This window comes from Lissotriton vulgaris, chromosome 8, assembly GCF_964263255.1.
Source record: "Lissotriton vulgaris chromosome 8, aLisVul1.2, whole genome shotgun sequence".
Taxonomy (NCBI): Eukaryota; Metazoa; Chordata; class Amphibia; order Caudata; family Salamandridae; genus Lissotriton; species Lissotriton vulgaris.
The window spans coordinates 794,512,289-794,584,377 of record NC_141696.1 but is presented as its reverse complement, the minus strand read 5'-3'; positions in this window follow the sequence as shown (position 1 = coordinate 794,584,377).

The window sequence follows — 72,089 nt, the reverse complement described above, 5'->3', positions numbered from 1 at the left end:
ATCATTCCGTATGCAATATAGAATAAAGAGATGATGGAATCATTTGACATGTAGACTATAGCAAAATAATGTGTCCTCCACACTGACCAGTGCAAGAAAATATTTCATTTTTCAAACAAAAGTTTAGGACTTTATCATAACTGTCTGCAGCTAGAAAGAATAGCTTCTAATTAGTTCAGTTACATTTCGAGGTTTATGGAGATTTTGTTTATTCTTTCTTTTTTCTCTCCCACCTTTGTTTAGTTGGTGCATGAAGATGCAAGGTTCATGTTTTTTTTTACATATTTTCTAACTACTTTCCAGAATGTAGTTAACAATAAAGCATACTTACAGAATGTGATGACATGCCCTCCTTTCTTGCTATTTCACAATAGAACTAAGTGACTTTATACATTTTTTTAAGCCTGTGGCTCTCAGATGACGGACACTTTCGACAAGGTCAATAAAATATATCCAAGGCTGTCCTTGTCCCCCCAGAAATTTAGTGTCACCTACACCCCTGTCACCAGACAGACACAGCCACTGTGCACGTCTTGATGATTGCTTAACTTGAAGAGACAGCTTGAGTTACCCAATATTTTGCTTGAATGTTCCAGTTATGGTAAAAAAAAGTTGCTGTACTTGACTTAAGTTGAATTGTAAAGTTTTTTATGTACAAAACAGTCGCTCTGTAAAATCTGTGTTAAATATAAATTGCCGCTCAGGTCGTCTTGTGCAATATGGTACATTCTAGGGAGCCCCCTTAGTATCCGTCCAGTGATGTATACCTGCAGGGAAGACAGGCTTAGGGCATTGGTGGAGGCACAGTAGTGGTTTATTCTGGTATGGGCTCTATGGCAATGTGCATTGAAATGTTATTCTAAATATCCCATCTCAAATGTCCAATAATAAACTGTGAGGGGCATAACTCAGACCTCAACAGCCCCTGTCCTTCAAGGGCCTCAACCCGTTGGAGGGGATCATTCAGCCAAAGGCAATCGAATATCTGTGAGATGAAGGCAGGTCTTTAAGTGGGCCGGGTCCTGCTGGTGCTCAGCACCAGCTTTTTTAAAATAAAAGACATGGGGCTGAGATGGGTCCATATCGGGCCCTCCATTTTTGCCCTCACCCTCAAAGTGGAAAAAAAATCTTAACCCTGAAGCAGTACCACCCTTTACTGACTTTGATGTAACTACAAAGAGACTCGCTCTCATCATTTCAGAACTGAACCATTTTCAATCTGCCATACAATGAAGCCATAGTTGTTGCCTATTTATCTTATGCAACTAACAACCATTGACAAAGCCGTTAGTCATGGTTTGTTGTAGGTGTAATGTTACTTGTTGTATTACGTATCTTGATGAAATGGGAGAAGCACCAACATTCCAGTTTGGCAGCCCACTAAGCAAAGTGCATGTGATTATGTCTTTTTAAGCCATGCCTTTAATTACATTGGCCACCCCTTTGAGAGACCCCCCAGTTTTTTCATACTACTTAATTCCCTGGACCTGAGAGACTCAGGGGCCCTTGTTCAAATTCTGCAGGGGTAAGGGGGTCATCATTTTGCATTCGCCACTGACACTGAGGCCCAGATTTACAAAAAAGTCCCGGAATTCAGCGCAGCATCCAAAAATGCTGTGCTTATTTCGTGAGAGGGAGGGAGAATGAGAGCACCATACCTACAGAGATATAGCTCTCTCCTCCCCTCTCCATAGCGCCGGTGCAGCTTTTAGCTGCTGTGCGCCAGGCACACAACTTTGCACCGCCTGACTCTACCATAGGTTTTGTACTAGAAGGGTTCCCTTCCAGTATAAAATACTACACATAGACACATGGTAATACTTTTCCGGCTTTGCATGAGTGCTGAACAGTGCAGCACCCATGCAAAATTGGAAAAGAAAGAAGAAATAAAAAAAATCTCCTCAATGCATTCTTTAAAATGGCGTTAACTCTCGGTGCTAAACCCTGTCTACTATTGTTTGTAGATAGGGTTTTGTGTCAAAAGGGATGGGTGGATGCATGGGAACACCAATGTACCACCCATGTAACGCCCCCTTGGTGCTAAGTAACACAAAGAAGTGGTTCGCGTTGCTTTGCGTTACTTTCAGGGTACGTTCCATCACAAAACAAGTTTTGCACTGGAAAGTAAATTAGGAAAAATCATTTAGGACTTCATTTACAAACATTTGATGCAACGTGGCACCACAACCATTTTGCTGCACAAAGCTGCGTCATTTTAAAAGCACAGGTATGCATCGCATTAACAATATTACGATGCACCCCTATGCTTTAACCTGCGCTGGCGTACAGTTGGCTCCCATGCACCAGCGCAGGCACACTTGTATCATGTTGCAAGGGTGCTTATATTACAGGGTAATTGTTTTTGTGCAAGAAGGGACACCTTCCTGCACAAAAACAGTAATTGATGGCATTTTCCTCTTTCTATGCATGCAGGAATGGAGCACCCAGAGAAAGAGAACAAAACGAAGAGAAATAAAAGTTATTTCTCCTCATTTTGCCACTCCTACGCCTCCCCTGGGAAGGCATAGGATTCTGACGCATTCCTAGCTTGGCTAAAATTGTAAATCTGGTAATGTGCCAGGTTCCAGGGATATTCAAGTAACACCCATGGGGCCTCATTTACAAGGCCCTTATGCCGTCGGTGCGTCACTTTTTTTGACACACCGGCGGCGCAGTGTACCTTCCCATATTTATAAGGCCACTTAAAGTCGCCCTGCGTGACTTATCACGGCCTTGTAAATATGGGTCCCTTTCACGCAATACTCTGAGTGAAAGGAGCGTTCCATAGGTGTTACTGTGGGTGTGATAAGTCGCGAGGGTGACTTTCCATAGCCTTGTAAATATGGACAGGCACAGTGTGCTGCCATTGAGTCAAAAAAAGTGACACACTGGCAGCACAATAGCCTTGTAAATGAGGCCCTTTGTGCTGATTAGCGTGACTTCTGTGACGCTAACCCAGTGCAAAATGTTAGCAAGTCTACCCCCGAGTGGTTCTAGATTTAGATGCGCTTAATAGCAAGCTTAACCATAACAATGCGACTGTCCTAGAAAAAATGTAATTCCTCGAATAAACATGGTATGTTGATCCAGGTATTAAACCCATTAAAAGTATGAATATCATCCCTAAGAATTGTAAGAAATAATAGGGTACAGACGACAGGTTCTTTGTTCCTTTTTGTGGTTTTCGACGAGGTTTTTCTGTGGGGTTTCTGTTACAGTGTAAATATAAGCTGACTTCCTATTTTGCTTACGGTCGTGATGCATTTTTTGTGTTTATTGTCACAGTGGCTGCATGGTACATTTTCAGCTGACTAAAATGCCTGAAAAGACCAGAAGACCAGGGTCGCAAGTTATTTTTCTGGGCGGCTGACCCAGACTTTCCTTTTACAAAAATGATTAATTAATTACAACCAAATAGCATTATTATAATACAAAACACATATTTTCAAGTACATTGTTGTTATTGAGATCCAAACTCTGAACTAGATCACTATTAATTGCAGTTAACCCTCGGTATGATAAAAAAAATGTATATTGATCTTTGCTACAGTGTGCACCCAGCATGATTGCTCCCTAAATTTAGGACATTATTACAGTAAAGAGGTATCTATCTCATTTTGATGTATGGTCACGTTAGCATAGTCTCTACCGCCATCTAGCGGCAAAAGTTAACACTTTCCAATAACTGCATAATTTAACAGGCATAATTTAACTGAGAGAATTCTTCTTACCTTTTCTTTTCATTGTTTTTCTCAGAGGAACTACAAAAGTAAACCTGTGCGGAAAACTGCAATTCAAATCTTTTTTTTGTTGTCGACCGGATTCGGCAAAGTGTGTGTAGATAATAAAATGTGATTTCCTGTTATCTTGGCTAATTAATAAATTTATGTATAGGTGTGTGTACAAATATAAATGTCTATAAAAAATATTTATGAATGCAATATATAAATATGGGTATATACAACTATAGATGTGTGTAATACTTTGTATTATACATAAACAATATATATATACACACACACACACACACACATATATACACCCTAGAATGTTTTATTGAACAAAATGCGATAGTAAAAGAATCCACATTTCGCACTGGGCCAAGAAAAATGGAATATTAACTCATGGTTAACAATGAATGAGAGTTTTATCATCATAATGGCAATTTCCAACACATTCGGCAGATCTTAGCCATATTATCACATTATTTTCATTATTTTATGCTCGAAACAACATTATTGAAAACTGCAAATAGCGTGACAAATTATGCTGCAAATGTGGCAAACTGATAGTTATCTTGTAAACTCTGCAAACACAGAATCTCACAATTCCACCGCCCTTCACCACTGTCTATTGTTTAATAAACAATGTCTTTAAAGAAAGACAAGCAAAATCTAAATGCTCTAATTCCTATCAATGCCCATTGTTTCTTGAAGACATCTTTTCTTGTTTACAGTTAAGCAACATCAATATACATGTAAAGAAAAAGAACCCCCCAAATTTTAGCTATCCCCCAACATTTGACATGCAGTAAGAAGTGATCGCTGATCAAAGGCCACAGAAGAGTACAATCAAAACTAAGGCATGCCCCAACAGTTTTCTCATTGTTAGCTCCACTTTGAAGAAAACAAACTTTTCAAGCTAACTACTTCAAAATAAATATGCAAAAAAAAAATAAAAGACATAACCGGTGGTTTGTAATGCCACCAGAACCTCTATCTATCTATCTATCTATCTATCTATCTATCTATCTATCTATCTATCTATCTATCTATCTATCTATCTATCTATCTATCTATCTATCTATCTATCTATCTATCTATCTATCTATCTATCTATCTATCTATCTATCTATCTATCTAGCTATCCCTCTCTCTCTCTCGCTCTCTCTCTCTCTCTCCGTCTCTCTCTCTCTCTCTCTATATATATATATATATATATATAAATATATATATATATATATTAGAGGAGGTGAATGAAAAAGTAATGGACTGGTTAAAGTTTAAGCACAATGGTTTGAATTTCATTTTTGGGTTATTTTGGGTGTGCATTCCAACTTCAGAAAAAAACTGCATGTTCCATAATGCTTAGCGGTTGTAACAAACAGGAAGTCACATGATAATAAATTTGAAATTTATTGACAAAAAAACACACAGTTGAACTATGACCAAGGTCTTAGGGAGACCGAAACGGGTTGGTTTGTTTTAGGGTAATTGCTTGTAATTTGGAAAGCTGAATTAAAGCTGATAAAACCTTTTCCGTGAGTGCGCTGTGTTTTTGTCCATGGAGGGAAAGTTGTGGAAATATATATATATATATATATATATATATATATATATATATATATATATATATATATATATATATATATATATATATATATATATATATATATATATATATATATATATATATATATCTCAAGAGTTCCAAGGTTCCAAAAGGATTTAATGCGCACTCAGAATGAGGGTAGAAAACACCAAATCTTAATCTTGGTTACCACTATGCGTTTCGAGACCCAACGGTCTCTTGATCACCCAGTATCGTGTGCTCAAGAGACCGTTGGGTCTCGAAACACGTAGCGGTAACCAAGATTAAAATTTGGTGTTTTCTACCCTCATTCGGAGTGCGCATTAAATCCTTTTGGAACCTTGGAACTCTGGTGAAATTTTACCGGCTTTGGGGCTCTGCCGGCATATGCGCCACCTGACAACGGGTACAATTCAAGAAGGACCCCTTTCTGTTTGTGGATATATATATATATATATATATATACATACATACATACATACATACATACATATATATATATATATATATATATATATAGATATATATATATATATATATATATATATATATATATATATATTACCTACTGGCGGTCGCCAGTAGGTAGTTATAGTCTCTTATATACATCAATACTCACATATACTAGATTAAAACATATCTTGTTACTGATAAAGACACTAGTGAGACAGCCATTCACTCACTAACACACACATATACACACTCATCCACCCATACAGTCTTGCACATATGCTGCAGTGAGCGGGATTCAGAAGGGGTGTGGCGACCCTAAACCAATGGGACAGTGGCGGGGGGAGTACTTAACTGTGAACCAGTCTACAGGATTATCGTCTAAAGGCATCCGAGGAAGGCCCTTCCAGGCCGAAATGCATCATGCCGATTATGCCGACTTTGCAAATAAAAGCGTCTCCAACGTTATCCCCGCTGTGGCCTCTGCTTCTTCGGTTTTGGGAGGAGTTCCAGTCATGTTGTGCGCGGTGTCCAGTAACGCGCTTCAGAGGCCCCGTTCTATCAAAAGGCCCGGGCTTATCTGGTGTCTGCTACGGCAGTTCTCGTTGGTGCAAGGTATTGCAAGAGTCCCGGGTCTGCCTCCAAACACAGTAATATCCAGGGCGGCTGCATCCCGGGCCGTGACTTCACGACGGATGGAAATGAGTACTGACATTTCAATCCCTGCCTGGCGAACTTCTGTGAATGTGAGGTGGGAAGGGAAAGGGGACCGGAGGAGACGCTCAGCTTTTAATTTCTCCTGCATTTTGACTGTGTGGGCCCTCTTAGACTCTGCCACATTCCGCCATTTCATTTTGAACACCCCAAAAGCAGCACTTACCTGGACAATGGATTCTGGGGCTTGTAGTTGTGACGATCTGCAAGCAGTGAGCGGGATTCAGAAGGGGTGTGGCGACCCTAAACCAATGGGACAGTGGCGGGGGGAGTACTTAACTGTGAACCAGTCTACAGGATTATCGTCTAAAGGCATCCGAGGAAGGATGTTCCAGGCCGAAATGCATCATGCCGATTATGCCGACTTTGCAAATAAAAGCGTCTCCAACGTTATCCCCGCTGTGGCCTCTGCTTCTTCGGTTTTGGGAGGAGTTCCAGTCATGTTGTGCGCGGTGTCCAGTAACGCGCTTCAGAGGCCCCGTTCTATCAAAAGGCCCGGGCTTATCTGGTGTCTGCTACGGCAGTTCTCGTTGGTGCAAGGTATTGCAAGAGTCCCGGGTCTGCCTCCAAACACAGTAATATCCAGGGCGGCTGCATCGCCGGCCGTGACTTCACGATGGATGGAAATCAGTACTGACATTTCAATCCCTGCCTGGCGAACTTCTGTGAATGTGAGGTGGGAACGGAAAGGGGACCGGAGGAGACGCTCAGCTTTTAATTTCTCCTGCATTTTGACTGTGTGGGCCCTCTTAGACTCTGCCACATTCCGCCATTTCATTTTGAACACCCCAAAAGCAGCACTTACCTGGACAATGGATTCTGGGGCTTGTAGTTGTGACGATCTGCAAGCAGTGAGCGGGATTCAGAAGGGGTGTGGCGACCCTAAACCAATGGGACAGTGGCGGGGGGAGTACTTAACTGTGAACCAGTCTACAGGATTATCGTCTAAAGGCATCCGAGGAAGGCCGTTCCAGGCCGAAATGCCTCATGCCGATTATGCCGACTTTGCAAATAAAAGTGTCTCCAACGTTATCCCTGCTGTGGCCTCTGCTTCTTCGGTTTTGGGAGGAGTTCCAGTCATGTTGTACGCGGTGTCCAGTAACGCGCTTCAGAGGCCCCGTTCTATCAAAAGGCCCGGGCTTATCTGGTGTCTGCTACGGCAGTTCTCGTTGGTGCAAGGTATTGCAAGAGTCCCGGGTCTGCCTCCAAACACAGTAATATCCAGGGCGGTTGCATCGTGGGCCGTGACTTCACGACGGATGGAAATCAGTACTGACATTTCAATCCCTGCCTGGCGAACTTCTGTGAATGTGAGGTGGGAACGGAAAGGGGACCGGAGGAGACGCTCAGCTTTTAATTTCTCCTGCATTTTGACTGTGTGGGCCCTCTTAGACTCTGCCACATTCCGCCATTTCATTTTGAACACCCCAAAAGCAGCACTTACCTGGACAATGGATTCTGGGGCTTGTAGTTGTGACGATCTGCAAGCAGTGAGCGGGATTCAGAAGGGGTGTGGCGACCCTAAACCAATGGGACAGTGGCGGGGGGAGTACTTAACTGTGAACCAGTCTACAGGATTATCGTCTAAAGGCATCCGAGGAAGGCCGTTCCAGGCCGAAATGCATCATGCCGATTATGCCGACTTTGCAAATAAAAGCGTCTCCAACGTTATCCCCGCTGTGGCCTCTGCTTCTTCGGTTTTGGGGGGGTGTCCAGTCATGTTATGCGCGGTGTCCAGTAACGCGCTTCAGAGGCCCCGTTCTATCAAAAGGCCCGGGCTTATCTGGTGTCTGCTACGGCAGTTCTCGTTGGTGCAAGGTATTCAAAGAGTCCCGGGTCTGCCTCCAAACACAGTAATATCCAGGGCGGCTGCATCGCGGGCCGTGACTTCACGACGGATGGAAATCAGTACTGACATTTCAATCCCTGCCTGGCAAACTTCTGTGAATGTGAGGTGGGAACGGGAAAGGGGACCGGAGGAGACGCTCAGCTTTTAATTTCTCATGCATTTTGACTGTGTGGGCCCTCTTAGACTCTGCCACATTCCGCCATTTCATTTTGAACACCCCAAAAGCAGCACTTACCTGGACAATGGATTCTGGGGCTTGTAGTTGTGACGATCTGCAAGCAGTGAGCGGGATTCAGAAGGGGTGTGGCGACCCTAAACCAATGGGACAGTGGCGGGGGGAGTACTTAACTGTGAACCAGTCTACAGGATTATCGTCTAAAGGCATCCGAGGAAGGCCGTTCCAGGCCGAAATGCATCATGCCGATTATGCCGACTTTGCAAATAAAAGCGTCTCCAACGTTATCCCCGCTGTGGCCTCTGCTTCTTCGGTTATGGGAGGAGTTCCAGTCATATATATATATATATATATATCTCAAGAGTTCCAAGGTTCCAAAAGGATTTAATGCGCACTCAGAATGAGGGTAGAAAACACCAAATCTTAATCTTGGTTACCACTATGCGTTTCGAGACCCAACGGTCTCTTGATCACCCAGTATCGTGTGCTCAAGAGACCGGTGGGTCTCGAAACACATAGCGGTAACCAAGATTAAAATTTGGTGTTTTCTACCCTCATTCTGAGTGCGCATTAAATCCTTTTGGAACTCTGGTGAAATTTTACCGGCGTTGGGGCTCTGCCGGCATATGCACCACCTGACAACGGGAACAATTCAAGAAGGACCCCTTTCTGTTTGTGGATATATATATATATATATATATATATATATATATATATATATATATATATATATATAACCTACTGGCGGTCGCCAGTAGGTAGTTATAGTCTCTTATATACATCAATACTCACATATACTAGATTAAAACATATCTTGTTACTGATAAAGACACTAGTGAGACAGCCATTCACTCACTAACACACACATATACACACTCATCCACCCATACAGTCCTGCACATATGCTGTCTTCAAAACACATACAAACAGTGAGTCAGTCATTGATGCATCTATGTGCTAAGTAATACCCCCACCAAACCATACAGACACTCATACTGATACTAAAAAAAATCTAATAACCCATATACACACACATGTAGCTACTCACCAACCCATGCAGCCACTTATACACAAAGTGAAACACTGATACATATATTTAAATATTTAAACATTACTCGCTAATATATGTATTCACTAAGATACACTTAATAAGCCAGTTAACCAATCATTTAAAAAAAAAAAAAATCTTTTTAGACACTTATTTAAACATTTATTCTTCCATCGACCTTTACATATACATATATAAAACATATTTATTTTTCGGAAAGACGCACATTCACTGGATGGTGTCATCAGTGATGTCATGAGTGATGTCACTGACCATGTCATGTGGGATGTAATATGTGACGTCATCAGCAGTGCATTGCACGCGCAAGGTATAGTGAGTCCAACTAACTATAACGTGGAATTTCAATGGTTTTATGACAGTAAAATTTCCAGTTAACTATAACTGGTGTGAAACCTATGGTTTTTTCAGTGAATATATATATAAATATATAAATATATATATATATATATATATATATATATACCCAGTCGCCTTGTTCACAAAAACGCTAGTCAAGTGTTTCACAGGATATTTAAACCCAACCAGAACATCATGTGACGTGATGACAACTGACTGTTGAGGAACATAGAAAACATACTATATATGTTAGACATGGTTCAAAGCAGGGCACTGGCAACAAAAATGCAAACAATTTATGTTAAAGGTGAACAGTGCAAAATAGCAGTCCAAATACTGTAACCAGAAATTCATGAACATTATTACATGAAAAATAAATGAAAGATTCAAAATTACTGTACAAATACTTAGAATCATGTATACATGCACGATCACTAAAACATACAACTGCTACAAATAATATGTCAATCGCAGGTGTCTGTATATGCTATGGTTGCCCTACCTATAGTCGACAATCACAAAGTGAATAAAGTGCAAGTGCTAAAAAACTAACAAAAATCCCATCTGGGGAAAATTAATGTAAACTTCTGTATGATACGGGAGAAAGCAAGCAGTGGCTGTTCACATAAAAATGTTCTTTAGTATATATGTAGGAAGGCTTCCCAACACTGCTCAATATGAAGGTTTATGATAGCAAATTCATTTTATGCAAATAAACGCAAGGGGAGACCCCCTGGATATCCGCCCCAAGAGATCCCTCTTTGTTGGAACAAATACATACTCAAAAGACTGAAGATCCTATACGTGCAAACTATGAAGCATAGACTGAATGACTGTGTCAATGTTAAAAATATGTGCAAATGACGCCAGTAAAAAGCATAAAACCACCCACTCATATATAATATAAATAAATGGTAAAACGCTAAAAACTGGTCACATAGCAAAGACTAATAACATTAATAACTTAAAGGATCATAAATATTACTCTGTTTAAGAACAAGAGATGTTAAAAACTACAGAGCATGTAGAATGTAAACTGGGCTAAAATCATCATCACTGTACAGGAACTGGGCTACAGGTAATAGTGCAAATCTTCGTATTTGGTTTCCAAATGTCTTAAAATCTTTTCCCTGTTGCCTCCTCGTTTGTGCAAAGAGACACTATCACAAAATATTGGAGCAGGTTGAGATTGTTGTTGTGCTCCAATTTGACGTGTCTCACCACTGGGTAGGAGGGATCATAGTTGACAGTTGCCCGAAGATGTTGCAAAATGCGCGAATGAACCTGGAGTTTAGTGCTTCCCACATACCGTAATCCGCAGATGCATTTGAGAACATAAACTGCGAATTCGGTACGGCATGTAAAATGTCCAGACATTGTAATCGGTACATTAGAAAAAGCAGTGGTATAAGAAGAGGTATTCACCCCAAACTTGCACGCACAACACGTGCTGCACTTAAAAAAACCTTTCTTGGGGGAAAGCCAACTGCTTTTAGTATAGAGCTCTGGACAGGTTTTCACTAAATCGCTTAGCATGGAATATGCTTTGTGATAAGTGAAATTAGGTTTGCTGGGGAGTATTTGTTGGAGAGTCACATCAGTGAGTACAATAGGCCACTGGGCATTGATGATTTTCTTAATAGCATTGGATTGTCGACTATGTGGAAATAAAACTAAATCCTTCTACACCCCCTCCTGCCAACTACGATCGTCCAATCAAGCCCTCGCCGCCATTCCGCGCATCCATAAATCCACCATGGGACAAAGATCCTTCTCCTACCTAGCGGCCAAAACCTGGAATTCTCTCCCCACCCACCTCCGCCTTACACAAAACCACCTCACCTTCAGAAAGCAACTAAAAACTTGGATATTCGATAAGTAAAGCACACCCCTCCCTCAAGCGCCTTGAGACCCTCTGGGTGAGTAGTGCGCTATATAAATCTCTGAACTTGAACTTGAACTCAATCCCAGAATCATCCTGACTAGCCACACTCCCTGTCCTGGTCAGGGGAGTCAGAATTTTGGAAGTGGGTTTAGATGCAGGTTTGAGTAATTCAGAGTTGTCCCTCTGGTTAGCTTTACTGATTGCCACTTCTAGTTTGTGAGGGTCATAGCCTCATTCAATCATCCTGAGCTTGGCCGCCTGTTGAGCCTTCACCATGATAGAATCGGAGCTGCAAGCTCTACGAATACTCAGGAACTCCCCATAAGGCCATCTAGAAATGGTGTGATGGGGATGAAAACTGGAGGTGTAAAGCAGTATGTTTCCTGCCGTAGGTTTTCTAAACAGACACATTTCAATGACGCCATGCTCCACAAATACTGAGATGTCCAAAATGTTAGTGGTGACAGGGTCTATGTGTGATGTAAACTTAAGATTGTGATCATTGATGTTGATAAGATCGACAAACTTATTCGCCTCATCCTGAGTCCCTTTCCATACTATAAAGACATCATCAATGTAACCCCACATTTCAATCATGTGTTGTTCAAATAATGCTCTGTGCTCCACCTTGAGGACATGCTCCTCCCACCAGCCTACATGAAGACATGCGTAGCTAGGGGAGAAGCATGACCCCATCGCCACACCCTGTTTCTGCTTGAATATATTGCCATCAAACATAAAAACATTATTATGTAGGCACCAATGTATCATCTTAATGAGCATTTGGTTATGATTGTACATAGTGATGCACCTACGTCTGAGATAAAATTCAACAGCCCTTAACCCATCATCATGTTTGATGCTCGTATACAGAGCGGCGATATCAAGTGTTAAAAACAAGTATTCATCAGCCCATTGCACGGTACTCAATTTAGTTAAAAAGTCACTAGTCTCGTAAATAGGATGGTAAAGTGGTTACATGTTCTTGGAGGAAAAAATCCACATATCTCGAGGTGCACTCAAATGTACTATTTCTTGCTGAAATATTAGGTCTTCCTGGCATAGGGTTAATACCCTTGTGCACCTTCGGGATGAGATAGAATGTTGGTAAAGTGGGATATTCTTTATAGAGAAATTTAAATTTATCTTTGGAAATGAGGCCATCTCTTTGCCAATTTAGGAGGTCATTTTTAAATTCCTTGTTCCTCTTCCTAACATAGGCTGCATCGCTGGATTCATAGCATTGTTCATTACTGATATGTTTATATGCTTCTGTCCTGTACTGTTGCTTGTCCCACAGGACAATATTGCCCCCTTTGTCTGAATTATTGATTACCACAGTGTCATTATTTTTCAATTTGGACATCAGTTGGAAATAGTTCTTATTCATTCCCTTGGATTTCGTTTTGGATTTCCAAGAGTTTTTTTTCCTTGTCATTCACTGTCTGATTGTTACTATCAGAAATGACCGGTAGATTTGAAAAAGTTCTTCAGCTGCTTTCTCTCTGTATCTTAGCCTTTCGTCCGACATTGCACCTACGTAAATAATGGTCAAAAATGCACTTGTTCAAAGATTCTTGGATAATCCTGAACACACCCGACAGCCTGTAGCACCTCCCCACCTGCCGCATGTGATTCGAGTATGTCCCGACTTACTGCAAGTGTTGCGAATATCCTCCTCCGCCCAAGCAAGGCTCCAAAGAAACTGCAGGCGGGTTAAACAGGAATAGCAATCGGGCAGGGGGCTGACCACAAAAAAAGCTCCAACTGAGTATATATATATATATATATATATATATATATATATATAATATATATATATATATATATATATATATATATATATATATATATATATATATATATATATATATATATATATATATATTCCATAACTCCAAACCACCAGTATTTGCTCCACAATGCCGCGGGTGCTTGCTCAATGCACGGTGGAGTGCATGAATATTTTCCCAACACTTGGCCACTCATCCACGGCGAACCAATTTCAATAGAGCGCACTCGAAGCGATTTCAGATGTCCAAATTGCCAAATTTATTGTATGCTGCAAAAAGAGTTAACAAACACGTTTCGGCATTGCCACCTTCGTCAGTGTTAACGTTTCAATAAAGTTCAGTGTTTAAATAAAAAGTGCTATACAAGTATCATGTGCATAGAAAGTGGCTGTGCATTGTATAGACAGTGAAAAGGGAAAAGGGAAAAAGGAAAAGCGCAACGTTTTTGGCGGCCGTTTTGAAGTGGTTGATTCGCACTACATGTAAATGAATCTCGATGAACAGTAATTCATATTGGAAAATAAATTGAAAACCTAAATTGTTTCAAGATCTATTTACAAATCAAATGTATTATACATAACAATTCATTATATTCATGAATCTAACGTGTAGTGCGATTTAATTTAGACAAGATGATCTATACGTCTATTTAAGACTACATGTGGAGAGTTTATTAGGGAGATATTGCCCTGAATGGGCAAGTGACATTAGATGTTCAAGTATTGGTAGGGTCAGATTAATACTATCAGAATGGGGAACTGATACTAATACCCATCTTCATGTATTGAGGACCCTACTCAATAAGAATAAGAGTCATTTTTTGAAACAGTCCAATTAGGAGTAGGGTGGCTATTAGATGTAGACCCACATCTTTTCTTCATTGTTAAGCCCTCTCAGTGTTTTTGTTTGCAATTTAATGATGTACTTTGGCTCAAGTGTGCGCAGCGTTCTTATCCAATCTCCTCCTCTTTCCGATTTTACAATCTGATCGAGGAGGAAGAAAGAGAGTAAGTTGCTATTGCAGTCATGTTCTCTTTCAAAGAGGCGAGCAACAGGGTAGTTATAATCTTTATTATTGATAGCTCTGAGGTGCTCAAGAATCCTTTTTTTGTGGGATGAATTGTGCTCCCCACATATTACTTCCCACAAGGGTACACTAGACAATAGACTGTGTAGTCTGAATTGCATTTTAACAATTTGGAGATGGGGGTTTTGGCCTTTTTACCCGGTATGAGATACTCCTTTACTTTATGGCTGGTTTTGCATGCATGCATTGCATTTTATACATGGGTAAAATTCTGTAATAGGTGCCTATTTTCTCTTTTTGGGATCGAAATGACTGTTCACTAAATGATCTTTAAGGGAATTACCCTTTCTATATGTCACAAGTGGGTTTTGTGGTAGGAACTTACCAACCACATTGTCTGATTGAAGGACTTTCCAGTTTCTTTTAAGAATTTGGAAAACTTCTGAGGATTTCTCTGTGTAATTGGTAATCATTCTCACTTTCTGATCTAAAATTCTTGGTTTATCTACCAGCAAATGGCTTCTTTCAATAGAATTACATTTATTTTGAGCTTGATCTAAAATTCGTTTACAGTAGCCTCTTTGTTGGAACCTCTTTCTCGACTGTGATATAGCTTTCTCACATTCCGGCTTGGTAGAACAATTACGCTTCATCCTTAGAAATTCTCCCAGAGGGATGTTGTTAACTACACTCCTCGGGTGAGAGCTTCCTGCATGCAGGATTGTATTTCCTGCTGTTGGTTTGCGAAAGAGAGCAGTTTCTAAGTTGTTTTCTTCTACATAAACTCTCAGATCTAAATAGAACACTTATTTGTTACTGGTGCAGCTTGTGAATTCCAAATTACATTCATTAATATTTAAAGCTCAAATGTATTCTTCTGCTTTGCTTTGTGAGCCCCGCCACAGGACAAACAAGTCTTCGGTGTAGCGGGTCCACAAGGCGATTTTATCCATCCATTTCTCATTGGTACCCGCCCAGGCCACGTGCTTCTCCCACCACCCCATAACTGGGGGCGAAGCACGTGCCCATTGCGGTACCCTGTTGTTGTAAATACAGTTACACAAATACAAAAAAAAATACAATAAAATTTGCGTATTTGCACAGATTCTCCCAGGGGGCTCGAACCGGAGCCAAAGCCTCCGTGGGTCCCGCCATCTTGCTTGAGGAGCTGAGCGAGCAGACTAGTGCTCTGCCCCTCCCGCCCCCACGTGCATAAAAACCCGGATGTTAATCGCACCCCCACTGATTCAAGAGTGTGTGTGTGTGTGTGTGAAGGTACGGTCTTGAGGCGGAAGCCAGGACCAGTAGCGATTTGTACACTATATTGTGAGTTTTTATCTGCTTTTAAACTCATCATTGTTAATTGTTTTAAAATTTGCGTATTTGCACAGATTCTCCAAGGGGGCTCGAACCGGAGCCAAAGCCTCCGTGGGTCCCGCCCCCACGTGCATAAAATGGTACATCGATACAGGGAGCGCAGCGGACGGGCGCAGCGGGCGTGCCGCAGGTGCGCCGCAGGCGCGCCGAAGGCTCGCCAAAGGCAAGCCCATCTGCGCCCGTGCGCGCCGGACACGTGCCTAGGGCAACTCTGCTCCGATCAATACCAATTCTTCCCCGAGGCTTAGCTACTCCATCGATGTTCTTAGAGCTTGGAGACCTAGATCAAACTCTGCAGGCTGCACTATTTCGAAAATTGGGCCCAACATAGGGAAGGCCCGTAGCATATGCCCTAATTGTTCACAGACTCTGCCAAGACTGAGCTGGGATCTGGTTGTGCCCCCTAGGGACAACAAGGAAAAGCCTCCCAGGAAAAGTCAAGCTTCGGTGAAGTGTCTTTTACTCAATGCTAGATCCCTGGTCAAACATAGTACTGAAATAGCGGAATTGATCCAGGACGCCGGAGTGATGATAGCTTTCATCACAGAGTCCTGGACCGATGCCGCCTCTGGCCCTGACATAGTCAATGCCACCCCACCGAACTATGTCTGTTACACCCAAAATAGAGAGAAAAAGAAAGGTGGTGGCTTAGCTATTATTTACCACCGCTCATTTAGAGGGCACTTTCATGAGGGGCCCGGAGGTCCAGATGAGTTTCTTCTCTTTAATTTCACCCTATCTGACAACCAAACCTTTAGAGGCTGCTTGGTTTATAGACCTCCTGGGTCGAAAGCACCTTTTTTTCTAGCTCTGGGTAAAATAATAGAAACTGTCGCCACTGCCCAAACATTCACATTATTAGGCGATTTTAACTTTCACCTTGAATGCGGTTCGGACCCGGACACATCTGATCTTACGGATCTGCTCCAGGGGCTGGATCTGAGGCAACTGGCCCCCGAAGACCCCGACCGACCCGCCTGACGTACTCCGCCGCCACCCTCACCGCACTCAACACCGGCCGACTCCCAGAATGCCACCAAGCCACTCCACGATGTACCCACGGACCTTTCAGCTGCCACGCCTGCAAGTTCTCCTGCATCCGGACCAGCCTCGCACCAGCACCCGCCAAGTCAAACACCAGCAGCACCCACCTCAAGTGCATCCTGCTCAACACCCGCTCCGTCCACAGACACGCCATCGAACTCTGGAACCTTCTAGACGCCACAGCCCCTGACGTTGCCTTCCTCACGGAGACCTGGATGAACGCCTCTTCAGCTCCCGACATCGCCATTGCTATCCCAGAGGGCTACAAGATCGTCCGGAGGGACCGAAATGCCAACCAGATGGGAGGAGGCATCGCCATCATCCACAGGAACACCATCCGGCTCACGACCAGCACCGACAACACCCTGACCAGCGCCGAACACCTGCATTTCCAGATCCACACCAACCCGAACACCACCCTCAGAGGCACCCTGATCTACCGACCCCCTGGACCACGCACACAATTCAGCGAGGACATCGCCGACTTCGTCAGCCCGCACGCCCTCCCCTCCGCTGACTACATCCTCCTGGGAGACCTCAACTTCCATCTAGAGAACAACAACGACCGCAACACCAGCACCCTGCTCGACAACCTCGCCAACCTGGGACTCAAGCAACTGGTGTCCACCCCCACCCACCTCGCCGGACACACACTCGACGCAGTCTTCTCTTCCAGCACAGACATCGACTTCAGCCACGCCACAGAGCTTCAATGGACGGACCACAGCTGCGTCCACTTCACCTTCAAGAGAACGACGACCCACCACCACCAGCAACAGGCCGCCCGCAGAAGCTGGAACAAGATCACAGCAGACCAGCTCGCCACCTCCCTGAGCCAGCACCCTCCTGCCAGCTCAGCGAACCCCAGCCAGGCCGCCGACAACCTCACGAAGTGGATCAGCAACTGCGCGGACGAACTCGCCCCACTGAGGACCCCGCCCAGCAGACCCGGCAGCAAGAAGGCTCCATGGTTCACCGACGAACTCAAGAGCTCCAAGAAGAACTGCCGAGCCCTCGAGAAAGTCTGGAGAAAGGAACCGACACCGGACAACAGGACCTCCTTCAAACTTGCCACCCGGAAACACCACCAGCTGATCCGCGCCGCCAAGAAAACAGCATTCAAGGACCGGTTGGACAACAACGCACACAACTGCAAGGAACTCTTCAACATCGTGAAAGAGCTTTCCAACCCCAGCGCAGGAAACAACGACATCACCCCATCGCAAGACCTCTGCAACTCCCTCGCTTCATACTTCCACAACAAGATCGCGGACATACACAACAGCTTCTACAACCAACCAACGCACACCATGACTGAACAACCACCCCCCACCACCACCCTCCACGCCTGGACCCCGATCAGCACCGAAGACACCATCCGCACGATGAACTCCATCCACTCCGGATCACCGACCGACCCCTGCCCTCACCACGTCTTCAACAAGGCCGACGCTGTCATCGCACCCCACCTGCGAGACATCATCAACACATCCTTCGACACCACCATCTTCCCTGAGAGCTGGAAACACGCCGAACTCAGCGCTCTACTCAAGAAACCAACAGCGGACCCCACCAACCTCAAGAACTACCGCCCCATCTCGCTCCTCCCGTTTCCAGCCAAAGTCATCGAGAAGACCGTCAACAAGCAGATGGCCGCCTTCCTCGAGACGAACGGATCCCTCGACCCCTCACAGTCCGGCTTCCGAGCCAATCACAGCACCGAGACCGCCCTCATCGCCGCCACCGATGACATCCGAGCCCTGATGGACAATGGAGAAACAGCGGCCCTCATCCTCCTAGACCTCTCCGCGGCATTCGACACGGTCTGCCACCGCACCCTAGTACAGCGCCTCAGCAACATCGGAATCCAGGACAAGGCGCTGGAATGGATCATCTCCTTCCTCGACGGAAGAACACAGAGAGTCCGCCTACCACCGTACAAATCAGAGGCCTCCGAAGTCATCTGCGGCGTCCCTCAAGGATCATCTCTGAGCCCCACCCTCTTCAACGTCTACATGAGCCCCCTCGCGGCCATCGTACGCAAACACAACCTCAGCATAATCTCCTACGCCGACGACACCCAGCTGATCCTCTCCCTGACCAACGACCCCACCGCCGCCAGAGCCAACCTGCACGAAGGGATGAAAGAGGTAGCCGAGTGGATGACGACCAGCCGCCTGAAACTGAACTCGGACAAGACGGAGGTCCTCATCCTGGGCCCCTCACCCTCCGCATGGGACGACTCCTGGTGGCCTCCCACCCTGGGCACCGCACCCAAACCGACAGACCATGCACGCAACCTGGGCTTCATCCTGGACTCCTCCCTCTCCATGACCAGGCAAGTCAACAACGTCTCCTCGGCGTGCTTCAACATCCTACGCATGCTACGGAAGATCTTCTGGTGGATCCCCACCGAGACCAGGAAGACCGTCACCCAGGCCCTCGTCACCAGCCGACTGGACTACGGCAACGCCCTCTACGCCGGTACCACCGCCAAGCTCCAGAAGAGACTCCAGCGGATCCAGAACGCCTCAGCCAGACTCATCCTCGACATCCCACGAACCAGCCACATCTCCGGACATCTGAGAGACCTTCACTGGCTCCCCGTCAACAAAAGAATCACCTTCCGCCTCCTCACCCACGCACACAAAGCCCTACACGACCAAGGCCCGAGCTACCTCAACAGCCGAGTCAACTTCTACGCTCCCAAACGCCACCTCCGATCAGCCAACCACGCCCTTGCCGCCGTCCCCCGCATCCGAAGAGCGACTACAGGAGGAAGGTCCTTCTCCTACCTGGCCGCCAAGACCTGGAACTCCCTCCCTCCCGACCTGCGCCTGACCCAAGACCACCTCTCATTCAGGAAGAAGCTGAAGACCTGGCTGTTCGAGCATTAGCGGCAACCCCCCCCCCCCCCCCCCCCAGCGCCTTGAGACCCTACGGGTATGTAGCGCGCTTTATAAGTGTCATTGATTGATTGATTGATTGAACTGGTCAGTGGTCCCACCCACAAGGCAGGGCATACCCTGGATGGTATTTTTTCAAATCACCCGACCCTTACTGTACTATCAATCCAGCCCATACCCTGGTCTGACCACTCAACAGTCTATTTTAATTTGGCCTTAGCCCCACCGGGGAGACCATCTAGAATTATACCCACCCCACGACAGATTAGGAAATGGAACGACATAAAACATGAAGAGCTGGAATGTGCACTAAAGTCAAGTCTGGAGCCGCTCTCAGGAAATACGGAACAAGCAACCCGGGCCTACACGAGATGGCTTGAGGATGCATGTACACAACTTGCTCCCCCTAAAACCTTTCTCCCCACACGGGCGATTCCTTCTGCCCCCTGGTTCTCGAAAGAGATCAGGGACCTTAAAATCGTGTTAAAAAAAGGAAAAAATCTGGCTGACAACTTTTAGTGAGTCAGACAAAAAAATTCTAAACATTGAGCAAAGAGCGTACAAAGAGAAGATCCAGCAAGCCAAGCGAGCTTTTTATACGAAGAAGGTTAAAGAAGCCAGCAATGCCCCAAAAGAGCTTTTTCGAACGATATCTTCTCTGGCAGTCCCCAATACCATAGAGGTGCCCCCCAGTCTCCTTCTTTGTGAGAAGCTGGCTACCTTTTTTCATGAAAAAGTTGAAAAAATCTTCTCGCCCTTAGATAATCAAATAAAAGCTCTGTTGGAACTCCCCACTAATATAGTGGAAACAGACAACGGCCTAGAAAAATTGCTATTTTTCCCCCAAATCAGTGAGGAAGAGGTCATGAGCCGACTCCAGAAGATAAAATCCGGCTCCCCTCATGATCCCTGCCCGGCCTCCATTACTAAATTAGCGCCAGGCACTATTGCAGCCGGACTCACCCCCCTCCTCAATCTTATGCTGGATAGAGGGGAATTTCCTGCAAAATGGAAACAAGCCTCCATTTTACCCCTCCTAAAAAAAAAACAATCTGGACATAGCCGATTTAAACAATTATCGGCCTATTGCAAGATTGCCCCTTCCAGCTAAAATTATTGAAGGCTTTTTAAACACCCAGCTAAGCACCTTCCTGAGAACAGGAGAACATCTAGACCCTTTCCAACATGGTTTCCGTGCAGAACACAGCAAGGAATCTGCCTTAATTAAATCAGTGGAAGACATTAGAAGAGTGTTGGATGGAGGAGGTAGAGCTGCCCTGATCCTGCTGGACCTATCCGCGGCCTTCGACACGGTCCATCACAAGTTGTTGGTGGACCGGTTGAGGGCCTGCGGAGTTCAAGGTAAGGCGCTGAAGATCTTACAGGCCTTCCTCTCCTACAGGACTCAGGTGGTGGCACTGGGGGACTTCGAATCATGCCCCTTTACGCTCCCTTGTGGAGTGCCCCAGGGATCCTCCCTGAGTCCTACCCTTTTTAATGTCTATGTTTCCACGCTAGCCCCGATAATTCGAACTTTTGGCTTCAACCTCACAGCTTATGCGGACAACACGCAGATAGTGGTCTCTGATACCGGGGGACATAGACAGCACTGCGGATAGGTTCAAAGGTTGCATGCGTGAAGTTGGTGCCTGGATGGCTCAAAACTGTCTTAAATTAAATTCTTCGAAGACAGAGGTGCTACTCTTTGGTTCCAAAGACAATTTCTGGTCCCCCAGATGGTGGCCCGAAGAAATGGGAACCCTGCCCGCCCCTGTTACTAAAGTGAAAAATCTCGGCATTCTGGTGGATGATCTATTATCTTTTCAACCTCAGATTAACGCCCTGGTATCATCCACCCATTTTGTTCTTAAAACAATTAGGAAAGTGCTACCATTTTTGGAGCAAGAACATAGAAAAACAGTGGTCACCGGTCTAGTTCTATCTCGGCTAGACTACTGTAATAGCCTTATGCTGAACGCCCAAGTCGGCATACTAAATAAATTACAGACATTACAGAATGCTGCCGCACGCCTGATAACAGATACACCCAAGTTCGCATCTGTGGCACAGGACCTGGTAAAACTTCATTGGTTGCCAGTGCGGAAACGAATCACCTTTAAGTCTCTCTGTGTGGTCTTCAAAGCACTTCATGATCTGGGCACTAGATGTATGAAGGAACTATTTTTCTGGTACAAACCGGCAAGATCTCTCAGATCTGGTCAGCAGGCATTGGTATCAGTCCCTAGAGTCAAGAGAGCAAGATGGGGAGGCAGGAGCTTTTCCTTAGGAGCGGCAGTAGCCTGGAACAAGCTTCCCCTCCACATCAGACAATTGCCCGATCTTTTATCCTTTAGAAAGGCACTGAAGACCTCGCTCTTTACCCATTAAATCACCTACCCACACACACCAGTTTTAATCCGTTAGCGCCAGGACACCTCCGGGTAACAGAGCGCTCTAGAAATGTAAAAAATAAATAAATAAATAAATAAAGTTGTCCTGAAAATGTTAAGATGTTATTACATAGACAAAATCTGGTTAGTTCAATGAGCATCTGATTATGTCTACGATATTTAAGTGCTCTCTTTTCCAGAAAGAAACTCATTGCTCGTAGACCATCCTCATGTCGTTTGGACGTGTAAAGGCTTGAAATATCAAGAGTTATTAATAGCATGTCCTCCTCCCATGATGTTCCTTCAATAATTCGTAAGAAGTCTTTTGTATCCCTTAATTAAGAACTTAGATCTTTGACAAAAGGGGAAACGAAATGATCAATGTAAGTAGAAGTATTCTCCAACAGACTGTTTTTTGATGACACAATGGGCCTACCTGGAGGCCATATTCTGCTTTTGTGTACCTTCGGGGGATGGTAAAATGTGGCTAGTTCTGGATGGTCACATTTAAAAAAAAAGCCAGTCATCCTGCTATAATATCCCTTCATCTTTCCATCTTGTAATTAAGTTCGTGAAATCTGAGATACTTTTAAGGTACTTTTGTCTGTTGAATGGGATATAATGTTCCTTCTTCTTCAATTGGGATAAGGCTTCATCCTCATATTGTAGTTTATTGATAATCACTACATTTCCACCCTTATCTGAGGGTTTTATAATGATCGTCTCATCCTCTTTCAAGCTTTTGATTACTTCCCATTGCTCCTTGTTTAGATTCCTCTTTTTACAATTGAACTTCTTGTTTTGTAAGTTCCTCAGTTCATCAATTACCACCTCTTGGAAAGTATCGATTGCATCATATGGAGTTCTAGGGATGAATCTTGATTTAACTTTCAGTTGGCTTTTGCATCCTTTTTGCATAATTCCTGTTTCTTCCAATGTTTGTGTTGGATTTGCACCTTAATTCCCTTGAAAGTCAGACTCATCATCTAGATCATGGAGTGTTAAAATCGAATGTAATTCAGCTCCCGTCAGTTGGTCAAAAATGTCTTTGTCCTCCAGAGATTGCATAATTTTTTCCTTTGGATGTAGGATGTGTAGTTTCATTAATTTGATTTTGCGAATAAACTTAGATAGGTCTATGCGCATTTGTGTGTAGTCAAAAGCTGGTGTGGGGCAAAAAGTAAGGCCCAGTTGTAATACTTCCAACTCAGTTTCAGATAGTTCTTTGTTTGACAGATTTATTACTGTTTGTTTTGTTTCATTCTCGTTTAGTTCCATCGCGCCCCCCGTTTGCTGCGAGTTACGATTGAGTTTGACCGTTCTGTTTTGACTTTTTTTGCCCTTCCTTGTATTCCTTTTCTTATTTCTGGGGGGTGTGTGCGTGGGGCAGGTCTTTATCTCAAACCTCGCATTAACTCGTACTCCTGAAAAAAAGTAGTGGATTGATTCTCTTCTCCACCCTCTTTATCACTACGTGCTTGTTCTTCTTCTGAGATTTCAACCTCCGATTCGGAGGTGCTCAGTTGTATTGGAGTTGGCATAGTCACGTTCGTCAATTTAAGAATTTGGTTTGTTTTTTTACTTTGATTGTTGCCTCATAATCAATCAAACGGTTTTTCATCAATTGTCGTAGCTCGTCACTTTTCTTAGTGTCTTTTTCCCCGCTTATTTTCTTCTCAATTTCTTTAATTTCCTCTTGTAACTTAATTCTGTCACTCCATACGTGTTTAATTAATATCTTGAGCATCCCTTTGGTGACATCTGTCATATATTCTGCCCATTCTTGCAGTAATGCTATGTTGAGATTTTCATAAGACGGAACTTAATAAATCCGCATTCCCCGTGGGACGCGACCCACATCCCGGTATTTTTGCAGAATAGTGGCCTCCCACCACTTTCTTATCTCTTTCTCATAAGTTATTTCTAAGGTCACATACAGACTCTTTAAAGTGGTTGGAGTTGTTTTGCCTTCCTGTTGGTTTTGTTGACTTTTTGTTTCCACTTTGTTGGTAAACAAACTCACCGATACTTCTTCCCTCTCTGTGTCCGAAAACATGATCCGATGCAGCTTACTATATCTGATTTAGGGCAAAGGACTTTCGTGCTAGCTATGCGCAGCGTGCCGATAAGTTCATATAGCAAAGCGCACTCACCGCCTCGTCGCTTCCCGGTTCCTCGGGTGAACTCCCGGGTTCTGGTCGGTGCCTTCCGCTGTGCGTGTGCGTCTGCTTCGTTTCTTCACTCGCCTATCAACATAAAACAGCGTCTAAACAAGGCGAGTGAAGAAACAAAGCAGACGCACACGCACCAAATGAAGATAGTCTCTGTAAATCAAAATGGCAGTTTTAAAACTAAGATTTTTCTAAAATGGTGGATAAGATGCAGTGTTGAAAAACAGAAAATAAATGATTGGTTGTTTGACAACATTCTATACTGAAAACTAGGGTGCATGTTTCTGTTTTTTAAAAGCATGATTCCTATTGGTTATCAGAACGTGACTGAAAAGAATATCACGTAGGAGAAGCTGGTATATTGAGAAGTCAAGCACACTTGCTGTTTTGTTTAGCAACATTGTGTGATTAACTTTTGCATTCTTCAGTAGCCCACATTGCTTTTTCGCATGTGGAGATGCTAATTTCTATGTGGAAATGCAATCTGCTTTGGATTTTGAAAGTGAGAAAAGATTTCACTGCTCTGTCTTTCAAAATGCAAACTAAGTTTGCTAGGGGAGGGCGGGATTCGTGAGAGTCTCGCCCTGTCAAAGCAAACAGCAGTGTCTCGGGGGTAGGCATTCAGAGACACTGCAGGAGCTGGCTGCCGGGCGTGGCGGTACCCAGGGCCCTCGAGGGCACCAGGTGGAGGGCCACGTAGCCTGCCTCCCGTAATACACGAATTCCCGGGGATGGTGGTTCCTGGGGTTTGAGGGGGGTCGTTGAGGCCCACACACTTCTAATTTTGTAGGGGGGTTGGACGCGAAAGTGGTGCAAGGGGGTTGTAAATCTGGTACACAGTGTTCTGTTTTACTTTGCTTTCCTTTCTGCCATGTAGAGGAGCCTGGGTAAATATAATGGTTTCTGTACAGTTAGTACCTTTGAACCCTACTCCCAAACAGCTTTCTGCCTGTTACCATAGTAGTAGTTCATGGAGCACTTAAATTAGCACAGATGTTAGAAGTTCACCACACAATGTTGCTAATGGTGTTGTAGTTTTAAAACTTTTTCATAGGAACCGTTAGTTGTAACAGTAGACTCTGATAAAGAGCTGGTAAAAAGTTAGCCTCAGAATTATGCTTCAAATTATAAATATCATTTCTATTGTGGACTGCTACCCTCACAAAAAAAGACGTATGTACTTTTTTAAAATTAACTTTTATTAAAACAATAAATAACTGCAAACATAACTAAGAGATAACAATACAATAAATGACTAGAACCATAACTAACAAAACAATATAATAAACAACATGTGATATGGCCGGAAAATAGAAGTACGGTAGGTAATCTGCAAAACAAAAAAGAAAATTAGTGTTTAAAATTAGATCGATGTGAATAAATGAGGTGAAACATTACAAGTTAAAGTAACACTTGACGATATTTAAATTTTTTTTATATGTGAAGTGTGCCTGATACATTTCACATGTCTTACAGGCTTGCGTTCAAGCGATGTCTGTATAGAAGTGTCTACTGCGTCATATTTACATTACAGATCAACAGGTTTTTAACCCCTTCACTGCAGAGCATATAATCCCCTAATGTGCTGGGGACGGGGGAGCGCGCAGAGCCCCGGTGCTCATGACGAACTCAGCTCGTCATGAGCCACGGTTCTCGTGTGCTCATGATGAGCTGAGCTCGTCACGGCCACACCCATTTTCATAGAACGTTCAGCACAGAAGGGGAATTATTCTCGCATGCGAGCGTTCAAACGGCCGTGACGAGCTCAGCTCGTCATGAGCATGGAGGGGTTAAAATGATTCAGAGATGAGACAGAATTAGGTGAGAGATCAAGTCATTATGCAGGACAATATTCTTTAGGGCTTATTTACAAAACTCTTGTGCCACTTTTGTGTTACTTTTCTCATGTTGAAAGTGACGCAAAACTGCCGAAAGGGGTTTGTAAATATGTATGTATGTATGTATGTGAGTTCTTATATAGCGCTCGATTTTACCCTTGGGCATCTCGGCGCTTGCCTTGGGAACCCGTCCCGGTTTTTTCCCTGTGAGATCACCCATGCTGGGCATCCCCAAGGTGAAAGCCAGGCATCCTGCCGCGGGGGGCCATTGTGGAGATTAAGCAAGCTTGTTGCCCAGAGCTGCATAGTGTGAACTCGTGCTTAGAATGGGCACCGAAGCGAGAATTATCGAGTCCGTGGACAATTGGGTTCAGGACCCTGCCGCGTCGGGAATCGAACCCTGGTCCGGGGTCTGACCTCAGCTTCAGGGTATGCCTCCTCTAACCAGTGAGCCACACTTCTCCACTCTCCACTTCTCTAAATAAGCTCTTTTATTTCTAATGCATTTAATCAGAGGTATTGTATATCTAGGCCTTTCTGCTTACTTTGTTTAAACACTGTGAGCAGCAGAGTTCACAACTTGTACTCAGCTAAGGTTGTACACGTCAGAGTGGACACTAGCGTCCATAACTTTAAAAGAGAAAGAGAAATAATGTGAGAGAGAGTGAGAGAGAGAACGAGAGAGAAAAGGACATTAAAACTGTGAGAGAGAGAAAGTTATAGATGGAGCAGATTTACAAACCCAGCCTCCACCCCCATGGACCGTCTTCCCCGTTGTTGCAACCTCCTTTGATATGCCTTATCAATCAAATCTCTTCACTTGACCTTGGGTGTACCCACTCTCAAAACGCTTCCACTGGCCATTGTACATGCAGACTTTGGTCCACCCTTTTTATCCAATTTTGCACTGTCAGATATAACGTCCTACCTGTGGTCTTTATCTCCTACTTTCTCCTTTCAAATTCTCTTGGAAAGACCTTATGAAGCCTTCAAGAAAAAAAGTAAGAAGGCTGGGAAACCACTTTATATGTGAGTTCTGTATGCCATCCTAATACCCAATCATGAAATTTCTTGCTTGCTACTTTTCTGTAATGCACTTCAGTTGCAGTGTTCATTCTTGTCTGGCTGTGTGCATTACGACAATATTGAATGTTTTGAAATTAATTTCCACAAGTTTTAAAAAAGGTGAATGCAAGAAAAGTTACTTGACGCATATGCAAGACTGCTTTCAAGAGGAGACCGCAATAAAAAGTACTGGTTTGGAACTGCAAGTATGGGGAAGCACTTGCAGATCAAGCATCCGGTCAACTTTGCAAGGGAAGAGTTAGGGAGATTGAGAGAGGCTCCTCCTGCTTCATGAGAAGGCCCAAGTACCAGTGGAGCAACACTGTCAACCTCAACTGCACAGCCTTATATTCATCCCCAATTTAGAACCCTTTAAGAGAAAAAGTAAGAAGGTTGGGAACTCTGTATGCCATCCTAATACCTAATCATCCATTAGTTAAACAGAGATCCACCCTGTATCAATCAGACCCATCCGTACAAGTGTGAATTGAAGATTATCTGCCACCAAAACCCCTCAAGTACTTATATCCGTTACTTTTTAACTTCGTCCACTAGTAATATTGAGAGTATTTACCTTAACGTTATCCATTAAAAATTTGTGAATCTTTTTGGCTCCATACAGTAGAGAAAGACTAGTATGTTCCATGTTTGAGACATCGGTGTAATGAACTAGAACAGGAGGATATACATTATTCAATTTCGGCAATTGGCTCATGACTTATGTAACATTCTGCAAACTGAAAAAAGAGTTAAAAATGTATGTTGTACAAATGTCCAAGTTCATTTTAATGTACATAAAAACAATTGTTCTCAGCAGGATTGGGTTGAAAAGCAATCATCAGAGGTTTCAAACCAACCGCGTTAGGACCATACTAGTGGTTAGACAAAATCATATGCGAATACTAATATGCTTCCGATGAGCACTATGGACGCCCTCTTTCCTATTTACAACTATTCTAAAAAAACAGTTATTAAAGTAATGTATCTTCCACAAATTAATGTTTTTGGAGGTATCATTATCAGCATGCAAAAACACCACAATTGAAGCTGTTCTGTTAAATCTTTGGTTAGATCCTATCACTAACTGCCATTGGTCATATTCGGGAAGCTTCAATATCTGTAGGAAAACCTTTTAGAGACATACGAATGGTTATGTTAAATATTTTGCTTTGAGTAAACATGTCGAGATTATAAGTTGTACGTAAAGGCATTTTGCTAGCATTATTGACTAATTTTACAAGCTTTTATTGCATATCGGCAATATGGTACGGTCCAGTAAACTTATGCTCCAAAATGTTTGTAAAAGCTTAGATAACTCTCAATTAACATAAAAAAATAGGTATAATTATATTTGGCAAGCAAAATAGGAAATATCATTGCATTATACAAATGTTAGGCAGAAAAACCGAAGACACTAACAAGATTCATCAGTTTTTCTTTGGGCGGCAGTTACAAATACGATATCGTACATTATCCTTTTTGCAGTCTGATCTATATACAAGCAACAGTTTAAAATAGCACTATGATGGTACAGTCCTGAGGAAGACACACCTTAGTGTCGAAACGCGTAGACAGGAAACCATCCAACAGTTTTTATATGTAACTAATGTTGTATATATGAAGTTATGCATATGCTATAATGCTGGAATATTTTATCATGTGTTTATAAATATATACCGATTTTATCAAATATTATGTTTTGTATGAGGAATTAAAATGTATTCCATGTGTAAAAACAGGAGTTGACTATTATTGTTTTGTATGTGGCATATGCTACCTCTAATGTGCTAGTAGGTATTGGTATTTTGCCTGGGTACTTTTGTTCGCACATATTAATTACCCTGACCCAGGAAATTGATTCTTATCAGGGGGTCCTTGTTGTCTCACGTATTCCCAGAAACAGCAGCCACCAAGGCAAGTTAATCTACATACAAGAGCTGGAAACCGTGATAAAATACACTATTGGTGAAAACATTACTTTTGCAATGCATGGGGCATGTGACGCACTACTTACAGGAGAAAAACGACATCTCATTAACTTGAACAGCACATAGCACACTGTTGCGGGAACGGCCACGTGGCGCTTGGCAAATTAAATAAACAGAGCAGAATTAAGTGATTTGCACAGAAACAAAAGTTACAAAGTCAACTTTAACGATATAAAAAAGCAGTAAAGCGTGCTTAAAAACAGCATTCCCAAATCGAACAAAAATTTGCATTTACGCGTTATTTAAAGATCGTTCAGATTAATTAATTTAATTACTCTTAAAAAAGTGCTCACATACGAAGAAGTGGATACAAACACTATCAATGGCTGTGATTGCAAAATAGGAAAAGTTTGAGAAGGTTGGCAGGTTATAAATGCTTTGCAGAACGATGATTGGTTGAGCATGATGTCACTGGGTGTGGGAGCTGTGATTTGGCATGTTGTAATTGAGCATGCAAAAATAAAATGAAATACGTTAGGGGTACATAGCCAGATGGTGGGACGTATTGTGTGCATGCATAACATTAACACGCATGCGCTACCACAAACATGCATGCGCAAAGTGAAGGCAACTGCTAGGGGGTGCATACACAGATGGAGTTCGGATGTCGATAGAACACCGGCTCCTGCAGGAGGCAGGGAGCCAGCGGGACCGTGGGGGGATTGGGGACCATCCAACGGTCCCCAACGGTGACGGTCAGAATACATTTTTAAAAAAGGATTTGGTGTCTCCGGTTGACACCAAATCCATTTTTTGAATAAGTACTGTCACAATCCTTTAGCCCACTTGGGCGAGACCAACATAATTATATGAAGGATTTTCTTTCATTAATTTATGGACATAACATAGTATTAGCCCACTGGGGCAAGACCTATTTTGTTTAAAATTGTTTAAATATGTATATTGTGACATTACGTGCGTTCATGAATTTGCACCACTCTAAGATGGCGGCCAAAAGTAGGTCGGGAGTGACCAACAATAGTCCCCTTTCTATGTATATTGTTTTGATATGTAAATAGCACTTTGCATTGATCACTTTCACCGTGACCAAGCCTTAGTGGCGAAACGCGTCGGTAGGGAGCTGCTGATTTTGTGCCTCAAATAAATACACTTTAAGCATCCAGAAAGCAGCCTGTGTATTTCTTCGTGTTGGGAGAAATTTTGTTCGCATAAATTAAGGGTGTCCGGCACCCACACAGGCTCGCCGTGCTACGAGACGAGGAACAGCCGGGAATGCTGTTTGTTTAAGCTACTAAATGTTCCTTGTTTCCTGCAAACGGACTCCGCGTCAAGAACCTCAGGAGCAGCGAACGGCTATGAGATTTGCATGAGGCGGCGGAGAGCAAGTTCAGAGTTTGGTAACGTTGAATTGCAAACGTACCAGTGAGATGGCGGCGAGAACCTGAAAGGCAACTCCATTTCGGCAACTTCGCGGTGAGAAACGCGGAAAGTGCTTTGATTAGGGGTTCGGGCATGCTGTGAACTTGTTCCGTTTGCGGTAACGGAGTAGACTCAAAGCGGGGACTCAACAGCTTTTGTCTACATCTGGATGCTACACGCGCTGGGAGCAGCGCTATAATTAGAGGCAGGCACGAAGGATGGCAGCTCGTTTTGAAGCAAAGAGGAAAGAGATATCAGACCGGCTATTCTTTACTGACCCCATTACTGTAACCAACGCTGAAGGGCAACAGCAGGGGGAACATGTACTATTAACCAACAAAGTCAAAATTAAGCAGTTATTTGACAAACTTGATAAATTGCATCGCAAAGAGGTGGCCAAGTGGTGGGAAGCAGAATCACTACAGAAATACTTAGATGTGCAACGAGTACCAAGAGGGTTAAGAATCTATACCATTCCCACGTTTGAAAATCCTGACCCAGAGATGCTAGAGGAATGGTCATGTAATTCGAAGGACTGCTCAGCAACAATGATGCGAATCCTGATTAAATATGCTATAAAGGACAGAGCTAAATTATTAGAACAAATTGATGAAGTATTGTCTGATCTAGCTAAATTAACTACTCAGGAGAAAATTCAAGACTTCATGACGAAACTAGAAGGGCGTCTCAAAAAACTTGAAGATGAAATAACAGCGAAGAAACAACGTAAATTTATAAGGGATTTTAAAGATTATCAAACGGGCAGAACCCTGACATTCCACAAGAAATATGATTATTTGTTTCAAAAAGCCAGTGCCAATTCAAATGAAAATACCAAAGCCAACACTACAGTGGAAGGGGAAAGTACTGCCCCTGAAGAAAGTGACGCATCAGATGTCAACCTTTCTGATGCAGCAGGGAGCACAACAGGGACACCAATGCGTGGATTGGGCAGAGGCAGGATTAACTTCTTGACACAATTCCAAATGCTGAATAAAGCCAAACAAAATCAACAAGGTGGACAAGAGGACCAGGATTTTCACAGGGGCCGAGGACGAAACTTTCGAGGCAAAACCGGAGGATTCAGAGGAACCAAAAAGCAAGGAGAAGAAAGAAAAGGAGATTCCAACACACCCGCACCTATGCAGACAAGAGCAAGAAAAGGGACAAGATGACTGTAGTCAATCTCTCCAAACGTGAGTTAAATAATTTTGAAATTGACTTATTGGCTTTGGGTCTGTCATTTTGCCCTATGCGCAAGATGGACTATGTACAAACGCGCATAGATACATTTTGTTTTATTCGTAAATTAAAACTAAAAAAATGGTTCCAATTCCATGCACCCAATCTGGCAAGAGATGTTGAAGTAGACCCTGTAGAAAGCTTGACTGTACATAATATGGAAACCATATACAGCGCATCAGGGCTAGACGCACCATGTGATTCTATTTCTAATTTTGACAATGGAGAATTGATAACAGATGAACCGTGTAAAAGTGGTTTTAAACCAAAATCAACATTCGTACCGGTGATCCAAAGTGATGCCATTGATGTTTTTGAACGGAGTGTCACCAGAGACTTGAAAAAAATACGTTACTGTACCAAAGGTTTGGCAAAACAGAATTTGTCTAGAGAACAATGTGAGGCACTTGACTCCCTTAGAAATGACGATTCTATTGTAATCCGTCAATCGGATAAGGGGGGTAACGTGGTGGTGTGGGGAAAGACTGAGTATTTAACTGAAGGCCTCAAACAGTTAGGAGATACACAATGCTATCGCAAAGCGACTGTTGAAGAGTTACAAATTTCACATGAGACATATGATGAAATGCTTTTGAATTGGCATGAAAGTGGTATTTTGGAGAAGGGTGAATATTTGGGACTGAGTTGTAAGTATCCAAAAACACCGGTCCTATACCTTTTACCAAAACTGCACAAAGACCCACTAGTTCCACCAGGTAGACCCATTGTGTCCTCTATGGGGTCGCAATTGGAAACAACATCTAAATATATAGATTATTATCTGAGACCTTTTGTAATGTCTTTACCTGCATATCTCAGAGACACTATGCATTTCCTGAATTTGATTCACGATCTAGCCTGGGAACCTGACTACCTTCTGATCACCATGGATGTGACCAGTTTGTATACATCCATTAAGCATGATACTGGCATTCTTGCAATAAGACATTTCCTGAGAGCAAGATCAATCAACACTTTGACACATACTGAAATGTTGGTTGATATGACACACCACTGCTTAACTAACAACTTTTTCTATTTTAATGACTAACTATACAGGCAGACACAAGGGACGGCGATGGGCACCTGCTTCGCCCCCAGCTACGCGAATTTATTCATGGGCTGGTGGGAGGAGCAGGTGTCCAGTAGCCAAGGTGACCAGGGTAAGAGGGTGATACTTTGGACCCGTTTCATAGACGATATCTTCTGCATCTGGAAGGGAGATGAAACAAGTGCCAGGAGATATATTGCAAACCTTAACAACAATGAATTAAATATCAAATTAACATCCCAGATCAGTAAGGAGAAGGTCATCTTTCTTGATACACAGGTGGAGGTTAAAAATAACAAACTAATCACTAGCCTCCACAGAAAAGAAACTGCGGGAAACAGCCTATTATTTGCTACCAGTGCGCATCCTTACAGTCTCATTCAAAGCATCCCCTAGGGGGAATTGCTAAGAGCTAAAAGGAATAACAGCAGCAGCACTGATTTTGAAACGGAAAAATCCGTGATGATAGACCGTTTCAAAGAAAGAGGATATTCTGATAAAACTATCAGACAAGCTGTTGAAAGAGTCAACAAAAGTAGTAAGAACAGATCTGCTAGTTCCCAAGCAAAAACCAATGAATGTGGAAGAAGAGACAGTGAGGTTTATCACCACATACTCAGGTCAGGCATATAAGGTGCGAAAAATACTGACTAAAAATTGGCCAATTTTAACCACTGATACTTTTTTAAGTAAACATGTGAAGGAACATCCGCAGATTACTTTTCGCAAAGGGAAATCCTTGAAAGATGACCTGAGTAAAAATATGGTTTCATCCAGAAAGGAAATACAAAACAAAAGTCTCGCTGGTTTTGAGTGTTGTATGAAATGTAAAGCCTGCAAGGGAAGTTCTAACTGTAAAAAAGTTAAAGTACCTAATAGTTCCAGATTGTTCACCATCATGGGTCCCTTTGACTGCAATACCGAATATTGTGTGTATTGTCTTATCTGTCCCTGTGGGAAGTTCTATATTGGAAGCACCAAACATAGGGCCAAGATCAGGATATTGGAGCACAAACGAGCAATTAGAAATAACAACGAACAATATCCTGTTGCTCGACACTTTAAGACACACCACAATCAAAATGACAATCTATTGAAATATGTGGTACTTGATGAAGTCAAACAGAATGTAAGAGGGGGTGATAGACTGCATCAGTTGAGAATTTTGGAATTCAAATTCATCATTGATTTCGAGACATTACATCCCATTGGGATGAATTGTAGTGAAGAACTTGCAGTCCATCTATGATAATGTATATGTAACTGGTCTGATTATCTCGATTTGTTTTTTAACATGTAAATAATTTTGTTATATTTGGTTTTAAAACACACATCTTCTTTTTACATAGGAATGCAGGACCACAAACAACCGGAGACACCAAATCCATTTTTTGAATAAGTATTGTCACAATCCTTTAGCCCACTTGGGCGAGACCAACATAATTATATGAAGGATTTTCTTTCATTAATTTATGGACATAACACAGTATTAGCCCACTGGGGCAAGACCTATTTTGTTTAAAATTGTTTAAATATGTATATTGTGACATTACGTGCGTTCATGAATTTGCACCACTCTAAGATGGCGGCCAAAAGTAGGTCGGGAGTGACCAACAATAGTCCCCTTTCTATGTATATTGTTTTGATATGTAAATAGCACTTTGCATTGATCACTTTCACCGTGACCAAGCCTTAGTGGCGAAACGCGTCGGTAGGGAGCTGCTGATTTCGTGCCTCAAATAAATACACTTTAAGCATCCAGAAAGCAGCCTGTGTATTTGTTCGTGTTGGGAGAAATTTTGTTCGCACATATATATATATATATATATATATATATAATACTTATTAAAATATTCAACCAAACCACATTCACTAGATGATGCCATCAGTGATGTCATCAGTGATGTCATTTGAGATGTCATCAGTGATGTCATCAGTGATGTCACTGACCATGTCATGAATGATGTAATATGTGACATCATCAGCAGTGGATTGCGGGCGCGTGAGTTATAGTTAGTACAACTAACTATAACGGGGGAATTTCAATGGTATTATACGAGTGAAATGTCCGACTAACCATAACACCCCTGAAACCCGTGCTTTTTTCAGTGAATATATATATATATTCCAAGGATAATTCGGCAAGGCGAAGACTTTCTCCAGGCTGCAAATACGGACGCGGACCCAAAATAAGTGCAAATAATGATTTATTTAGTTGCGGTGCTCCCAGTCATCATGACGCGTTTCGCGCTTCACAGAGCGCTTGATCACGTGACACAGTTAGTCACCAGGCATTGGTTTAACCCCTTCCATGCTCATGACAAGGTCAACTCGTCATGGGTTTTACCTGCCCTGTGCTTATGACGAGTTGACCTTGTCATGAACAATGGGAATTGTAAGAATGCAGCACAGGACGGGAAAACCCCTTAGCAGCCAAGGTGTTAAATACACTCAACACATGATTCAGTAAGCCTACAATTAACATAGACATAGAAGAGTTTTCGGCACCCAAAACTACAAAAAACATTTCATCATTTATTATTTGCCCACCTATGGCTTATTTTAAATGTTTTGGCGCCCAAAAGAAAAACAGATTTATTATTCAGCATGTGAGTATCAAAACCATGTCGTAAAAAATTAGTGATAGTGCAATAAACAAAACAGTGTTTTAAATTCCAAATTTTAAAATTCGTTTCTTTTCAAAATGCAGCAAAAGTTCTAGTGTTCATATTGATACATAATATAATGCAATGTAGGTAAATAAACCTGCATTGCCTGGACTTGCCATCAAGTGCATATAATGGAAACGATATGGAGCCCCATATGTTGTAAATGTTCATATGTTGGTCATAAGCACCGAGGCAGGAGAAAAAGTGCGATGTACAAGCTGAATCACCTCATAGGTAAGGGGTTATTGCCAATTATTTGGTTGTCTTTTTGGGGGGGCAACAAATGATACCGGTCAAATACCTTTTCACCCCTATTATGAATTTGATAGCTCAGCCACCGTTCTTGTTATTTTATAAGTAAATGTGCTAATAACGCTTGTGTTTCAGACATGTTGTTATGTTCCATCCGTATAAAACTAACAATCAATGGTAATCAATAAGTATACACAGTCATAGGATTCATAAATAGGCCAAAGAATAAAAAACTTAAAAATTGTTAATTAATGGCTAAAATGAAGTCATAATCAATGTATCTAAAAACCATCACATAAATATGATTGTTAAAAGATGGTAGAATATAAAACAATTATTTCATGATTTATATAAATAACAACCTAAAACACATATGACATGTTAAATAATTTGCTGATCCTATAAAAACCTGTGCAAAATAACATTAAGGCCTTGATTGTTTGTATTACAGGTAAGTGTAAAGGTCCTCCGTGATATTAAGGCCTGAGGGGTGCTTGGTGTTAAGCTCAAGTATATATTGGGTTTCAAGGCGGCGCAATTTATCCTCTCTATTTCCACCCCGCCTGCTGGCCTGTACACAGTCTATTACGAAGTACTTAATTCCACTGCTCTTGGAATTGTGTTTGGCTTTAAAATGTCTCGCGACAGGGTAAGTGTTGTCTTGGTTGTTTATTGCTCTAAGGTGCTGAGACCCTTTAAATTTGTCACTTAGACAGTCAATCACATTGCTACTAAATCCTCTATTCAGACACGTATACATCCACTCAGTCTTCAAGGCAGATTGATATATATATATGCAGACAAAATCCCTTCAAAGAAAAGATCAGAGGACACAGCGGGGATTCTCTTGGCAACCCTTTATTCACGGTGATCGGCATTATGCATTTCGGCGTCTCCGCCTTCCTCAGATGCCTGTGTTCACCAAATTACACTGTCTCCCTCCTTTATTTATTCCACGGCGCTCCCATTGGCTGGAGTGCAGCATGCCCCAAACGTAATTACTTGCAGCTGTAGTACGATGCTGTAGGACACCAAATCCCTGCATGCATTTCTCCGATGAGTATCGGGTGTGGAGCCATGTTATGCTTCTGTAAGCGCTGCTGTGCCCAGTAAAGGAAGGAGAAGGCTAATTGATGCCAAATGTAACTTGTAGTAACTGTGTTCACGGCTGCCTCAAGTCCCCAACGCCTCAACCCCAAACACAAAATCCAAACCGGGCCGTGACAATCAGGTACAGTGATCCTGTGTCCCCGTGCAGTGACGGACTGCTGGCCGCAGCAGCCTCTTGTCTGGTCCGTTTTCGGGGTGGGCCTGCAAAGTCCAATACCTTAGAAGAGCCACGGTGCCAATATTTCTGCAGGCCACTTGAAAAGGCGGGTCCTCTGTACACACGCTACTGGCCAGCGCGTGAATGTATGCAGACAAAATCCCTTCAAAGAAAAGATCAGAGGACACAGCGGGGATTCTCTTGGCAACCCTTTATTCACGGTGATCGGCATTATGCATTTCGGCGTCTCCGCCTTCCTCAGATGCCTGTGTTCACCAAATTACACTGTCTCCCTCCTTTATTTATTCCACGGCGCTCCCATTGGCTGGAGTGCAGCATGCCCCAAACGTAATTACTTGCAGCTGTAGTACGATGCTGTAGGACACCAAATCCCTGCATGCATTTCTCCGATGAGTATCGGGTGTGGAGCCATGTTATGCTTCTGTAAGCGCTGCTGTGCCCAGTAAAGGAAGGAGAAGGCTAATTGATGCCAAATGTAACTTGTAGTAACTGTGTTCACGGCTGCCTCAAGTCCCCAACGCCTCAACCCCAAACACAAAATCCAAACCGGGCCGTGACAATCAGGTACAGTGATCCTGTGTCCCCGTGCAGTGACGGACTGCTGGCCGCAGCAGCCTCTTGTCTGGTCCGTTTTCGGGGTGGGCCTGCAAAGTCCAATACCTTAGAAGAGCCACGGTGCCAATATTTCTGCAGGCCACTTGAAAAGGCGGGTCCTCTGTACACACGCTACTGGCCAGCGCGTGAATGTATGCAGACAAAATCCCTTCAAAGAAAAGATCAGAGGACACAGCGGGGATTCTCTTGGCAACCCTTTATTCACGGTGATCGGCATTATGCATTTCGGCGTCTCCGCCTTCCTCAGATGCCTGTGTTCACCAAATTACACTGTCTCCCTCCTTTATTTATTCCACGGCGCTCCCATTGGCTGGAGTGCAGCATGCCCCAAACGTAATTACTTGCAGCTGTAGTACGATGCTGTAGGACACCAAATCCCTGCATGCATTTCTCCGATGAGTATCGGGTGTGGAGCCATGTTATGCTTCTGTAAGCGCTGCTGTGCCCAGTAAAGGAAGGAGAAGGCTAATTGATGCCAAATGTAACTTGTAGTAACTGTGTTCACGGCTGCCTCAAGTCCCCAACGCCTCAACCCCAAACACAAAATCCAAACCGGGCCGTGACAATCAGGTACAGTGATCCTGTGTCCCCGTGCAGTGACGGACTGCTGGCCGCAGCAGCCTCTTGTCTGGTCCGTTTTCGGGGTGGGCCTGCAAAGTCCAATACCTTAGAAGAGCCACGGTGCCAATATTTCTGCAGGCCACTTATATATATATATATATATATATATATATATATATATATATATATATATATATATATACTTATTAAAATATTGAACCGAACCCCATTCACTAGATGATGTCATTAGTGATGTCATTTGAGATGTCATCAGTGATGTCATCAGTGATGTCACTGACCATGTCATGAATGATGTAATATGTGACATCATCAGCAGTGGATTGCGGGCGCGTGAGTTATAGTTAGTACAACTAACTATAACGGGGGAATTTCAATGTTATTGTACGAGTGAAATGTCCGACTAACTATAACACCCCGGAAACCCGTGCTTTTTTCTGTCAAAATATATATATATATATATATATATATATATATATATTTTTACCACAAAGTTCCGCCAGATTCAGGACCGCACTCCACACCAAGTTGGTTGACAAAACCTTTTTTATTTCGAGGCATACAATTTCTTTTCCCTCATTTCAGTTCCTGGCCTGACGCGTTTCAAAGCGATGTTGCTTCTCTTCAGAGGCCGTGTCTGGCGGGCCGTTTACAAAGTTCACCATATATCCCCTGCGCGTTCACAACAGTTTATTGGCCTCCGGTGTGCCTACCACAATGGTAATCCTTGCTTTTTATGCGCGCTGGGATATGTAGTTTTCTTTTTGTTACTCACACCCTCCAATGGGTTTGTCCGCCGCACTTCATTTAGGAACATTATTTCTCGCCCTCCAGTGGGCTTTGGGAACAGACCTTGTATGCCCATTTTTCAAAACCTGGCACGCCCTTCAGGATGTGGCATTACACGTCCCCGGGACCTTCGTTGCTCACAGGAGGTGCGTCGTCCCCGCGGCCGGTGGCGCCGCGATTGTATTTACCACAAAGCTCCGCCAGATTCAGGACCGCACTCCACACCAAGTTGGTTGACAAAACCTTTTTTATTTCGAGGCATACAATTTCTTTTCCCTCATTTCAGTTCCTGGCCTGACGCGTTTCAAAGTGATGTTGCTTCTCTTCAGAGGCCGTGTCTGGCGGGCCGTTTACAAAGTTCACCATATATCCCCTGCGCGTTCACAACAGTTTATTGGCCTCCGGTGTGCCTACCACAATGGTAATCCTTGCTTTTTATGCGCGCTGGGATATGTAGTTTTCTTTTTGTTACTCACACCCTCCAATGGGTTTGTCCGCCGCACTTCATTTAGGAACATTATTTCTCGCCCTCCAGTGGGCTTTGGGAACAGACCTTGTATGCCCATTTTTCAAAACCTGGCACGCCCTTCAGGATGTGGCATTACACGTCCCCGGGACCTTCGTTGCTCACAGGAGGTGCGTCGTCCCCGCGGCCGGTGGCGCCGCGATTGTATTTACCACAAAGTTCCGCCAGATTCAGGACCGCACTCCACACCAAGTTGGTTGACAAAACCTTTTTTATTTCGAGGCATACAATTTCTTTTCCCTCATTTCAGTTCCTGGCCTGACGCGTTTCAAAGCGATGTTGCTTCTCTTCAGAGGCCGTGTCTGGCGGGCCGTTTACAAAGTTCACCATATATCCCCTGCGCGTTCACAACAGTTTATTGGCCTCCGGTGTGCCTACCACAATGGTAATCCTTGCTTTTTATGCGCGCTGGGATATGTAGTTTTCTTTTTGTTACTCACACTCTCCAATGGGTTTGTCCGCCGCACTTCATTTAGGAACATTATTTCTCGCCCTCCAGTGGGCTTTGGGAACAGACCTTGTATGCCCATTTTTCAAAACCTGGCACGCCCTTCAGGATGTGGCATTACACGTCCCCGGGACCTTCGTTGCTCACAGGAGGTGCGTCGTCCCCGCGGCCGGTGGCGCCGCGATTGTATTTACCACAAAGTTCCGCCAGATTCAGGACCGCACTCCACACCAAGTTGGTTGACAAAACCTTTTTTATTTCGAGGCATACAATTTCTTTTCCCTCATTTCAGTTCCTGGCCTGACGCGTTTCAAAGCGATGTTGCTTCTCTTCAGAGGCCGTGTCTGGCGGGCCGTTTACAAAGTTCACCATATATCCCCTGCCCGTTCACAACAGTTTATTGGCCTCCGGTGTGCCTACCACAATGGTAATCCTTGCTTTTTATGCGCGCTGGGATATGTAGTTTTCTTTTTGTTACTCACACCCTCCAATGGGTTTGTCCGCCGCACTTCATTTAGGAAAAAAAGGGAGTGGTGATGAACAGAGTGTCTGAGTTAAACAGACCACTCTTACCCAGTCCAAAGATCAGGGCTTGATCCATCACCGTTATTTATCTCACTGCCCCATCCCAGCTCAGAACATGGCTATATGCAAATCAGTCTGTCCCTGGCCCAGTGCATCATGGGAACAGGGCAGACTAAACTACCAAGCCAATTCTTCACCAGAAAGGAGACAAGCTACCGGGGACCGGTTTCTGGCATTTCAGCCTTCTTCGGCCCGGCTTGCTTGAATCCTGATGGAGCAGTGAGAAAGGGACTCATGTCTGAGTATACCCTGCCACACCTATAGTGGCCAAAAACGATTTACAAAAAGGGAGTGGTGATGAACAGAGTGTCTGAGTTAAACAGACCACTCTTACCCAGTCCAAAGATCAGGGCTTGATCCATCACCGTTATTTATCTCACTGCCCCATCCCAGCTCAGAACATGGCTATATGCAAATCAGTCTGTCCCTGGCCCAGTGCATCATGGGAACAGGGCAGACTAAACTACCAAGCCAATTCTTCACCAGAAAGGAGACAAGCTACCGGGGACCGGTTTCTGGCATTTCAGCCTTCTTCGGCCCGGCTTGCTTGAATCCTGATGGAGCAGTGAGAAAGGGACTCATGTCTGAGTATACCCTGCCACACCTATAGTGGCCAAAAACGATTTACAAAAAGGGAGTGGTGATGAACAGAGTGTCTGAGTTAAACAGACCACTCTTACCCAGTCCAAAGATCAGGGCTTGATCCATCACCGTTATTTATCTCACTGCCCCATCCCAGCTCAGAACATGGCTATATGCAAATCAGTCTGTCCATGGCCCAGTGCATCATGGGAACAGGGCAGACTAAACTACCAAGCCAATTCTTCACCAGAAAGGAGACAAGCTACCGGGGACCGGTTTCTGGCATTTCAGCCTTCTTCGGCCCGGCTTGCTTGAATCCTGATGGAGCAGTGAGAAAGGGACTCATGTCTGAGTATACCCTGCCACACCTATAGTGGCCAAAAACGATTTACAAAAAGGGAGTGGTGATGAACAGAGTGTCTGAGTTAAACAGACCACTCTTACCCAGTCCAAAGATCAGGGCTTGATCCATCACCGTTATTTATCTCACTGCCCCATCCCAGCTCAGAACATGGCTATATGCAAATCAGTCTGTCCCTGGCCCAGTGCATCATGGGAACAGGGCAGACTAAACTACCAAGCCAATTCTTCACCAGAAAGGAGACAAGCTACCGGGGACCGGTTTCTGGCATTTCAGCCTTCTTCGGCCCGGCTTGCTTGAATCCTGATGGAGCAGTGAGAAAGGGACTCATGTCTGAGTATACCCTGCCACACCTATAGTGGCCAAAAACGATTTACAAAAAGGGAGTGGTGATGAACAGAGTGTCTGAGTTAAACAGACCACTCTTACCCAGTCCAAAGATCAGGGCTTGATCCATCACCGTTATTTAACTCACTGCCCCATCCCAGCTCAGAACATGGCTATATGCAAATCAGTCTGTCCCTGGCCCAGTGCATCATGGGAACAGGGCAGACTAAACTACCAAGCCAATTCTTCACCAGAAAGGAGACAAGCTACCGGGGACCGGTTTCTGGCATTTCAGCCTTCTTCGGCCCGGCTTGCTTGAATCCTGATGGAGCAGTGAGAAAGGGACTCATGTCTGAGTATACCCTGCCACACCTATAGTGGCCAAAAACGATTTACAAAAAGGGAGTGGTGATGAACAGAGTGTCTGAGTTAAACAGACCACTCTTACCCAGTCCAAAGATCAGGGCTTGATCCATCACCGTTATTTATCTCACTGCCCCATCCCAGCTCAGAACATGGCTATATGCAAATCAGTCTGTCCCTGGCCCAGTGCATCATGGGAACAGGGCAGACTAAACTACCAAGCCAATTCTTCACCAGAAAGGAGACAAGCTACCGGGGACCGGTTTCTGGCATTTCAGCCTTCTTCGGCCCGGCTTGCTTGAATCCTGATGGAGCAGTGAGAAAGGGACTCATGTCTGAGTATACCCTGCCACACCTATAGTGGCCAAAAACGATTTACAAAAAGGGAGTGGTGATGAACAGAGTGTCTGAGTTAAACAGACCACTCTTACCCAGTCCAAAGATCAGGGCTTGATCCATCACCGTTATTTATCTCACTGCCCCATCCCAGCTCAGAACATGGCTATATGCAAATCAGTCTGTCCCTGGCCCAGTGCATCATGGGAACAGGGCAGACTAAACTACCAAGCCAATTCTTCACCAGAAAGGAGACAAGCTACCGGGGACCGGTTTCTGGCATTTCAGCCTTCTTCGGCCCGGCTTGCTTGAATCCTGATGGAGCAGTGAGAAAGGGACTCATGTCTGAGTATACCCTGCCACACCTATAGTGGCCAAAAACGATTTACAAAAAGGGAGTGGTGATGAACAGAGTGTCTGAGTTAAACAGACCACTCTTACCCAGTCCAAAGATCAGGGCTTGATCCATCACCGTTATTTATCTCACTGCCCCATCCCAGCTCAGAACATGGCTATATGCAAATCAGTCTGTCCCTGGCCCAGTGCATCATGGGAACAGGGCAGACTAAACTACCAAGCCAATTCTTCACCAGAAAGGAGACAAGCTACCGGGGACCGGTTTCTGGCATTTCAGCCTTCTTCGGCCCGGCTTGCTTGAATCCTGATGGAGCAGTGAGAAAGGGACTCATGTCTGAGTATACCCTGCCACACCTATAGTGGCCAAAAACGATTTACAAAAAGGGAGTGGTGATGAACAGAGTGTCTGAGTTAAACAGACCACTCTTACCCAGTCCAAAGATCAGGGCTTGATCCATCACCGTTATTTATCTCACTGCCCCATCCCAGCTCAGAACATGGCTATATGCAAATCAGTCTGTCCCTGGCCCAGTGCATCATGGGAACAGGGCAGACTAAACTACCAAGCCAATTCTTCACCAGAAAGGAGACAAGCTACCGGGGACCGGTTTCTGGCATTTCAGCCTTCTTCGGCCCGGCTTGCTTGAATCCTGATGGAGCAGTGAGAAAGGGACTCATGTCTGAGTATACCCTGCCACACCTATAGTGGCCAAAAACGATTTACAAAAAGGGAGTGGTGATGAACAGAGTGTCTGAGTTAAACAGACCACTCTTACCCAGTCCAAAGATCAGGGCTTGATCCATCACCGTTATTTATCTCACTGCCCCATCCCAGCTCAGAACATGGCTATATGCAAATCAGTCTGTCCCTGGCCCAGTGCATCATGGGAACAGGGCAGACTAAACTACCAAGCCAATTCTTCACCAGAAAGGAGACAAGCTACCGGGGACCGGTTTCTGGCATTTCAGCCTTCTTCGGCCCGGCTTGCTTGAATCCTGATGGAGCAGTGAGAAAGGGACTCATGTCTGAGTATACCCTGCCACACCTATAGTGGCCAAAAACGATTTACAAAAAGGGAGTGGTGATGAACAGAGTGTCTGAGTTAAACAGACCACTCTTACCCAGTCCAAAGATCAGGGCTTGATCCATCACCGTTATTTATCTCACTGCCCCATCCCAGCTCAGAACATGGCTATATGCAAATCAGTCTGTCCCTGGCCCAGTGCATCATGGGAACAGGGCAGACTAAACTACCAAGCCAATTCTTCACCAGAAAGGAGACAAGCTACCGGGGACCGGTTTCTGGCATTTCAGCCTTCTTCGGCCCGGCTTGCTTGAATCCTGATGGAGCAGTGAGAAAGGGACTCATGTCTGAGTATACCCTGCCACACCTATAGTGGCCAAAAACGATTTACAAAAAGGGAGTGGTGATGAACAGAGTGTCTGAGTTAAACAGACCACTCTTACCCAGTCCAAAGATCAGGGCTTGATCCATCACCGTTATTTATCTCACTGCCCCATCCCAGCTCAGAACATGGCTATATGCAAATCAGTCTGTCCCTGGCCCAGTGCATCATGGGAACAGGGCAGACTAAACTACCAAGCCAATTCTTCACCAGAAAGGAGACAAGCTACCGGGGACCGGTTTCTGGCATTTCAGCCTTCTTCGGCCCGGCTTGCTTGAATCCTGATGGAGCAGTGAGAAAGGGACTCATGTCTGAGTATACCCTGCCACACCTATAGTGGCCAAAAACGATTTACAAAAAGGGAGTGGTGATGAACAGAGTGTCTGAGTTAAACAGACCACTCTTACCCAGTCCAAAGATCAGGGCTTGATCCATCACCGTTATTTATCTCACTGCCCCATCCCAGCTCAGAACATGGCTATATGCAAATCAGTCTGTCCCTGGCCCAGTGCATCATGGGAACAGGGCAGACTAAACTACCAAGCCAATTCTTCACCAGAAAGGAGACAAGCTACCGGGGACCGGTTTCTGGCATTTCAGCCTTCTTCGGCCCGGCTTGCTTGAATCCTGATGGAGCAGTGAGAAAGGGACTCATGTCTGAGTATACCCTGCCACACCTATAGTGGCCAAAAACGATTTACAAAAAGGGAGTGGTGATGAACAGAGTGTCTGAGTTAAACAGACCACTCTTACCCAGTCCAAAGATCAGGGCTTGATCCATCACCGTTATTTATCTCACTGCCCCATCCCAGCTCAGAACATGGCTATATGCAAATCAGTCTGTCCCTGGCCCAGTGCATCATGGGAACAGGGCAGACTAAACTACCAAGCCAATTCTTCACCAGAAAGGAGACAAGCTACCGGGGACCGGTTTCTGGCATTTCAGCCTTCTTCGGCCCGGCTTGCTTGAATCCTGATGGAGCAGTGAGAAAGGGACTCATGTCTGAGTATACCCTGCCACACCTATAGTGGCCAAAAACGATTTACAAAAAGGGAGTGGTGATGAACAGAGTGTCTGAGTTAAACAGACCACTCTTACCCAGTCCAAAGATCAGGGCTTGATCCATCACCGTTATTTATCTCACTGCCCCATCCCAGCTCAGAACATGGCTATATGCAAATCAGTCTGTCCCTGGCCCAGTGCATCATGGGAACAGGGCAGACTAAACTACCAAGCCAATTCTTCACCAGAAAGGAGACAAGCTACCGGGGACCGGTTTCTGGCATTTCAGCCTTCTTCGGCCCGGCTTGCTTGAATCCTGATGGAGCAGTGAGAAAGGGACTCATGTCTGAGTATACCCTGCCACACCTATAGTGGCCAAAAACGATTTACAAAAAGGGAGTGGTGATGAACAGAGTGTCTGAGTTAAACAGACCACTCTTACCCAGTCCAAAGATCAGGGCTTGATCCATCACCGTTATTTATCTCACTGCCCCATCCCAGCTCAGAACATGGCTATATGCAAATCAGTCTGTCCCTGGCCCAGTGCATCATGGGAACAGGGCAGACTAAACTACCAAGCCAATTCTTCACCAGAAAGGAGACAAGCTACCGGGGACCGGTTTCTGGCATTTCAGCCTTCTTCGGCCCGGCTTGCTTGAATCCTGATGGAGCAGTGAGAAAGGGACTCATGTCTGAGTATACCCTGCCACACCTATAGTGGCCAAAAACGATTTACAAAAAGGGAGTGGTGATGAACAGAGTGTCTGAGTTAAACAGACCACTCTTACCCAGTCCAAAGATCAGGGCTTGATCCATCACCGTTATTTATCTCACTGCCCCATCCCAGCTCAGAACATGGCTATATGCAAATCAATCTGTCCCTGGCCCAGTGCATCATGGGAACAGGGCAGACTAAACTACCAAGCCAATTCTTCACCAGAAAGGAGACAAGCTACCGGGGACCGGTTTCTGGCATTTCAGCCTTCTTCGGCCCGGCTTGCTTGAATCCTGATGGAGCAGTGAGAAAGGGACTCATGTCTGAGTATACCCTGCCACACCTATAGTGGCCAAAAACGATTCAGAAAAGGGGGTGGTAATGAACAGAGTGTCTGAATTAAGCATACCACTCTTACCCAGTCCAAAGATCAGGGCTTGATCCATCACCGTTATTTATCTCACTGCCCCATCCCAGCTCAGAACCTGGCTATATGCAAATCAGTCTGTCCCTGGCCCAGTGCATCATGGAACAGGGCAGACTAAACTACCAAGCCAATTCTTCACCAGAAAGGAGACAAGCTACCGGGGACCGGTTTCTGGCACTGGGCCAGGGACAGACTAATTTGCATATAGCCAGGTTCTGTAGCTGGGATGGTGCAGTGAGCTAAAAAACGGTGTTGGATTAAACCCTGATCTCTTGACTGGGTGAGAGTATTCTGCTTAATTCAGAAACTCTGTCCATCACCACCCCCTGTTGTTTAATTATTTTGTCCACCATAAGCGTGGAAGGGTATACTCAGATGTGAGTCCCTTGCTCATTGCACCATCAGGATTCAAGCAAGCCGGGCCGAAGACGGCTGAAATGCCAGAAACCGGTCCCCGGTAGCTTGTTTCCTTCCCAGTGAAAGAATTGGCTTGGTAGTTTGGTTTGCCCTGTTCCCATGATGCACTGGGCCAGGGACAGACTAATTTGCATATAGCCAGGTTCTGTAGCTGGGATGGTGCAGTGAGCTAAAAAACGGTGTTGGATTAAACCCTGATCTCTTGACTGGGTGAGAGTATTCTGCTTAATTCAGAAACTCTGTCCATCACCACCCCCTGTTGTTTAATTATTTTGTCCACCATAAGCGTGGAAGGGTATACTCAGATGTGAGTCCCTTGCTCATTGCACCATCAGGATTCAAGCAAGCCGGGCCGAAGACGGCTGAAATGCCAGAAACCGGTCCCCGGTAGCTTGTTTCCTTCCCAGTGAAAGAATTGGCTTGGTAGTTTGGTTTGCCCTGTTCCCATGATGCACTGGGCCAGGGACAGACTAATTTGCATATAGCCAGGTTCTGTAGCTGGGATGGTGCAGTGAGCTAAAAAACGGTGTTGGATTAAACCCTGATCTCTTGACTGGGTGAGAGTATTCTGCTTAATTCAGAAACTCTGTCCATCACCACCCCCTGTTGTTTAATTATTTTGTCCACCATAAGCGTGGAAGGGTATACTCAGCGATGTTGCTTCTCTTCAGAGGCCGTGTCTGGCGGGCCGTTTACAAAGTTCACCATATATCCCCTGCGCGTTCACAACAGTTTATTGGCCTCCGGTGTGCCTACCACAATGGTAATCCTTGCTTTTTATGCGCGCTGGGATATGTAGTTTTCTTTTTGTTACTCACACCCTCCAATGGGTTTGTCCGCCGCACTTCATTTAGGAACATTATTTCTCGCCCTCCAGTGGGCTTTGGGAACAGACCTTGTATGCCCATTTTTCAAAACCTGGCACGCCCTTCAGGATGTGGCATTACACGTCCCCGGGACCTTCGTTGCTCACAGGAGGTGCGTCGTCCCCGCGGCCGGTGGCGCCGCGATTGTATTTACCACAAAGCTCCGCCAGATTCAGGACCGCACTCCACACCAAGTTGGTTGACAAAACCTTTTTTATTTCGAGGCATACAATTTCTTTTCCCTCATTTCAGTTCCTGGCCTGACGCGTTTCAAAGCGATGTTGCTTCTCTTCAGAGGCCGTGTCTGGCGGGCCGTTTACAAAGTTCACCATATATCCCCTGCCCGTTCACAACAGTTTATTGGCCTCCGGTGTGCCTACCACAATGGTAATCCTTGCTTTTTATGCGCGCTGGGATATGTAGTTTTCTTTTTGTTACTCACACCCTCCAATGGGTTTGTCCGCCGCACTTCATTTAGGAACATTATTTCTCGCCCTCCAGTGGGCTTTGGGAACAGACCTTGTATGCCCATTTTTCAAAACCTGGCACGCCCTTCAGGATGTGGCATTACACGTCCCCGGGACCTTCGTTGCTCACAGGAGGTGCGTCGTCCCCGCGGCCGGTGGCGCCGCGATTGTATTTACCACAAAGTTCCGCCAGATTCAGGACCGCACTCCACACCAAGTTGGTTGACAAAACCTTTTTTATTTCGAGGCATACAATTTCTTTTCCCTCATTTCAGTTCCTGGCCTGACGCGTTTCAAAGCGATGTTGCTTCTCTTCAGAGGCCGTGTCTGGCGGGCCGTTTACAAAGTTCAGTTCAGTGATGTCATCAGTGATGTCACTGACCATGTCATGAATGATGTAATATGTGACATCATCAGCAGTGGATTGCGGGCGCGTGAGTTATAGTTAGTACAACTAACTATAACAGGGAATTTCAATGGTATTGTACGAGTGAAATGTCCGACTAACTATAACACCCCGGAAACCCGTGCTTTTTTCAGTCAAAATATATATATATATATATATATATATATATATATATATATATATATATATATATATTACCTACTGGCGGTCGCCAGTAGGTATATATAGTTAGGATTTTTTCTCTATGGAACTTTTGAAAATTCTATGTCTAATAACTTTGGCGTTTGTGGACGGAATCGGCTTAAATTTTCAGGAAAATGGCACATTTTGTTTCCGATCAGCCCCTGAAAATTTGGGGGGGTTTCGTCAAGGGGGGGCCGAGAAAAAAGGGGGGTCCCAAAACGCGTTTTTCCCATTTATTTTTCCATAGGGCGTTTGGCCTCACTTTTAGCTCGAACGGCTGAATGGATTTACACGAAACTTGGCAAAATTGTAGGGACTGTTAGCCCGATGTGCCTTTGCTGGGTCTCAATATATGTGCTCCAGTGGATTTTGAGAAATTAACGTTTAAAAAAACAGATATCTGTGACAGCGTCCCGGATAGCGCTCTAGTTCGCGTACTTTTCGCGTAACGGAGCTTTGCGAAGCGAAGCTGATTGGTTCTCCGGTGTCTGTCAACATTCTAAACAGTCCGGAGCGGCCGCCATCTTGTCTCTCGGTAGGATCGAGAGACAAGAGGAGGCCAAAGCGAAGGGGCAAATGACCATAAGGGGGCATAGTAGATCCTCCCTGACCCCCTAGGTTTGATGTGGAGGCTTTAAAAGGGCCCCGCGGGGCAAAAAAAAAAAAAAGAAAAACGTTTGTCGTCTGTTAACGTTCGATTCGAAGGAAATCAGGAAGTGTTGACCGCCATTTTGACACTGCGAGTAAATATATTGTTAAAAATAATTGTTATAAATTAATCCGTATTGATAAACATTGTCTGCGCCATCTTGCTTTTTTTCCAATGCCACACTTTTGTCGTGCACGGCAGCCATTTTAGATGCCTTGACCAGACCCACTCTCTGAACGCCGCCGATCCTCAGCATGGCTCCCCACCCTCGCAAGCATCTCCCCCACGCACTGGTCACCCCCGCTCTCTGTCTTATGCATGGGCCATAAACCTTCCCCCATCTGCGCTGCTCTTCCCTGAGAATCACACCCTGTGCCCGCCCGACACCACCCTTTCACCCTATTCACTACCGCACCCTCTGACACTCCTCTTCCTCTGTGTCCGATTGTCCAGGCCGGTCCCAGGCTATCACCTAGCCCTGCGGATGTAGTTTATGGCCCCAACTGTAAAGAATCACCCCTCTTCAAAGGAGTTACAGTAGATCAAGGCCCCCACCCCATGAGATCCGTCACACCACACGCATTCCTACTATCTGATAACGATCCTGTATTGTCATTGGGGAGGGGATTCTCACTGTAAGGGTGTGTGGGACCGAGCCTGAAGCGGAAGATTCTAGGGATGCCATTTTGTACATCAAAGTCTTCACAATTATGTGTCACATTAAAAATATATAGCACTCCAACAAAGTAGTAGGATTATAACACTTTAATAACTTATAAATATATACATCGCAACAAAAACAGTAAACACCTTAAATTTTTTTTATTAAAACAGAAGCAACAATGGTCAGTAGCGGTCTGTTGTGCGAATAGTTCCAAGGCAGCACAACGTGCTGAGTTCTGGACGGCACCCAGGTGAAGAACCATCCCTTCTTTAAACCCCATGGTGACCAACTATAGTTTATTCTCTATTTCGTTCCCTTGCCATAACAAAATAAAAGTCTTGGGTTATTTATGGAAGGGAAGACTTTTTGTTTCTTCCAATTTGTTTTTAAAAACAAAGGTTTAAGGAAAGGCAACCCTTAATGTGCATGTTTTCCACAGAAATTTGCCTTTGAAAACTAGAGGCAATAAATAAGGCCGAAATCTGTATTTTGTTTTTGGATACACATGTTATTTGTGTCTGTGTATTCCTTTTTATGCATGACTTTATATGGAATGGTTAAAATAACTTATGATGCAACTTAACAGGAAAGATCACAAACATTCCAATGAGTGCTATGTCCCAGGTTTTACATAAAGTAGTGTTTACCTAGAGTGGTGCTGTGTAGGACACTCTGAATGGAAATTAACCAGAACTATAACCATCTACTTCCAATAATATAACTTTTATGCCCAAATTACGCAAAGATTTAGCTAATCTGCTAAAGGGGGGAGTCGCCATTTCTTTTGATAATTTATTCACCCATCCGTAGCCTCTCTAATCTCCATTACAATGTGTTTGTTGCTGTCGCTAGCTGATGAAAAAACTAAAGTGACAACTTCCTCATCCTTAATTTGTCTTTCTTTGTTCCTTAAGATGTCATCTGTGTCAACCTCTTCCGAGAATGCTGATGCGTTAGGGATTTCCTTGTGTTTCTTAATAGCATTGGTGTCTGCACACTTCTTTGTCAATTCTGTGAACATGACAGCTGCTTCATAGACAGACAATATCTTTGTTAAGTCATTAGTGTTAAGTGTGTCTGAAACTACAGTGCCCTTCTGTTTTACTTTCCTCAGACACTACAGAGTTTTCTGTGTTGTTCTTCTGAGCGACAATTATTCCAGAGGTTTCAGGTTCACTTGTTTTGTCCTGCAGTGAGTTAACAGCTTCAGAGACTTCATGTTTAAAAACGGCGTGGGGCGCCCCGGGGGGGGGGGGGGGGAGGCGGCGTGAATGGGCCTCCCCAGGTGGAGGCTCGTCCGCTGTAGTGGGGCGCCCCTTTACCGTTTCAGTTGCCATTCCGCCTGCTTTTGCTACACTGTGCCTCTTCCGCCATTCAGCTGTTTACCGCCCGCTCTTGCGGCTACAGCGTCTCGCTCACCATGTAGTTGAGTTGCTCCCACTCTTGCGGTGCAGCGATAGGCGGCTGCCACAGGACTCTTAAAATGGCGGCCGGCTCTTCGGATTTGGGCCTGGTCCACTAAAATGGCCCTGGGACACCTTGGAACTCGGACGCTTGTCTGCTAGGGCTTGGGCTCCATTCTCAAAAGCGTCCCCTCAGCCTTGAAGATTCTACAAAAGTCTTGGGGGCCCCCGACTCCCGCAGGCTTCCGGTGGGGAGCGGCTGCCATGATTGCTTGCGGAATGGTCACGACAGAGCTACGAGATGGTGGTGCTCTCATGCTGACGCCAGCTTTAGTCTGAAACATCCAGAAACACTGTAGACTATCAATTCGATGAGTTCCGGTGGAGCCCCAACGTGACCCGGTAGGGAAGAACTTGCCCTCCCCTTTTTTAAGTGATGGTTCTTGTTGCCTGTCCCCTCTGTTGTCATCTAACGGAACCTTTTTTGATTGCCGAGTGAGAAAAAAAAAGGTAGGTCTTTCATCGTTTGGGAAAAAAATTTTTTTAATCCAATGAAAAGTGTTATTTTTAGGTCATATGATCAAGCCTTCCATCATTAGGAAACCAAAAGTAAAATGAACCAATGAAAAGTTTTATAAACAAGTCACATGACCTGTTATGCGGCTTTGGGTTATAAAAAGCATACAAAACCCGTTGGCCCATGAGGCGGCGTCAGTAGCGGACCGATGTGCGAATAGGCCGAAGGCAGCACAACGCGCCGAGATCCGGATGGCACCGAGGTGGTGTCCAGCAAGTTGCACTGGTGTGGCCATCCTACAATGCTGCGCTGAAAGACGGTGTGGGGTGCCCGGGGGGAGGCGGCGCAAACGGCCCTCTTCCGCCTCCCCAGGTGGAGGCACCTCATGTGCAGTGCGACGCCCCTTAGCGTTTCACTCGCCTTCCAGCCGAGTTGCGCCCGCACTTGCTGCTACAGTAGGTCGAAGGCAGCACAACGCGCCGAGATCCGGATGGCACCGAGGTGGTGTCCAGCAAGTTGCCGCACTGGTGTGGCCATCCTACAATGCTGCGCCGAAAGACGGCGTGTCCAGCTGAGTTTCTCCCACTCTTGCGGTACAGTGACTCGAAGGCGCTGAGATCCGGATGGCACCGAGGTGGTGTGTAGCAAGTTTCACTGGTGTGGCCATCCTACAATGCTGCGCCGAAAGACTGCGTGGGGTGCCCTGGGGGGGGGGGGTGTAATTATTTCATAAACATGTACATTAAAAAACTAAATACGCTCCACTGTTTTAGAAAATCTTTACAGCTTGCTAGATCACCCTTTAAAGTTACAACTACGAAAACCTACTTACTTAAGCTGTTGCATTCGGCTTTAAATGTAAAGCATAAGTTCAAGCTAGCATATCATATGTCTAAAAGGTTAAACATAATTGATATGCAAATTTAAATACTACCCTTTCTTAATGGTGACACCTTATCTCTCCTATATCCCACAATTTCCATGAGCAAAGCAAAAGAAATTCTGAGGCCCTGAAGAAATAAGGCTTACTGTGGGGTTCAACTCAATCTGGTGTTTGGGCGCTTCCATGTTTTGGGGTGATATTCTGTGACAGGGTGCAGGCACCAGAAGAATTTTAGCCTAGTTCATCACATTGGAGAATGAGGGTCTGGGTAAATATCTAATCTGGTGAAGAACCATCCCTTCTTTAAACCCCATGGTGACCAACTACAGTTTATTCTCTATTTCGTTCCCTTGCCATAACAAAATAAAAGTCTTGGGTTATTTATGGAAGGGAAGACTTTTTGTTTCTTCCAATTTGTTTTTAAAAACAAAGGTTTAAGGAAAGGCAACCCTTAATGTGCATGTTTTCCACAGAAATTTGCCTATGAAAACTAGAGGCAATAAATAAGGCCGAAATCTGTATTTTGTTTTTGGATACACATGTTATTTGTGTCTGTGTATTCATTTTTATGCATGACTTTATATGGAATGGTTAAAATAACTTATGATGCAACTTAACAGGAAAGATTACAAACATTCCAATGAGTGCTATGTCCCAGGTTTTACATAAAGTAGTATTTACCTAGAGTGGTGCTGTGTAGGACACTCTGAATGGAAATTAACCAGAACTATAACCATCTACTTCCAATAATATAACTTGTATGCCCAAATTACGCAAAGATTTAGCTAATCTGCTAAAGGGGGGAGTCGCCATTTCTTTTGATAATTTATTTACCCATCCGTAGCCTCTCTAATCTCCATTACAATGTGTTTGTTGCTGTTGCTAGCTGATGAAAAAACTAAAGTGACAACTTTCTCATCCTTAATTTGTCTTTCTTTGTTCCTTAAGATGTCATCTGTGTCAATCTCTTCCGAGAATGCTGATGCGTTAGGGATTTCCTTGTGTTTCTTAATAGCATTGGTGTCTGCACACTTCTTTGTCAATTCTGTGAACATGACAGCTGCTTCATAGACAGACAATATCTTTGTTAAGTCATTAGTGTTAAGTGTGTCTGAAACTACAGTGCCCTTCTGTTTTACTTTCCTCAGACACTACAGAGTTTTGTGTGTTGTTCTTCTGAGCGACAATTATTCCAGAGGTTTCAGGTTCACTTGTTTTGTCCTGCAGTGAGTTAACAGCTTCAGAGACTTCATGTTTATTTGCTATGTCCTGCTGTGCGTCAACTTCTTCAGAGACGTCAGCCTCATTTGTTATGTTTGACTATACCCTGGACCGGCCCGGCAGCGCCCAAAATGGCGCCGGTATAAATGGGACTCGTAACTCCTTGTTGTGTACTGGTTGCCCAACCTTGATATCATGAGATACGTATGCAGTTTTGAAGCACATGGCGAGCAGGGACGAGAATTGATTGAACATTTTGACATCCCTATTGATATTAAGTTCTGATGTGTTATTGATTACTGTACTATTGAAAGTTCGAATTAACGTCACCCATGGTACTTGCCCGCAAATGTATATCTAGATAATTTTATTGTAACTGGCCCTGTCGTACTTTAATTATAAAATGTACGTCCACCGATTCCGTAAATGGTAGACACCTTAGTTCTTGCAATCTAATGGGTCGCCCGTTACGTTCTTCTACAGTGTAAATGTGCCCTCATCATATACGATTCCAGTTTGCTCCGTGGCCGGCCCACGTGGTTATAGGCCCGTATTTGTATACTGACATTTTCACAATAAAGGTTTTTTTTAAAAAACATGGTAGTAGTACCTACATTGGTAAAGTTTTGAATAATAGCCACTGTTTTCGAATCAGTAAAAGGCAAGTGAAATAAAGCAGTCCAATTACATGACTGTTAAAAGGTATAATACGCAGGAACGCAGTAAAGAAAAATGGTCAAGGGCTGTTGTGTTTTCTACTCCTGCAACATAAAGTGATCGATAAGAATCTGATATTCATGCCTATCAGTGACTAAGACAGCAGGCCGAGCCTCTTTTGCTCAACGGCTCCCTCATGGGACGAAGAAACGCCCTTTTTCTCGAAAAAGGAATATTTTACTTGCAGGACAGTTGTAAATTTCCCGGGAAAATACATTAGCCTGGAACATTGTAAGTGATAAACTGTAAATGCATCTGGGTCCTTTGCTTTACAAGTCAGAGTGAGAAAAAAAAGGTGGGGCTTTCATCATTTGGGAAAAAAAATTTTTTCGAAAGCAATGAAAAGCGTTATTTTTAGGTCATATAACCAAGCCTTTCATCATTAGAATAACAAAAGTAAAATGAACCAATGAAAAGTTTTATTAACAAGTCACATGACCTGTTATGCTTACGTTACGCGCTGCGCGCCGCGCTCTGGATCGTTTCCGGAAAGCTGCGCCTTGCGCACCGGAGCACTTCCGGGTGCGCTAACGCGGCGCGTCATATGACGCATTACGCGACAACGCAGGTCCAGAATATAGTCAAAATGTCTCCACCAACCAGCGGTCGGAATACAACCCCTTTCAGCAGTCCAAAAAGTTCTGTTAAATGACAAGAGAAGGGACAGGCAACAAGAACAATCAGTCAAAGAGGGGAGGGCAAGTTCTTCTCTACCGGGTCACGTTGGGGCTCCACCGGAACTGATTGAATTGGTAGTTTACAGTGTTTCTGGATGTTTCAGATTGAAAATGGCGTCAGCATGAGAGCACCCAATTCTAAAACAGTAAATGCTTGGATAACAAACAATCAAATGTAGAGGGAAGCAGGCACGACGGGTTACAATGGGGGCAAAGGCTTACGTTACCTACCCTTCACTATCTGCAAAGAGAGAATACTCCTAAAAGAAAAGAGGAGGGGGGTGGCAGCGTTCAAAGCACATCAGCGTGCATAAATACGAAAATGTTTTTACCTACCACGTACTTGACATTTTACAGCTTTTGATATTTGCTATTAAAAAACCATTGAAATTCACTGAAAAAACCATAGGTTATAGACCATATATAGTTAGGAATTAGCATTTACAAAACCTTAATTTACTCGCACAAAACCATAGAAATTCGCATATATAGTTAGTTGCAATAACTATATATCGCGCACCAGCAATCCACTGCTGATGATGTCACATATTACATCATTCATGATATGGTCAGTGACATCACTGATGACATCACTGATGACATCATCCAGTGTTTGTATGTTTCTGTAAAGTTAAAATATGTCTTACATATTGAAGAATGAGTGGATGTATAAGTGTCTGGATGAAGGATTTAGTAGGTGCATGACTGACTGTATGAGAGAATGATTAAATGTGTTTCACTGAGTGCATGGGTTAGTGACTAAACTGTCTTAATTTGTGCATCATTATGTCTGTTGTTCTGTAAACTGCTTAATCAGTAGCTATATGAGTAACTATATGGGTTATTGATTGGTTGCCCAAGTATTTGTATGGGAGACTGAGTATGTGTGTGGGTGGCTGGGAGGTGTATGACTCTGTGCATAGATGTGTGAGCAGTTGATTCACTAGATGTATGGGTTCAAACGTGCATGTGGAAACAGCTGTATGGGCAGTTGACTGTGTGCATGAGTGTATTGGTGAGTGAATGGATATCTCAGTGCTACATGTCAAAGTAAGTACATATGTAAAACACAGTACATGTGAGAGTTGACATATATAAATAACTGAGCATAAGAGCCAGTGAATGTGAGAGTGGCTTTATGAATCATTGAGAACTTGTATCAGAGATTGTATAAGAGAGTAAATATGTGTTAGAATGTTTGAATTAGTAAGGTGTGTATAACTGTATAGTTGAGGAAATGGAGGAGTGATTGATTCTTTTCATGACTGACTAGATGTGTGAGTAACTCCATGGATGAGTGACAGTCTGTGAGTGTCTGTTTACACTGATTGTATCTAAGGTTATATTAGAGTCTGAAGAGGTTCATCGTATTATCACATGAATGATATTATCAGTGATGTGATCGGTAATGTCAAATGAGATGTCATCAGTGATGTCATCAGTGATGTCATCAGTGATGTCACTGACCATGTCATGAATGATGTAATATGTGACATCATCAGCAGTGGATTGCGGGTGCGCGATATATAGTTATTGCAACTAACTATATATGCGAATTTCTATGGTTTTGTGCGAGTAAATTAAGGTTTTGTAAATGCTAATTCCTAACTATATATGGTCTATAACCTATGGTTTTTACAGTGAATATATATATAAATATATATATACATATATATATATTTATAAGTCTCCGACTCGTCGTGGAAGTGCCTAGTTGCACTGACGGGTTTGCAGACAACAAATAACGCCGACGCCAGTCTTCGCTTCAAAAGTGCTTTATTTTCTCGTGGTGGTGCAAGTCATCAGACGCGTTTCGGACATAGCGTCCTTGCTCACTGATGGGGAGAATACGAGCCAACGCCATTAAATACAAGTCGTACAAAAGCGCGCCAATTGCCAAGTATGTACAACAACATAGACATAGGACTGTGCGGTTGAGAGGGTAATACATAGCGATGTTACTCGTGGGCGCCATTTTAAAGCATGTTCGTTATTCAAACTTATACATGTATATCGTAATGAGGGGTCAACAAAGATGAGGTGTCGTTGCCACATTAGCCTAAAATAATCATAAAGTGCTCAAATGCGATATATTACATATACAATAATACGTTTGGATAATTCCATATTAAAATGCAATTGAGATCATGCGTTATTTGATTTTTGTGTGGCAGTCAATAAATGTGTCTCATTGGCACAAATTTCATAAACTGTACAAATACATTTTTACACCTAAGAATAACAAGTCACTCAATGTTAGACTACATAGCTATATACATATAGCGTACAACCACTCTTCAAAATATATGTTCTACTGATCTCTAATAGTTACAATTTATATGTCATATCTGTAATACGATTACAGATTTGTGCAAATTATGATTTTGAGCTAGCATGCTTGTATTATTAAAGTGACGGTGCTCGTAAGTGCTAAGTGCAGATATGGACATACTTATATTTTGTTATGATGTCCTTGAGGTAGTGTGAAGTGTAAGTGATAAAAAATATGAAATTAATTCATATGAATTAAAAGACAATCAATTTCCTTCCTGCCGTTATAAAGCATAGATGTACAGAAGATAGGACAATCTACTTGTTTTAAGAAGATACTGAACTACAGAATATACAGTGGTATTGTAAGGGAGTTGAATATCATAAAGATCCTATAAAGTTTATAAGGTGAATTTACATTTTTGTTTTTCAAACATTATGTTATAGGAAATTATGAAGATCTTCCCCCATGTTCAAACCCCCAGGGGCCTTGCTGTTTAACAGGACAATGTATTTAGATTCTAGCTGCCTGAGACGTTTTTCATTGTCTCCCCCTCTTTTACTAGGGTTGACAGCGTCGATAACAAAATACTTCAGATGGTTAAGGTTCTGTTCATGAACATTCTGAAAATGCCGAGCTACCGGGTAGCTTTGATCAGCATTGATTATGGCCCTAAGATGTTGCAGGATGCGCATATGAACTGGTAATTTTGTGCTTCCAACGTAGATTAGGTCACAACTACATCTTAAAATATATACCGCCAATTCCGTGCGGCAAGTGTAGTGTGCCTTCAATGTAATGGGCATGTTTTCAAATGGGCTAGGATAAGATGTCATGTTTATCCCAAATGTACATGCCCTACATGAACTGCAACGAAAAAACCCTTTGCGTGGGGACAGCCAGTTTTATCTTCTTTGAGTGTCTCTGGGCTATTTGCCACTAAATCATTGTGCATCGCATAGGCACGCTTGTAAGTGACTGTGGGGGTTTTGGGCATGATCTCTTTAAGAACATGGTCGGTGAGGATGATGGGCCATTGCTGTTTGACCAATTTGGTTATTTGGCGTGCTTGGCAGCTGAATCCTGTTATAATTAAACAACAGGGGGTGGTGATGGACAGAGTTTCTGAATTAAGCAGAATACTCTCACCCAGTCAAGAGATCAGGGTTTAATCCAACACTGTTTTTTAGCTCACTGCACCATCCCAGCTACAGAACCTGGCTATATGCAAATTAGTCTGTCCCTGGCCCAGTGCATCATGGGAACAGGGCAAACCAAACTACCAAGCCAATTCTTTCACTGGGAAGGAAACAAGCTACCGGGGACCGGTTTCTGGCATTTCAGCCGTCTTCGGCCCGGCTTGCTTGAATCCTGATGGTGCAATGAGCAAGGGACTCACATCTGAGTATACCCTTCCACGCTTATGGTAGACAAAATAATTAAACAACAGGGGGTGGTGATGGACAGAGTTTCTGAATTAAGCAGAATACTCTCACCCAGTCAAGAGATCAGGGTTTAATCCAACACTGTTTTTTAGCTCACTGCACCATCCCAGCTACAGAACCTGGCTATATGCAAATTAGTCTGTCCCTGGCGCAGTGCATCATGGGAACAGGGCAAACCAAACTACCAAGCCAATTCTTTCACTGGGAAGGAAACAAGCTACCGGGGACCGGTTTCTGGCATTTCAGCCGTCTTCGGCCCGGCTTGCTTGAATCCTGATGGTGCAATGAGCAAGGGACTCACATCTGAGTATACCCTTCCACGCTTATGGTGGACAAAATAATTAAACAACAGGGGGTGGTGATGGACAGAGTTTCTGAATTAAGCAGAATACTCTCACCCAGTCAAGAGATCAGGGTTTAATCCAACACCGTTTTTTAGCTCACTGCACCATCCCAGCTACAGAACCTGGCTATATGCAAATTAGTCTGTCCCTGGCCCAGTGCATCATGGGAACAGGGCAAACCAAACTACCAAGCCAATTTTTTCACTGGGAAGGAAACAAGCTACCGGGGACCGGTTTCTGGCATTTCATCCGTCTTCGGCCCGGCTTGCTTGAATCCTGATGGTGCAATGAGCAAGGGACTCACATCTGAGTATACCCTTCCACGCTTATGGTGGACAAAATAATTAAACAACAGGGGGTGGTGATGGACAGAGTTTCTGAATTAAGCAGAATACTCTCACCCAGTCAAGAGATCAGGGTTTAATCCAACACCGTTTTTTAGCTCACTGCACCATCCCAGCTACAGAACCTGGCTATATGCAAATTAGCCTGTCCCTGGCCCAGTGCATCATGGGAACAGGGCAAACCAAACTACCAAGCCAATTCTTTCACTGGGAAGGAAACAAGCTACCGGGGACCGGTTTCTGGCATTTCAGCCGTCTTCGGCCCGGCTTGCTTGAATCCTGATGGTGCAATGAGCAAGGGACTCACATCTGAGTATACCCTTCCACGCTTATGGTGGACAAAATAATTAAACAACAGGGGGTGGTGATGGACAGAGTTTCTGAATTAAGCAGAATACTCTCACCCAGTCAAGAGATCAGGGTTTAATCCAACACCGTTTTTTAGCTCACTGCACCATCCCAGCTACAGAACCTGGCTATATGCAAATTAGTCTGTCCCTGGCCCAGTGCATCATGGGAACAGGGCAAACCAAACTACCAAGCCAATTCTTTCACTGGGAAGGAAACAAGCTACCGGGGACCGGTTTCTGGCATTTCAGCCGTCTTCGGCCCGGCTTGCTTGAATCCTGATGGTGCAATGAGCAAGGGACTCACATCTGAGTATACCCTTCCACGCTTATGGTGGACAAAATAATTAAACAACAGGGGGTGGTGATGGACAGAGTTTCTGAATTAAGCAGAATACTCTCACCCAGTCAAGAGATCAGGGTTTAATCCAACACTGTTTTTTAGCTCACTGCACCATCCCAGCTACAGAACCTGGCTATATGCAAATTAGTCTGTCCCTGGCCCAGTGCATCATGGGAACAGGGCAAACCAAACTACCAAGCCAATTCTTTCACTGGGAAGGAAACAAGCTACCGGGGACCGGTTTCTGGCATTTCAGCCGTCTTCGGCCCGGCTTGCTTGAATCCTGATGGTGCAATGAGCAAGGGACTCACATCTGAGTATACCCTTCCACGCTTATGGTGGACAAAATAATTAAACAACAGGGGGTGGTGATGGACAGAGTTTCTGAATTAAGCAGAATACTCTCACCCAGTCAAGAGATCAGGGTTTAATCCAACACCGTTTTTTAGCTCACTGCACCATCCCAGCTACAGAACCTGGCTATATGCAAATTAGTCTGTCCCTGGCCCAGTGCATCATGGGAACAGGGCAAACCAAACTACCAAGCCAATTCTTTCACTGGGAAGGAAACAAGCTACCGGGGACCGGTTTCTGGCATTTCATCCGTCTTCGGCCCGGCTTGCTTGAATCCTGATGGTGCAATGAGCAAGGGACTCACATCTGAGTATACCCTTCCACGCTTATGGTGGACAAAATAATTAAACAACAGGGGGTGGTGATGGACAGAGTTTCTGAATTAAGCAGAATACTCTCACCCAGTCAAGAGATAAGGGTTTAATCCAACACCGTTTTTTAGCTCACTGCACCATCCCAGCTACAGAACCTGGCTATATGCAAATTAGCCTGTCCCTGGCCCAGTGCATCATGGGAACAGGGCAAACCAAACTACCAAGCCAATTCTTTCACTGGGAAGGAAACAAGCTACCGGGGACCGGTTTCTGGCATTTCAGCCGTCTTCGGCCCGGCTTGCTTGAATCCTGATGGTGCAATGAGCAAGGGACTCACATCTGAGTATACCCTTCCACGCTTATGGTGGACAAAATAATTAAACAACAGGGGGTGGTGATGGACAGAGTTTCTGAATTAAGCAGAATACTCTCACCCAGTCAAGAGATCAGGGTTTAATCCAACACCGTTTTTTAGCTCACTGCACCATCCCAGCTACAGAACCTGGCTATATGCAAATTAGTCTGTCCCTGGCCCAGTGCATCATGGGAACAGGGCAAACCAAACTACCAAGCCAATTCTTTCACTGGGAAGGAAACAAGCTACCGGGGACCGGTTTCTGGCATTTCAGCCGTCTTCGGCCCGGCTTGCTTGAATCCTGATGGTGCAATGAGCAAGGGACTCAGATTTGAGTATACCCTTCCACGCTTATGGTGGACAAAATAATTAAACAACAAGGGGTGGTGATGGACAGAGTTTCTGAATTAAGCAGAATACTCTCACCCAGTCAAGAGATCAGGGTTTAATCCAACACCGTTTTTTAGCTCACTGCACCATCCCAGCTACAGAACCTGGCTATATGCAAATTAGTCTGTCCCTGGCCCAGTGCATCATGGGAACAGGGCAAACCAAACTACCAAGCCAATTCTTTCACTGGGAAGGAAACAAGCTACCGGGGACCGGTTTCTGGCATTTCAGCCGTCTTCGGCCCGGCTTGCTTGAATCCTGATGGTGCAATGAGCAAGGGACTCACATCTGAGTATACCCTTCCACGCTTATGGTGGACAAAATAATTAAACAACAGGGGGTGGTGATGGACAGAGTTTCTGAATTAAGCAGAATACTCTCACCCAGTCAAGAGATCAGGGTTTAATCCAACACCGTTTTTTAGCTCACTGCACCATCCCAGCTACAGAACCTGGCTATATGCAAATTAGTCTGTCCCTGGCCCAGTGTGTCATGGGAACAGGGCAAACCAAACTACCAAGCCAATTCTTTCACTGGGAAGGAAACAAGCTACCGGGGACCGGTTTCTGGCATTTCAGCCGTCTTCGGCCCGGCTTGCTTGAATCCTGATGGTGCAATGAGCAAGGGACTCACATCTGAGTATACCCTTCCACGCTTATGGTGGACAAAATAATTAAACAACAGGGGGTGGTGATGGACAGAGTTTCTGAATTAAGCAGAATACTCTCACCCAGTCAAGAGATCAGGGTTTAATCCAACACCGTTTTTTAGCTCACTGCACCATCCCAGCTACAGAACCTGGCTATATGCAAATTAGTCTGTCCCTGGCCCAGTGCATCATTTGAACAGGGCAAACCAAACTACCAAGCCAATTCTTTCACTGGGAAGGAAACAAGCTACCGGGGACCGGTTTCTGGCATTTCAGCCGTCTTCGGCCCGGCTTGCTTGAATCCTGATGGTGCAATGAGCAAGGGACTCACATCTGAGTATACCCTTCCACGCTTATGGTGGACAAAATAATTAAACAACAGGGGGTGGTGATGGACAGAGTTTCTGAATTAAGCAGAATACTCTCACCCAGTCAAGAGATCAGGGTTTAATCCAACACCGTTTTTTAGCTCACTGCACCATCCCAGCTACAGAACCTGGCTATATGCAAATTAGTCTGTCCCTGGCCCAGTGCATCATGGGAACAGGGCAAACCAAACTACCAAGCCAATTCTTTCACTGGGAAGGAAACAAGCTACCGGGGACCGGTTTCTGGCATTTCAGCCGTCTTCGGCCCGGCTTGCTTGAATCCTGATGGTGCAATGAGCAAGGGACTCACATCTGAGTATACCCTTCCACGCTTATGGTGGACAAAATAATTAAACAACAGGGGGTGGTGATGGACAGAGTTTCTGAATTAAGCAGAATACTCTCACCCAGTCAAGAGATCAGGGTTTAATCCAACACCGTTTTTTAGCTCACTGCACCATCCCAGCTACAGAACCTGGCTATATGCAAATTAGTCTGTCCCTGGCCCAGTGCATCATGGGAACAGGGCAAACCAAACTACCAAGCCAATTCTTTCACTGGGAAGGAAACAAGCTACCGGGGACCGGTTTCTGGCATTTCAGCCGTCTTCGGCCCGGCTTGCTTGAATCCTGATGGTGCAATGAGCAAGGGACTCACATCTGAGTATACCCTTCCACGCTTATGGTGGACAAAATAATTAAACAACAGGGGGTGGTGATGGACAGAGTTTCTGAATTAAGCAGAATACTCTCACCCAGTCAAGAGATCAGGGTTTAATCCAACACTGTTTTTTAGCTCACTGCACCATCCCAGCTACAGAACCTGGCTATATGCAAATTAGTCTGTCCCTGGCCCAGTGCATCATGGGAACAGGGCAAACCAAACTACCAAGCCAATTCTTTCACTGGGAAGGAAACAAGCTACCGGGGACCGGTTTCTGGCATTTCAGCCGTCTTCGGCCCGGCTTGCTTGAATCCTGATGGTGCAATGAGCAAGGGACTCACATCTGAGTATACCCTTCCACGCTTATGGTGGACAAAATAATTAAACAACAGGGGGTGGTGATGGACAGAGTTTCTGAATTAAGCAGAATACTCTCACCCAGTCAAGAGATCAGGGTTTAATCCAACACCGTTTTTTAGCTCACTGCACCATCCCAGCTACAGAACCTGGCTATATGCAAATTAGTCTGTCCCTGGCCCAGTGCCAGAAACCGGTCCCCGGTAGCTTGTCTCCTTTCTGGTGAAGAATTGGCTTGGTAGTTTAGTCTGCCCTGTTCCATGATGCACTGGGCCAGGGACAGACTGATTTGCATATAGCCAGGTTCTGAGCTGGGATGGGGCAGTGAGATAAATAACGGTGATGGATCAAGCCCTGATCTTTGGACTGGGTTAGAGTGGTATGCTTAATTCACACACTCTGTTCATCACCACCCCCTTTTCTGAATCGTTTTTGGCCACTATAGGTGTGGCAGGGTATACTCAGACATGAGTCCCTTTCTCACTGCTCCATCAGGATTCAAGCAAGCCGGGCCGAAGACGGCTGAAATGCCAGAAACCGGTCCCCGGTAGCTTGTCTCCTTTCTGGTGAAAAATTGGCTTGGTAGTTTAGTCTGCCCTGTTCCCATGATGCACTGGGCCAGGGACAGACTGATTTGCATATAGCCAGGTTCTGAGCTGGGATGGGGCAGTGAGATAAATAACGGTGATGGATCAAGCCCTGATCTTTGGACTGGGTAAGAGTGGTATGCTTAATTCAGACACTCTGTTCATCACCACCCCCTTTTCTGAATCGTTTTTGGCCACTATAGGTGTGGCAGGGTATACTCAGACATGAGTCCCTTTCTCACTGCTCCATCAGGATTCAAGCAAGCCGGGCCGAAGACGGCTGAAATGCCAGAAACCGGTCCCCGGTAGCTTGTCTCCTTTCTGGTGAAGAATTGGCTTGGTAGTTTAGTCTGCCCTGTTCCCATGATGCACTGGGCCAGGGACAGACTGATTTGCATATAGCCAGGTTCTGAGCTGAGATGGGGCAGTGAGATAAATAACGGTGATGGATCAAGCCCTGATCTTTGGACTGGGTAAGAGTGGTATGCTTAATTCAGACACTCTGTTCATCACCACCCCCTTTTCTGAATCGTTTTTGGCCACTATAGGTGTGGCAGGGTATACTCAGACATGAGTCCCTTTCTCACTGCTCCATCAGGATTCAAGCAAGCCGGGCCGAAGACGGCTGAAATGCCAGAAACCGGTCCCCGGTAGCTTGTCTCCTTTCTGGTGAAGAATTGGCTTGGTAGTTTAGTCTGCCCTGTTCCCATGATGCACTGGGCCAGGGACAGACTGATTTGCATATAGCCAGGTTCTGAGCTGGGATGGGGCAGTGAGATAAATAACGGTGATGGATCAAGCCCTGATCTTTGGACTAGGTAAGAGTGGTATGCTTAATTCAGACAGTCTGTTCATCACCACCCCCTTTTCTGAATCGTTTTTGGCCACTATAGGTGTGGCAGGGTATACTCAGACATGAGTCCCTTTCTCACTGCTCCATCAGGATTCAAGCAAGCCGGGCCGAAGACGGCTGAAATGCCAGAAACCGGTCCCCGGTAGCTTGTCTCCTTTCTGGTGAAGAATTGGCTTGGTAGTTTAGTCTGCCCTGTTCCCTTGATGCACTGGGCCAGGGACAGACTGATTTGCATATAGCCAGGTTCTGAGCTGGGATGGGGCAGTGAGATAAATAACGGTGATGGATCAAGCCCTGATCTTTGGACTGGGTAAGAGTGGTATGCTTAATTCAGACACTCTGTTCATTACCACCCCCTTTTCTGAATCGTTTTTGGCCACTATAGGTGTGGCAGGGTATACTCAGACATGAGTCCCTTTCTCACTGCTCCATCAGGATTCAAGCAAGCCGGGCCGAAGACGGCTGAAATGCCAGAAACCGGTCCCCGGTAGCTTGTCTCCTTTCTGGTGAAGAATTGGCTTGGTAGTTTAGTCTGCCCTGTTCCCATGATGCACTGGGCCAGGGACAGACTGATTTGCATATAGCCAGGTTCTGAGCTGGGATGGGGCAGTGAGATAAATAACGGTGATGGATCAAGCCCTGATCTTTGGACTGGGTAAGAGTGGTATGCTTAATTCAGACACTCTGTTCATCACCACCCCCTTTTCTGAATCGTTTTTGGCCACTGTAGGTGTGGGAGGGTATACTCAGACATGAGTCCCTTTCTCACTGCTCCATCAGGATTCAAGCAAGCCGGGCCGAAGACGGCTGAAATGCCAGAAACCGGTCCCCGGTAGCTTGTCTCCTTTCTGGTGAAGAATTGGCTTGGTAGTTTAGTCTGCCCTGTTCCCATGATGCACTGGGCCAGGGACAGATTGATTTGCATATAGCCAGGTTCTGAGCTGGGATGGGGCAGTGAGATAAATAACGGTGATGGATCAAGCCCTGATCTTTGGACTGGGTAAGAGTGGTATGCTTAATTCAGACACTCTATTCATCACCACCCCCTTTTCTGAATCGTTTTTGGCCACTATAGGTGTGGCAGGGTATACTCAGACATGAGTCCCTTTCTCACTGCTCCATCAGGATTCAAGCAAGCCGGGCCAAAGACGGCTGAAATGCCAGAAACCGGTCCCCGGTAGCTTGTCTCCTTTCTGGTAAAGAATTGGCTTGGTAGTTTAGTCTGCCCTGTTCCCATGATGCACTGGGCCAGGGACAGACTGATTTGCATATAGCCAGGTTCTGAGCTGGGATGGGGCAGTGAGATAAATAACGGTGATGGATCAAGCCCTGATCTTTGGACTGGGTAAGAGTGGTATGCTTAATTCAGACACTCTGTTCATCACCACCCCCTTTTCTGAATCGTTTTTGGCCACTATAGGTGTGGCAGGGTATACTCAGACATGAGTCCCTTTCTCACTGCTCCATCAGGATTCAAGCAAGCCGGGCCGAAGACGGCTGAAATGCCAGAAACCGGTCCCCGGTAGCTTGTCTCCTTTCTGGTGAAGAATTGGCTTGGTAGTTTAGTCTGCCCTGTTCCCATGATGCACTGGGCCAGGGACAGACTGATTTGCATATAGCCAGGTTCTGAGCTGGGATGGGGCAGTGAGATAAATAACGGTGATGGATCAAGCCCTGATCTTTGGACTGGGTAAGAGTGGTATGCTTAATTCAGACACTCTGTTCATCACCACCCCCTTTTCTGAATCGTTTTTGGCCACTATAGGTGTGGCAGGGTATACTCAGACATGAGTCCCTTTCTCACTGCTCCATCAGGATTCAAGCAAGCCGGGCCGAAGACGGCTGAAATGCCAGAAACCGGTCCCCGGTAGCTTGTCTCCTTTCTGGTGAAGAATTGGCTTGGTAGTTTAGTCTGCCCTGTTCCCATGATGCACTGGGCCAGGGACAGACTGATTTGCATATAGCCAGGTTCTGAGCTGGGATGGGGCAGTGAGATAAATAACGGTGATGGATCAAGCCCTGATCTTTGGACTGGGTAAGAGTGGTATGCTTAATTCAGACACTCTGTTCATCACCACCCCCTTTTCTGAATCGTTTTTGGCCACTATAGGTGTGGCAGGGTATACTCAGACATGAGTCCCTTTCTCACTGCTCCATCAGGATTCAAGCAAGCCGGGCCGAAGACGGCTGAAATGCCAGAAACCGGTCCCCGGTAGCTTGTCTCCTTTCTGGTGAAGAATTGGCTTGGTAGTTTAGTCTGCCCTGTTCCCATGATGCACTGGGCCAGGGACAGACTGATTTGCATATAGCCAGGTTCTGAGCTGGGATGGGGCAGTGAGATAAATAACGGTGATGGATCAAGCCCTGATCTTTGGACTGGGTAAGAGTGGTATGCTTAATTCAGACACTCTGTTCATCACCACCCCCTTTTCTGAATCGAATACTGTTATAAGGCGTATGGTGTTGTTGTCATTATCTGCTGTTATTAAGTGTGGGGTTTTCCTTTTGGGATCAAGAAGATCTAAACGTTCAATGTGGTTGGCTTTGGCTATACTTGCATCTAGTTTTTTCTCATTGTACCCTCTGGCCATTAGTCTGTTTTTACATTCTTGTTGGTGTTTATCTCTAAGCTCAGGGGTACTGCAAGATCTATGGATCCTTAGGAATTCCCCATAAGGAATAGCAGTGATGGTGTGTTGAGGATGAAAACTATTTGCGTGCAAGATAGTATTGCCTGCTGTTGTTTTTCTAAACAGACTAGTTACTATTTTATTATCAATTACATTGATCTGCACGTCTAAAAAAGTTGCCTCATGTTCACTTATATTGGCCGTAAAATTCAGGTTCAATTGGTTGTCATTGATGTCTTTGACAAATTCCCTTGCCTGTTGCATAGTGCCTCGCCATATTAAAAAAACATCATCGATATATCTCCAATATCTAGTGACATGGTTTTTCCAACTAACAGCGTGCTGAACCTTGAGGACATGTTCCTCCCACCACCCCACGTGGAGCCCCGCGTAGGTAGGGGAGAAACATGCCCCCATAGCCACCCCTCTAAGCTGTTTGTAAACACTGTTATTAAATGAAAAAACATTGTTGTTTAAACATCTGTCAATCATAGTTAATAGCATTTTGTTGTGCTGGTACAGTTCTATGGGGCGTTGATCTAAATAATACTTGACTGCCCTCATGCCGTCGGCATGTGCTATGCTAGTATACAGTGTTGATATATATATATAAAAACCTTAACAGTTGTTGCCTCTAGGTAGTAGCTCAGTTGTTCCATGGGAAACGTGTTTTTGTGTTGCTAATAACTTTGTCTCCTTTGACAAACTTCATTTCATTAAAAAAAATCCTTGACATTCACTGAAAAAAACAAAGGTTAAATAAGTAACGTTATAGTTAGGTGCAATAAAAAGATGTGTTTTTTTTTAAACCTTAGAAATGAATTGAAAAGTAAGATACGTTAGGAATCATGACATATCTGAGTTATGGTTCTGGCTCAAAAGTGATAATTCCCCAAAATTTGGCAGTTTTTAATTATGGGTGTTCAGACTTTGTGCTATGCTTTTTTTGCCAACTGAAGTTTTGCTGCCTGCACTGCTGCTTTTACTTTAAAAGAGCTACAGTTGGACGTGGCGAAATGTCCATGGGCAGGGTGGGAGAAGACAGGGGTAACCAGGGTGGACCCCCCCCCCTCCCCAAAAAAGTAAATCACTGTGGAACAAACACAGGCACCCAAGAATGTGAGGTGTAAGTATTTGCCCCACGGTTAAATGCCCGCAAACCTCAATTATGGTTACCATGACATAAAACCCACACCATAACTCATGCCACACTCCATGTTGTTTTCTTCTTAGCTGTTTTATTTGTTTCTGAACCACTGGCAAATTGGTTTCTATGAACATAGTGGACAGAACGAGTTATGGCATGTGTTGTGTGCGTTGTTAGACACAACAAAGAGGGTCCCTGTGAGAATGATTTCCAAGGCAGGGAAAACAGGGGAACAACTACGCAATAAGACGGAAAAAGGGGGGGGGGGGACTGCCTGGTCTCTTTTATTGGTGAAATAACTCACCTACCTTTAAGTATGCTGAAAAACAGTCATGTGGGAGTCAGAATATACTAATATTATACCACAGTGTTTTTTCATGATTGTTTATTTAAAAAGTATTAATCAAAATACAGGGTGCACACAGACCAAATACCGGCATTAATTTCACATAGTGCTTTAAAAACACTTTGAAGAGGTGTCATCACTAGTAGTAGCCATCAACGGGGAAATGCATATGTATTAAAACACACACACACACTCTCGCTCTCTCTACTTCTGAGCTTCTCAATCCTCTATAAACTGTTGATACTTTGCAGTATCTCACTTAAAACAACAGTGGGCACGCATTGCATTCTGTAGTGGCAGCTCTGGCAGTACCTCTTTTTTTCAGTAGCTGTCAGGTTTAAAGTGCGAGTTTAAAGGAAAGGGGTGCACGCCACAGTGCAGTGCAAAGGTGTTCAGGCTGCAGCCTACATGAAAGACTTTAGCTGTGTTTCAAGATGAATGGCAAGGCATTCATCTGCACATGAGACAGTTCAGGGGATTTCACAGGGCGAGAATTTCTGCTTGAAATTACTCCTTGTTCCTGGAAAGTGGAAATGGTGTCACCTGTTTTTCAGGAGGGATTGGGTACCTCGCTGGCACAAGCTTGCATACCTAATCTTTTACATTCTCCCCAAGGACACGATTGCAAAGTGTAAATTCAATTACTGTTGAATAAACGATGCAATACTCCTTTTTGATTACTTAATACATGATTACATAATCTTATACTCTGAAATTCACAATAACGCAGAAATGCTTGCAGTTTTCCTGGTACCGGCGTGTCGACATAACGATAACTTACTTGTGCCAAAAACGTGATAAAAGATTTCAAACCGATTTAATCACTTCAATGAGATTTAACCGATTTAATCTTTTCAATGAGAAAATCCTTTCCGAGAATGTTTCTCTGAGGTTTGGAAATTGGTTTAAAAATTGCAGTTCCGACTTTAATTCAATACCTGTAGTTCATGTGCTTTTGATATGGGCTGCAGAGTTGCTCTGTATTGTATATGTGGCAGGTGTGGCTCAAAAGAACAGGAAAACAGAAAGTTGCAGTTGAAAGAGAACTGCAACATATCGAAATGTGCTCCAGCGCTCTCCCCTGCGCTGGAGCACAATTAGCTGCCATGCACCGACTCAGGCATCCTTGCAATATGGTGAAAGGGTGCCTGCGTCATCGGGATGATTGTTTTTGTGCAGGAAGAGACACCTTCCTGCACCAAAATGATCACAATAAGTGGTTTCCTCTTCCTATGTGTGCTGCAGAATGCAGCACGCATAGAAAGAGGAAAGAAACAAGGAAAAATGAAAACATTTCTCTTTGTTGCGCCTCCCTACGCGTAGCATTCTGATGCATTTCCAGGTTTATGATTTCTCGTAAATCTGGAAATGTGGCCAAAGCCATGAATGTTGGTGGAAACACCGACAGCAATACCCACGGCACGCCCCTTTCACGCAAAATCTTGCGTGTAAAGGGGCCATATTTACAAGGACACGAAAAGCCACGCAGGGTGGCTTTACGTGTCCCTGTAAATATGAGGCAGCAGGTTGGGCCGATGCACTTGCGACGCAAGGGACTTGTAAATGAGCATCTATGTATTTTTCAAAGGGATGCTGAAAGACCTTCTATCACAACAACACTGCTAACTTGAATATCTTATCAAATGGAATGTTTCTTTGATACGCGACTGCTCCCCCCAGTAAGCTTGACTACTGACTCTGTTATCGTTCATTGACTCTGTTTCTAATATATATGCAGATGTACAGAGTGAAATGTGCCTTTTTATAACTATTGTTATGTGTGGGGGGGGGTCATTATACATGAGAAGCAATGCCTAGAGAAGGACATGGGGCCATATCTATGAAGCCCTTGCATTGCCATTGCGTCCCACAAAGTGATGCAAGGCAACATAAGGGATTTAGGGATATTTACAAAGCCACAGAAACCCACCTTGCGCACTTTATGTGGCTTAGTAGATCGACAGTAACGCAAGGCAGCCCAAATAGATGCCTTGCATTACTCTGCACTGGGAAGGTATTCCATGTACGGAGTGTAGGTGTTCCAAAGCATTCATCCATGGATTTTGGTGCATTTGCAGATTTTCTAAGAATAGAAAAACCTGGGAATGTGTAAAAATGCTATGCCATCTCAATAGAGGCGTAATGAGGAGAAATATAATTATTTCTCCTAGTTATTTCCTCTTTGTTGGAAACTGGGTTATTGGTTGAGGGGGGTGAAACCC